This window comes from Anopheles maculipalpis, chromosome 2RL (assembly GCF_943734695.1).
Source record: "Anopheles maculipalpis chromosome 2RL, idAnoMacuDA_375_x, whole genome shotgun sequence".
Classification (NCBI taxonomy): Eukaryota; Metazoa; Arthropoda; class Insecta; order Diptera; family Culicidae; genus Anopheles; species Anopheles maculipalpis.
In genome coordinates, this window is record NC_064871.1 from 51,653,373 (window position 1) to 51,714,320 (window position 60,948).

Below are 60,948 nucleotides of genomic sequence, written 5' to 3' on the forward strand. Positions count from 1 at the left end.
TATACATCAAGCTTCAACCGAACAGAACAGAGATTTTGAAAACCGTCTAAACTGTTTCGTCTCGAGAAACAGATGAAGAAGATATCGCGTCATTTCAGGAAAGCTAATTTACAGATAACCCTGTTAATTGAACGACCTAAAGAAATTTGTTTAAAGCATGAGTGTCTTGTAATTTTTTTATTGAAATTTGTTGAAATAAAAAAATATTATGTGTAGTTAAATGTATGTTTGTATGATTGTTATTTTGAAAGAAAATTTAATAAATTAAATGTTTACGTTGTTGTTCAATTTTTCTTCATTTCATTTATATTCTAGTATTAAGGCTTATCGCCGTATTGTTTTCGTTGTTGTTCAAAATGTTGAATAAATTATTTTACCAGTTAGTTCCACAACTTTTCTAATTTAGGTTTAATTTTCACTGTGAGAACTAGACAATATTAACTGAAAATTACAAACATATCTGTCCCACTTCGACCCTGCACAAATGCACCTCTGGTTATGAAGCAAATCAGCTGAAAAAAGGGCAAAAACGCCCGTCAGCTTGCATGTGTGTGTGTGCGTGGCTATATACTCGCGGCGCATACGAAACGCGCTTATGTATCGCCATCGCCTGTGGGCGTGTCTTTATTAGCGTTTGATAGTTGGAGGCTCTTTCTTCAGTTTACTCCCGAACAAAACGCTTAGAACAACGGTTGTGGACGAAAGTGTTTTCCTTTTGGCGCGTGTTCAGACTCGCATTGTTTTGACTCTCGAACGGAAACCTTTTCGCTGGAAATAACGCAATCGGTCGTTCCGCAGCGTTTACGCCCCGTCTCGTTAAAGAAAGTGAATCAGTTGAAGGTGCTCAAAGCCGTGCAACGTTTTGTAGGTTAATGATTTTGTGTTCTGTGTCGATTGTCGGTGAAGTGTCGCGATCAATTACATAACTTTCAGTGAAAAGTAACCAAAAGTGATCGGGCGGGTATCGCCATCGACGTGCCCCGAAACCTGATGAAATGTCATGCGCGAAGCTGTGCTAACAAAAAGTGATTAATTAGTAAGCAACCACAATAAGTGTAATTGCAGATGATATGAGATACTCGTTGAAATCGTTCGTTGCAAAAGTTGGAAGTGTTGAGTGACGGTGGGAAAATAGAACACAGTTGGGTGCAAGTGTTGGAAATAGTAGTAAATAAGTTGGTCAAACACAAAGTGCTTTAAGGAATCGTTTCACAGAAATATCTTTGTCTTGGGTGCAAACATCTGTGTTGAGCAAAAAGCTCTTAATAAATTCAAAATTCCGCCACTAACGATAATGTCGTCTCCGCACGAGGACGAAGATCAGGATCTTGATCAGGAGATTAACGTGGATGCCGACTCTGACTGTCAATCACGCGTATCCTACAACAGTGGATCGGAAGATATTGACCTGGATGGAGATGGAAATGGATCCTGTTACGAAGAGTCCGACATTACAAGGTACATGAGTAAAGTTTTGATGGGGCACAAACAGAGGATAAACATAAAAAAAAAATCGACTATCGACTAATCGACGGAGAAATTCTTTACGCAAAGCAAGATTTACACACGAATTTTAGAAATATCAAAAAGTTAAAAACTCCTACTTTGTTTGAATTGATTTGATTAGTTCTATTTAAAATTTGGCAAACTCTTATTTTAATTTGCTAAAGTTGTTTCGTTTACTCTCCAAATTCAATGATGAATTAATTATTGAGTTAAAATGAAAAAAAAAATCTCACAACTAGTCCGAGCAAAAAAAGATAGCTAATTGCTTACTGACATCAAACGTAGACTAATTCCTTCGCCAAAATCGTCTAAAATACTGTGCAACCGCAAACATAGTCTCTTCACTTTTCTATGGCGACGAGTTTTCATGAATATGCGCATGAAGAAATTGTTGCCCAAAGTGGAAACAAATTGTATAATTTCAAGCAGATAATCACTTAAGCCATCCCATGATACCAAGCGATAGGGCTCTGCAGAGGAGCAATTTATGCGCAACATTTGCCTATTTATAGCGCAACATCTTAGCATAATTTCCTCTAATTGCGTACCATTTTCGCGATGATTGACAATGGAGTTGGTTTTGTTTCGCAGTGCCGCCTTTCACCGCGGATCACATTTGATGGACGTGGGGATGTCGCATTGGTCCGCTCTGTTAGACTAATGAAAACACGATAATGCGCATCAAGCTTATCCGATCCAATTAAGATCACTAAACGACACGAATGCTCTTTGTGCGGAATTGTGCTTCTCTTTGTGTATGTGTATGTGTAAGTGTGTTTGCTTGTATTGTTATCCTCTTACCACCTCTTCCTCTTGCCTCCACCTTGCCTGGCGTATTCCATTTCAACAGTGTTGCCAATTTATTCTTCCATCAATCTGTTCTGCATGCTTGAACTAGATCGGGCCGAATTTAACAAATTAATTAAGCACTAATTTATGCCATAAGAAATAGTCTTTTGAATAAACTAGCAAACCGTCCGAGTCGTGTACGTTTTGTTGGGTTGATGGTCAGGGTCGTACAGTTTACCGTTGTCGCTCTATGCAAATCATATATTCTACCAAAAGATTACGAATCGGCTAAAAAATCGGTATCCATTCTCAGTGGCAATGATCCATAATTTTCAAACATCTCCCACCCCACAACGCCTTCAAGAAGTGATATGATTTAGGGAGATTCAGCTTTTAAAACGAAAGAACTTTTCCCGTAAGCCTTTACCCCTTTTTTGGTTCGTTCATATTTTATTCACCTCGTCTTACTGGAATGCGCTAGAATATGGCTCCCCGCAAGGTAGAAGTAATCGTTAAATTGGAAAAGAGTTTCAAGTATTTCTTAAAGATGCCACTACGAACCAAAACCAAAGTGTTTCATTAAAAATTCAACACATTTTGTGCATGTTGCTCGAGCCCCGAGGTTACCTCAATAAAACAGGTTGTAAAATAATCCTCTTTATGATATGGAAGTTGGTAGGATTGAAAGAATTTATGATGTGGCTTCCTAGCTTCCCACAGGACTCGAGAGTGTTGTTTCCTTAAACTCACACACATACACACACACACACACACACACACACACACACACACACACACACACCCAAGCATATTGATGTCAAATGTATGGTAACGTTTTATTTGTTTGTTTGTGATTATCTTACTCCATCCTACAGTGATCATCAAACACACACGACAGAACCGACAACACGATCACCGAATGAAAACCTGCCATTCAGCATATCGAGGTTACTGGGCAAATCGTACGATCGTGACCAGAAGGATAAGGATGTAAACAGTGAGGACACAAGTCCCGAGGGACTCATCAAGAATGGACATCACATTACAGTCAGTTCAGCAGGAAGCTTACAGTATGCCGCTGGAGCGCTATACAGTTACCCCATGTACCCGGCTGGACATGTTCTTCGAGTGCCTCCCCAGCGGGGACCATGCAATCCATTGTCCTGGACCCTGCCTCCACTTCATCCTGCCGCTCTCGCTCATCAAGCAGTAAAGGATCGACTGGCCGGTATGTATGGAATGTTTGAATAACTACCGCCAACTCTAGCTACAAAATCCATGCCCTTATCTTTTCATCTTGGAAAGCTCTTGGGTTGCCATTTTTGACATTTTTGACTCAATTTGCGCTTGGGCTACACATTTAAACGATCTGGTTTCCGGTCCCGTCTTGAAAACTATCATGTAAAGCCACGCCAGTAATCCTCTTTTATGCTAAGCAATAAAAAAATGCCAAGTAGTTTTGATAATAGGCTTACTTTTTTTACGAGTCAGTAATTCTGTTAGGCGATTAAACAAGAAATTTATGATTGATTTTATGACTCTCTCCCGAAATTGATCGTATTAAATCAACGATTGTGCTTTTGATGCCGATCGTCCGTGGCACACCGTGGAGCTTGCATCGAGCCTCTTATCACATACGATTCGAACGAATGTAATTGGAAAGGAAATTAATGCAGACTGCTACTTGAAATGACTTGGAATGAAAACATTGCTACGGGAGCTGAGCGAAACTATAAATGAAATCGACTGTTGGACAATTATGATACTTCGATCATACGATCACGCAAGCTTCCAAAGCCCGGTAGCGCTGATGTTCATCCGGTGCGTGCGTTCTGGTGGAAGATCGATATTTGTCCAGCGGATGTAATCGTATCACGTTTGGTGAAGAAATCGGTGCTTTTGAATCTCGAAGCTTGCAGCGATTGTATGTTGGAATCCAGCAAACAAGACACTCACTTGCCGTTTGATCGGCAAGGTGAAACAGTGTTATTAGTATTAATTATTGCCCTCGATCGGGAGAGGCTATCCCATCCACAACCCTCGGCGTCTGCTGATTGCAACAAACCACACGCAACACGATCATATCACGGCTGTAGAAGAGTAGCTAACACTGGTAGTTCGGTTAGTAAACCGTTCGACCTGAGTTTCAGTAAGCAATCGATCGTAAAACGTTATGCGCCGTGTTGAACCTCGCGCCGGAGCGCCGACACATCTCGCCTGAGGACATTTTTTGATTTTTGGACAGCTCAGACGATCGTCCGGATAGTAAAAATACGTTTTATGACCCACCCAAAAAAAAAAAAAAAACCCCAGTGAAGAGATTCCAATATTATTAATTCGATATCTGCCGGGAGACACATTTATTAAATCGGTATTAATCATCTCGTGCGGCCCTGGAGTAGGGAAAGGTAGTTCAAAACGGGAACCATACACAATGAAACTGGACAAACCAGTTTCAATGATTGTTTCCGCCAAGGAAAAGCAACCCCAAGCAATCAAACGTTCTCAAGCATCCGCTTGCTGACTCATTCCTGCTGTAACAACACGCTGATAGTGTAGCGATAAACATCCAGGTCCAGCTCGTAGGTGTCCTTTCAATTAGACTGACAAAAAAAAAACTTCCCAAAATGATTCAACATCGAAAACCGTTTGACATATTTATGTCCACACTTTCTCTCCACCGTCAGCGCCGGGAGCGAGCCCGCCAGCGAGAAATGGTGACGGAAGAGGAAGCGCCACAGCATAAATCGGGACCATGTTGACAAATTCCAATTTCCACCGTATCTCCTGGCCCTGGACTTGCCTTTTGGTCTGCAGGATGCTGCCTCCATTCATGCGGCACCCGGGCGAGCCAATTAAGCTGACATTTCTTGTTGATCGTTTTGCACCTTTTCGTCACCAAAAACGCAGTAAGGGAATGTTCCGGTGCGGCGGCGGGGAGTGGCCGAAAAACTACAAAAAGAAACCTCACCGGACGACAGCGGCACACCCGCAGTGCCATCCTCTTATCGGGCAGGGTACAAGCTTCTTTACTTAAAAGATTAACCGACGAAGTGACCCTTGTTAGCTTGAAGCTTCTTCGAACTGTAAGGTCCACCCTAACAAGCGGCAATCATTGAGTTTGGTTCCTTCGTTTTTTCGTGAACAAGCGCAGTAGTATCTGCGAGAGTCACTGTTGGGTTTTTGCATAATTTCTTAAAGCTTACCGAAGCTTCTTTGGAAATGTTTCGCATTGTTAAGTTGCGATAAACTATCTGCAAACAGGACCGTCCAAAAATCAAACCCAAAACAGACAAAAAACGCATCGTTTATTCATATTGAGTTTTGGTTCATCCGTGAACTATCAAGTACACGTATCTGATGTTGAAGCAAACCCCGGTAGCGAGCAATTTATGCTGCTGACAACATTCGAAGTACACACTGCGCTTTGCTTCAAGATGCCGCCATTCAAGATGCCAGAAATCGGAAGGGTCATGTTGAAAGCATGTTGATTGGCCAACTCAGACCACTTGAAGCTGGTTGGATGGCATGAAGATTTGCAAGCAGTCCATGTCGAGGTGGGCACATTGCTCGCAACAGAAGCATTTACTACAGAAAAATGCTCTGCTATTACTGATCTTGCATTTACCAGCTCAGGGAGCCGCTATGCGGACTCTTGTGGCTTGTTTTGTCGTGATGTTTTTAAGCACCAATCATCCAAAGTTTACGCACGGTAGCTACAATTATGTGAGTGAAACAGCAAATGATAGCATTAAAACAAAACCTCCGACAATTACAACTGTGGTCAATTTTCACAACGATGGCGGCATTTTGGCTTCAAATCGACCGAAACGATTCGGAGATGGTTATTACGGTAGATTGCGCTGGTTGTGGAACAACAGGAAAATGACTGCCGGGAAAAATAATTTCTGAGGAAAAATATCAACAAACTTCCCATTCGTTACATTACAAGTGGATTCAAAAACGATGCAAGTCTTGTCTAATTGCGGACTGACTTTTTTATTTATATGTTTGTTTCGGAAGTCCGATCTGATTAATGTTTATATTATTTAAAAAAAAAAACAAGATGTATCTATTTTTCTTATGCTGTCACCTGTACGTTTCTAACGCATGTTTTTCACCCACAACTTAACCAAAGTCTCAACATGGTTTCGTCATATAAGCTGCGAGACGAGTTCTATTAGAGAACTTCACCTTGACATCCGTGTCAAGGGTGTTGGATACATCTGGCGTTTGCTGAAAGCCTATAATTTTACAGGAATCTCCCGCACACGCCCAGAGATTATCAAAAATCGCGAATAATAGGAAGGACCCCTCAAAAGGGGGAAAAAGATACATCAACAAAAAAGTCACAACAGCCCTGCTAACAGCTACAACACGCGTCGTGGAGGATCGTTTGACTGCTTTGTTTTTGTTTTCGCTTATTTAATCCTCATATGCGAACCTTTCTTCTTGCCTTCTGTAGTTATTCGGTGGCCTATTCAACAGCACTGGGAGTTGAGAAACTTGCAACGAGCGTTCCAACCTTTACTCAACATGCCGCCCGTGTGATCCGTTGTAGGAAGATTAGAAGGCGTCTCAGCAGTCGTTGTTTGATTCGTGTCGTGTCGCGTCGGTACGGTCGCACGCATACCCAACGGCCAGCGGAAGTGGACAATCTGGTGCACAGCTTTGTTTCCGTTTTGGGGGGATAGTTTTGATTGAAGGAAATACTTATGATCGTCGCCACATCTTTCGTGTTGGTTTGAATAATGGGAAGATTGCACGCTACGATGAATCATGCGATTAAAAATTGTCCGGATACGGACGCATTCTGGTGGACGATGACTGTTAGCGATCTCTTGATTTGAAAAGCAAGAAATAATGCAATAACCAAAATTTGACAAAGATATCAAAAATACTACGAAAAATTTTGTACACGCCAATATTTCATCAAGACTTTGAATTATTTTGTCACCACTTTCAGTATGATACTTCCCATTGAATCTCACCACCGCCTGAAGCTATCAAAATTGCTCCAGGTTACGTTACCCTCTTTACCCAAAGCACTAAACGTCAGTCATTATTTCCACAACAATCAATAATCCAACAGACAGGGCCGTTATCCATTACCGGGGGATCGATCGTTATAGCGTCTTCATCAAAACCTGCGGCTGCGTGCCCGATTATTGTAAAGATTATTATTCCAGCTCCAGGTCTTGGGGGAAGGTTTTTCTACACCGCGGAAGGATCTTTTACCATTCCCGCAACACACAAGGGAAGGTGCGAGATAGCGTTTTTCTTCCGACTGTTTGAGCAGAGTTTCTGAGCAGGAGGAAAAAATTTCTCAAATCAATATTGCTTCAACTGAAGGAACACAAATATCAAACCCGATTGTACGAGAGCTTTCCGCACTACTTTTCTGCTCTATTTGCTGGTTCGTGAAAGCGGCAATTAATTGGAATTAAGTACTCAGTTGTTCGGTCAGTTGACAAACGCCAAGCGTCGTGAATGTTTCGCCCGCTATTTGCCATTAATACCACGCTTAGGCTCACTATCGCAACACATATCCTTACGCTCTTCTGCGCAGGCAAAAGTTGTCCCCTGCATCACACAATTATTGGCTACAAAACTAGTTCATGTTCGTACCATTCACCGTCCTACTGTCAAGCCGATTCGATCGCAAAACTCGTGCGCTCGAAACGTTTTAGCGCCTGTTGGATTGCTCGACGTAATTGAGTTGTACATGAGCTTGAACCGAGCCCGCGTGTATCAATGCTACCGACTTCCCTGCCATCGGCCAGGGCAAACGGTTGGCCCATTTTGCTAGACCACGCATTTACGACCATCAGCCATTCAACCGTCGATTGGTACGATCCGTGCGTGGCTTAAAGGTTTGCGGTGTACGAGGCGTTATCATCCTATAACTATAAATAATATATTTTATTTCGCCCGATAAAACCAGAAATTTACAATGCTCTTCCATTCCAACGCTTGGTGGTTCCATGCTTAGGAATTGGGTTTAAGACCGGGGAGCAACCGTATAAGGGTTTTGGTTTAGCGCCCTCTACCCAGGTGTGTGGGGGAGTTGTCTAAGAATAAGTGAATTGATTTCTAGCTCGTACCGCAAACCGATACCGATGTCTTGAAGGAAACGGCAGGGGCTTGAGGGTGTTGGCAAAATGTTGAATGCTTTTAACACCAGTAAGTGTTTATGGAGTGTTCGCTTTACTTCCATATTGGAGCTCGATATTTACACCCATATACCACAAGAAAACACAGCCTTGTTTGCGTGCTTGGCCGTAAAATCCCTTCTATGGTCGATAATTTAATGACAAGTATACGGTGTTTTGGAATTTGAAGACTGTGTTTAGTACCCGTGACTTGTGGTTTGTTCGGTGTTGTTATTTTAAAAATTTTGCAACGAGGCAATATCTATAATGAAAAATATAAACACATAAACTCGGATAGTTCCTGCGCATAAATCAAAAAGTTGTTTCAACTACATTTCTGAAAGCTTTGCTGATTTGAACATAACATTCTTGGACGGACATTCTTGGAAATATTTACTAACCACACAAAAATTACGATGACATGATGACGTGTCTTTACTGTCATAATCGGATAAGATTTTAAGGAAACACCTTGAACTCGCATTCCGCTTCTGATGTCATTCTGATGGACACAGGAAAATAGTCCCATCGTAATTCAGTAGAACAAAAAAAGACAACTGTGCCCTGAAGCGTGAATGAAGGCTGTATAATTGAACTCATTTATTTTAAATTCATATATTAAGAGGTTGATAAAACATGCAACCGTCAACGAACCGCAACAGCGTTGAAGTATATTTACCATCTTTACCATCACCACCGATTATTGCAACTGCAGTTCGCATAGCGTTTGTGGGGTTGCATGCTGCGAGCAAACAAATAAAATGCACATACATCAGTGAAGGAGCTAATGAACAGTAATAACAATTTGCTCTCGGGTAGATTTATGTGTTCGGGCTAGCTTTACAACATTATTAGCTGCATACACAGCCGCTTAAGCACAGAACCCATGTTTATTCCACGAAACGATTATGATGAACATGACAACCGTTGTTATTAGCGTGGTATTTTTGCGCAGTCAAAAAAGGGAGATTTATTTTAAAATTATTTTAATTGTGTGAGACCTACCTGAGGATAAAGTAGAAATAATTTAAGATCAATTTTGTGTAGAACCTTCAAGATCGTTCTGTCCCATCACCCGATTCTGACATCGTTCGCTTTTAACGAATAACACAGGTTTCGTTGGTAGTGGTAGAGGCAACAGCGGCACCGGTCTTTACATGGCAGGACCGGGGTTCAAATCCCATACGGATCGTTCCCCTGTAGTGTGAAGACTGATTCTGCAACTACGTGGAATCAATTCCACTAGTAAGCCACTCGATGGCCAGCGTTACCTAGCATAGCAAAAAGGAACAAATTTTATGTAACACTTTAATTTCATTTTCCTATCGTAATGAGTCGTTTTCCCTGAGTCGTAATGAGCAGTTGTTATAAAAATCTTACATCAAGTACGTGAAAGAAGGTTTTTTTTTTTTAAATATTACCGATTGCCCTTAAGTGTTATCTTGACTCAGATAGTCCCATGGACGAGTACGCCTCAAAAATGGAGGGCAAAACCAATAAAGTTATGCTTTTTTATCATCAATGTTTTGCTGCAGTTACAGGGTTTTTGAGTAGTACTAGGCAAGTGCGAGACATTTCTAGACAATGCTCAAGATGCACTGGACAGCGGGTAGGTTGAACTGGACAACCGTCGCCCTTTCTCGACAGTGGTCAAGTTGAACTGGACAAACGGTAGGTTGAAGTGGACAACCGTCAAGTAGAACTGGACAGCCTTATTTGAAACGGTTGGTGAAACAGTTGGAAGCGTTTCGGAAACGCTTAGCAAATATTTTAAAATTAGCCGTTGAAATATACATTTTCTGTAATTTACATTCAATTATAACATTATTATAGTTTGTACTTTGAACATGTTTGAAGGTCGTAAAGCAAATGTGTATGAATTTTTGTACGTCTGATTTAATATTTTTGATTCTGTAAAATATCCATGACAACAGCTACAAGAACTCGATCCAGCGGCTATAAACAGAAACTTCTTCTGTCATCTTCTGTCAAAAGATAAAATTTTGAACGCATTACAAATACTTTATTTCAAACTCACATTTTAAAGAAAACCGTGCATTCTGATTGTAATTATAATCGGTGTGAAAGTATACGTACGATTGGGAAATATTAGAAATGAGAAATTAGAAAAAATGTGTATTTCAGCAGTTTTTTTTTTCATTTTACAATTTTCCAAGCGTTTCTGCTTCAAAACGTTTCACCAACAATTTCAAATATGACTGTCTAGTTCTACTTGAAGTTTGTTCACTTCAACCTAACGTTTGTCCAGTTCAACTTGACCACTGTCGAGAAAGGGCGACGGTTGTCCAGTTCATCTTAGCCGTTGTCTAGAAATGCCTAGCACTTGTCTAGTTCTACTCAGAAACCCTGTAATCACCCCATCTTGAAAGTTTACATATAAATTAAACTAGCACTACGAAAAACAATTCTATCGCATTTTTTGTACCTTTTTTTAAATTTATTTGCATGCTTTAGTATTGTACATTCTGTCACTTATGGTTCGACACTTTTCTCGTCAAAAACAGTTGCATTCATGTATCATGACACCATTCGCTTAATCATTAAACTTCCATAAAATAGTATAGTCTCTTCAACTGGGAGGGTAAAAATTAAATACATTTTGATTAACTCCTTAAGGTGTCTATTTCGCTTGACTACCGAATAGCACCACTATAGAATACAGCTAATGACACTTTAATAGAGCTGTTCGACCTGCCAAATGGCCACCAAAATGGTCCTAACGCCACGCTATTTACTAGTTTAGGACCTATTTCTAACACACAAAACCTGTTAGCCAGTCCACACATGGTAGTAACATTAATGTTTCGTTGGTTGTTCGTGTTTAACTAATCGCTGTTCCGTTTTACCGTGCCGTTTCCATTGCAGCGTTCCCCATCGCCCGTCGCATTGGCCATCCGTACCAGAATAGAACACCCCCGAAGCGGAAAAAGCCACGCACCTCCTTCACCCGGATTCAGGTCGCGGAGCTGGAAAAGCGGTTCCATAAACAGAAGTACCTGGCGTCAGCGGAACGAGCTGCCCTTGCACGGGGTCTAAAAATGACCGACGCTCAAGTGAAAACCTGGTTCCAAAATAGACGCACAAAATGGAGGTGAGTTAAGCTGAAAAGCTTTGCATTATCGTTTCGAAACATAGCGCAGTACGACTGCATCATGGGGTGAAAGGGTATCGCAGAAGTTTGCAATGAGTATTGTTTGGTGATGAATTAAACCGTGCCTGTATGTGACAAGCGCCCGGTGCGCTCGTATGTAGGTAATTGATTTTCAACAAAAGAAAAGCTAAAGGAAATACGTACCGTTTCGATTTTATACGAAATTAATATCCAAAACGTGTCGTACGGGGTAGATCGAAGGCACGCGGGGTGTTTGGGTTGGGTCATTCGTTTATCTGGTTAGGAATAACGCTTGACTGATTGTTTGGCAGTAGCTATATTGTTCTATTGTTTTGAATTGGATCGAAATTGTGCTTACATGCGGAAACTTTAACATGACAGCCAGACATTTTGTTGCAGTTGCAAAATACCTCTGAACAAAACAGTTTCCTTTCCACAATCAACTTCAATCAGTCTTTTAACCAAAACAACTAAATTCCTTGTATGGTTAAAGGACCAATAAAAAGAAATCCTCGTTTGCATGCATGTTCAACTCGATGTGCAACACTGACCACAAGAGACATCCCAGAATGACATCCCAACAGCATAAAACGAAAGAAATCTAATCAACTACGTGAAAATAACAACAACAAAAAACTATCATTTCCATTTGGTAAACGGTATTCAGCTCACACTATGCACCTTTTCTTTTCGGCCATTGGATTCACCGGCGGAACGTAATCAAATTCAGTTCAAGTTCTGAGTTCTGCAGCTTTTTTTTTATCGTACAATCGGACACCCGTCGGTGTGACGGTGTGCAAACGTGATCAGCTCAGAGTGCAAGCGGATTTGGCTAAGAGATCCAATCGAGCAGCGCGCTTATTCTATCATAGCATCATGTCTTGTCAATTATAATCGTTTGAAATCCTACAGCACGCGCAAGTCGGTGGCCTTCTCTGAAACGGTTACGGATAACACCGTACATTTGGTAGAGTAGGTTCAGTCAGAGAGACGGTTTTTTTTGGGAATGAAGCTGTTTTTGGCCAGTAGTACTATTCCGTTGTGAGTGGTAATTGAAATTCAATTAAAAATAACATTACTCTGCCATAATCGAGTTCGCAAATTCACCGCAATGGCAGAGCTTTGTGCTGCATGTGATATTTTCTCTGGTTTAATGTGTTTGCTCCTCTAATTAGAAAAATCTGTTCGCGCCTAATAGTTTAACTCCAATCAAGCTTGTAACGCATCACAAAGCAACAAAAAAAAAACAAATAGAAAGCTTCGGACTGTTTCTAGCTAGCGAATATTCATGAGCTTGTCCAGCTTCACCGGCGATCCACGGAATGGTCAGCAGGATTGAGTGCTTTATGCGCTATCCTGGTGTAACATAATTTATGCGAAACAATTAGGAACGCGGTACGAACAATTACCAGATTAACATAGCTAATTACAATTTCTGAATTATTCATGTTTTCATTACCCGTCAGGACGAAACTAACTGCAACGGTTTTGGTTGCTTTTAGACACAATGGAAAGAAAATGGAGCGATCCTCTATCTATCCTCCCGACGGTAGAATTTTGTACTTGTTAAATACATTCAACGGTGCGTTTTTATGCGCTTTAGCCGTATTTTTGTGATGTGTTTCGTTATTCTCCTTACCAAGTCTTACCAAGCGTTTGATAAAATGGGAACCATAAAAAGGCCACTTTCATGATGTTGGCTACACCGTTGGACGGTTAATTCATCACGCTAAATCCTGACCATTTCCTTCAGCAACTTCCTAAACCGGAAAAACCTCACCATCCATCTTTGCTTGATGGCAACCATTTTCGCTGCGTGCTTTCAAAGCACGCGCCCTTGCGGTTACCCCAGAACAGCAGACTGGCTGGCTGTTTAAAATCAATTAATAACTCGCCTCCTGTTGAAAGTAGCAAAAGAAATCCAGCAAATGAAACCTAGACGGTGGAGAGATGACGGTTTCCGAAGATACCGCCATCTTAACGCAACCTAAAATATCCTGCCCAACCTGTGCCTATAGCCTGTGGGAGAAGATTGATAACGTCCCTTGTTTAGCGCGGTGCGGTGTATCGCTCAGGGAACGGTGGGGACCCAGAACTTAATTATCTAAATAGCAGGGTAATTACATTAAATTTCAACAACCTTTTGCTAAGTGGCCTGCACACAGAATCCAGCGTTTCCAGGTCCCCGCATCCTGATCCTTGCTCAGCCTGGTTGTCAAATCGAATTCTACCCGTTTTTCTTACAACTGTTCGAGGGTGTTTCTGTGGAAAAGAAAATGAAGTAAGAAAGCGAAACTTTTCTGTCTTATCTTTTGGGTATTCTACCTGCGCCATTTAGATCATTCCTTACGATGGGGGTAATATTCATCGTCATTTGAATATTACTTAATCTTTATTGTAAAAAGGTGCGATAAAGTTTTCAACCCTTACGCTGGAGTATTAAGGATAGTCTTGAGTAGCACTCTTTATAATAAATTATATTTCATTCCTATCCCAGCAGCTGTGGGTTTATTTTTGAACAGTACGAATGCCGCATGTGATGCAAAAACGCATATTTTTTATAACTAATTTAAACTTGTAGGCTTTCTTCTTAACTGTGTCAGATGTCATTCTAATTGCCTTTTATATATTAATTCCCTTTGAGCAAAGGTGCTTTAAAAACTTCACACTTTTTGATTAACAAACGCCTTCCAACCTAAATCGTGCATATGTTTTGAACGCTTCATTGAGCATATGTTGTTTGAAAAGAGAAGCTCCAAAACTCATGCAAATTGATGCTTAGAGAACAACTTATGGTTTCATCTAGCGTCATATTTGAATTAGAGCAATCAGTCACCTGGCAAATGGTGAATAACACAATATTTCTATCGTGCAGAAGCTTCATCATAATCATCATCAACACAAAGTACAAATTTCAAACAAAATCGCTAAACCCTCGACCAAATGGCCTACTACATCTGCCGGCCATGTTCACTTTAGAATATCCAAACGTCCAGTTTGCAAAAGCATGAGTTGAACCATTTAAAAACCCCACTTTTCGCGAACGGACCTGCAGGTAAACTGTTTCATTCTCTCCATAAATTGCTTTCGAGATTTAATTTAATCAATTGCACAAATTATGCATCAACTCATGCACTGCTGGGCTGGGCTGAACCCCAACGTGCTTTTGCGAAATGTAGATTACTACGAATAGATATTTGCTATTGTACAAGCACTGCTCACATCCGTCGCCATCGCGGATAGGTAAATCGTGGTCAACCTGTGCTCGATGAGCACGCAATCAGCTATTCATGCGCTGACAGCTACGTATGCATGATTTATTGTATCCACGGCGCCCGGTTTTCGAACGATTAAACTCGCCTTCCTGCTCAAACTGTCTGATTTGCGAATTAGTTTCAGTTAGATCCGCATTTAAATTTGATTACCAGTATCCGATTGCAATTCAACCGTACCCAAAATGGTAGCCCTTTGCTCCAATGTCACGCATCCATATAGGATGTAGACGCTAGTTTTGGGGGTTTCTGCCGTGCTAATTCATTCCTGCCAGCGACAGCAATAGTGTAGAAACGTTTAACGGAGTGGCTTATACGTATAGCTATTGCCGCTGATGACAGCTGTGTATTTTTATCCTCTAGAAACACTCAGCAGTCATCAGTCTGGGCTGGCTGGGACGTGGTGGGATCGCGTTCGTGACACGGCATGCCAACTGGTAGAAATTAATTTTACAGATTTTAATTATTGATGGCGCCCAACCACCAGCGACTGATGAAGCGCAGCGTTACGTGGCACGACGAGGAGCGTGATCATTAGGATCGGTTCGTGTGAGGGTGATGTATGTGTAGTGGTTGAAACTTTGCGAGATTAATTATGCATCGTAATCCTTGTGTGTCATGACAGGGACTTTCAGCCGTAGTTCTGAACTTCCCGAACTTCCCGAACCTACAAAGCAATCAGTCGAAGAATAAGGGCAGACAACATTTCAAGCAATAGTTGTCCACTTTCAGTAATGTATCACTGTTACATACACTGTCGCATACACTGTTAGACATGTGGCATTCAAAATAAGTCCAATAATTTTCATACATGTTTTACAGTAAATAAACTGAAAATTTAAACTCTAGCCTTGGTCTCAGCGCCATGTTTAATACCCCTTTTTCAAATTGGCTACCCCAAGAGTGCAGATCAATCGCTTATGGCGGTTGTAAAAATCGTTTCAAACACCATTTTAACCCCCAAAATGTTTGTCTAAAAATCGATTTCCTGAATGTTCAGCACCGCATGAGCCCAGCATTGGTGTTTGTGAAAAAGCCGACAGAACTTACGAAAGTAAATCGATTCCCAAATCGTCGAAGATTGTAGCCTGCTGAATAAATAATTCCAACGCAAGCAAGTAAAATGACATCTTCGCTTTCCATCTCCACTTCTTGTACTACGATCACTTTTACCAGCATACGTGCGGTGAGAAGATTTAAGAAAATTGTTTCCTCTTCCTTCAGTGGCCTGATGTCAGACATCCGGACTCTACTCAAACAACTTCTCGCACCGTACTCCTTTGTTAATAGTTAACTGAGCTTTGAGGGTGCTTCCATTTAACGAGCAGCTACACTCGCTCTAACTTATTCATAAAGTCGCCTCACCGTACGGTACCAGGCGGCCCCATTGCATTGATTGTGGTGGTAGTTTTAATGCCCTGTGACAATAAACATGCGTCACATTAGGCGGCCACTTCTTCTCGCTTGCTGCTCCATACACGTTGCGAAACGCGATTAAATGCGATATAATCAACTACTGTTTGATAATTAAATAACAGCAGCGCTACTTCTAGCGTGAATCTTCTGACCATAACCTCCGGTGAAGATCGACCTCAGTACTGCCGGAGTTTGTTCCGTTTCTCCCTCTGGGAAACTCAATTAAAACCCTTCCAAAAATATCGCAAAGAACCTGGCCCTCTAAAAACGAAAGGCGAAAAAATCCGACCTAATGTTTTCATGTGACAGTACAAGCGACGATGTGACACAATGAGTAATGGCCGGGCAGGTTGCACTGACTATTTAGCTTTTTTTTTTGTTTCTTCTCCTTCCTTGATCTAAATTTTTGTTTGCGTACAAAGAGCTACAACGGGAGTTGGTTTTCCAGCCAATTCTAGACGAAAAGTACAAAAAAGGCAATTGTTTTGACACGTCACAAGAAAAACCGGAAAAACAAGTACAGCAAACGATCGAACCACGAGAGAAAGTAATTCAATTATATTCCTAACGAAAAGCATCAGTAAAGGTTGTGATTCCTTAACTGTAACCAAAAACGACGGATAAATGGATTATACGATTGTAAAATAGAGTTTGTCAAGCCTCTTTTATGCTGTGGGTGATTAATATTTCATGTTAAAATAAAGAAATTTATGCAATTGATTTGAAAACGAAATGCTTTACTTCAACGTGAAGTGCAGCTTGCAAATTGGACAATCAGATGACCATGGCTTTCGTTCAATTTTAACTTTAATTATATGTAGCTACTCTACTCCAAGATAATTTTGCCAGTAAGTTGTAATTCGATGATCGATTTCTCCCGTCGGAAAGATAAAAGAGTTTTTATTCTGAGTGATTGTCACATTTGGCCCCTGTCTCGCACATGACTAACGAGCATTGAATCTTGTCCAAGATATTAAAGTTTTTCTCCAATTCAAAGTTTTACTACGATATCCTTCAGGCTCCTGGGTCCTGATATTTTCCCATTTTACGGCCATTTAACGTTGTACGATTATCCATCGTCGAAAACACTGGAAGGAATATGTATCTTACCACTGGATTTGTTCTTTCTCTAAATATGTTGTAAGAATGTGTTGAAAAAACTCAAGCAATTAGAAATCGGTCGCTTATAACACTGAAACGCGAGGCCAATAGAATTGGATTGAGCATCAATGCGAAGAAGACAAAATACCTTCTCGCCGGAGGCTCTGACCGTGATAGAGCCCGACTCGGAAGCAGAGTATCAGTTGACGCGCGACGATTTCGAGGTGGTAGAGGAGTTCTGCTACCTTGGTACGATCGTAACTTCGAACAATAACGTAAGCAGCGAAATCCGAAGGCGCATTGTTTAGGGGAATCGTGCCTACTAAGGACTCCACAATATATTAATATTATAATATTTTTGGGACCTTTAGCTACATGCAATAGAAACCAAAGGGCTAGTGACATGCCGAAAGATGTGACCCATTATCTATGTTGTTTAGTTATTGTTTCGAACGTTATATAAATCTCACAACCTGCTCGTTCATTGTTCGATGACGACGTCTTCTTAACATTTTGTTTTTTTGTCGACATGATGGTTACGTCCTTCTCCAAACTTTGCAGAATATAACAGGGTAGGATAGATCCTATCGTTATATTCTTTTTTGCAAGACACGAATGAAGTCTAATTACTCAAAGCCTTCATAAACGAACAACAAAAACAATTAACACCCAATTAGCGTTTTTTGACAATAAATTTGGAGTTTAATTTTAGGTTATTTAAGTTATTTTAAAGTATAATATTGTAATAAAATGATAAAGTTGAATATTTGGCTCTATGTCACTACATTAGACTTAACAAAGATCGATGATCCCTTTGTTTATAACCGTTGTGGATGGCATCATAACCAATAATACAAATATTCGAATTTTAATCTTCAACATAAATTCTCCAAATAAATCCGAAAAAGCTAAGTTTGAAGTGATAATGTGGTGTCCTTAAACCAGGATTCAGAAAAATATTAATTTCCAATTTTGAACCAACAACGTACACGGAAGGCCCAAAGAGTGTCGATGTTCTTAAAGCCATCATCACATCATTCCTATATCGAGCTATTCTTTTGCTTTAGAAAACTTCCAGCAACCGTCTAGCTTTCAGTGTTGTCGGTGATTCATCTTCTGGCATAACGATTATGAAGGTTTTAATAATGCAGTAAGATTCTGTGACGCGCCATTTTTGCTACAGTAACCATCATCGGTGTGTACGGACGGGGCAGGAGTTTTGGTATAAAACGGGGCATAAAAAATTCATATCAAACTTTTTAGGACGACAACGAACATCGCAAAAAGGAATAGTAGGAAGGCAAAAAATTTAAAACTGTCAAATGTGAGTTTTTTTTGGTGCTTTTCCTTCATCATTCTGGTTTCGTTGGGATATTTGTTGGGATGCCCAAACAAGTGACAAGTTAACGTTATGAAAAAAATCTACCGCAAATAGAAAATTTGAACAAATTTCTGAAATTTAGGCAACGTTTATTGTTATCATTGCTTCATCGATTATTGTAATTTTAATTTAAAAAATTCAATTTTCGGCCGTGCCATTTTTAAAAATTGAGAGAAATTATTCTACTTTATGGATATTTTCGTCACATGCGTGGAAAAACAAACACAAAAAAACAAACTATTTAAAGTAGTCTCAGAATAGATGAAAAACAAATAAACAACCGTGCAAGATACGAGCCAGTCTCAACCACTCCCTTATTCAAAGTTGTAGATTTTTCATCCAAAAAAAGCACTCCCGCGCACAGACAAACTCTTTACCCCATCTAACGAATCACTTTGCATTTGCCACTTTCCCGGTCAAAGTGTAACTGGAAAGTCGCTTAAAAATATGGCAGCCCTGATTAATATTTAATGCCGGCTGGTAGAAAAAAAAAGCGACGGGGTTTGGCGCAACCTTCGTCTTTTTGCCACCCAACCAAATAGCAACGATTTTCGCCTTGTTAAAAAGATCGATTTATTTTCTTCAGCGCGCCCACCATCTGAGTTCGAGTTCATCATGACTAACAGGCTTCGTTTTTTCCTGCTCTTTACGCCTGAGCGTTCTATTGTGTTGTTTTTCTTTAAGGGAGGAATAACAAAGCAAGGCACTTACGTTTTCACGAAAGCAACACAGAAATTGCCGAAAACTTACGACGGCTTAAATTGAGTTGCAAGGCAGGTTAATTTTCTCCCTTCAACTCACCGAACAGTAAGAAGGATACACATAAAAAGGCTGAGCTGACTAACAAACCAAGCACCAATCAGTCAAATGACATGCTTAAGGATGTAAACATTTTTCTTCATTTCTTTTGGTACATGTGTGCTTTTCATTTCTTCTGCATGAACTCTATGAATAGTGTAGACGCACGTGTATGTGTTTTTCAGTCTCATTTATGGGAGGGAACACAAACATGTTGCCAAGGAACGAAAACGCAATATACCTCCACAAAAAGTTGTTTATTTTATTTAAAATTGTTTTGTTTTTGGGACCTTTAAATTTTTATTTATTTTAGTAAACTTTGTATTAATAGACTTGTATTTAATGATTCATCTTTACAAATAAAACAATTTCTTACCTGCTTTGCCTATTTTATTATTATTCTTTCAGGAGGCAAACAGCGGAAGAGCGAGAAGCTGAGCGGCAAGCAGCAAATCGGCTGATGCTTTCACTACAAGCAGAAGCGCTAAGCAAAGGTTTTGGCCAACCACCACCATCGGCTGCTGCTCCTTCCTCTGCAACACCCGGCGCTCCTTTGGCAGCGCTCCATGGACTACAACCATGGGCCGAGGCACATACGGCTGGATGTTAGACTTCTGGGACGGCCTAAATGACAACAAAAAAATCATCGATCACACAGAAATCAATGAGAAAGTGTGTGCGCGTACGGCTCCAGAAGCTTCAACAAACATTCCAACCGAAAATATTGTGTGATACAGGGAGTGTTGAGGTATTGTGAGTGTAGTTTGAGGAGTTAATGCTAGTGTGAGAAGCTTAATGCTGTAATTGACGTGAATCAATTTCGAAACTATCAGCATCATACGGGACTGTGTTGTACAATAGTTGTAAAAAATTTGGAACATTAACTCACCCACGATACGGACATAATGAAAGGCATGCGCCATCTCGGTTGATGAAAATTTGTAGAAATTATCAATGGAGATCTGGACGAGGGCAGCTAGATCTAAGACTCTTGAGGATCCAGTAATCAATTACTTGTAGGAAACTCAACTGCTGCAAATAAATAATTACTTCCATTAGGAAATTGCACACTCGTTGTAGTGAACGATACGATTATTAGTACGTATAAACAGAAGTGCATCTTTACACGTGCAGTATTGTCAGTGCCCTGTGTAAATAATACTCTACATTATTAACGCTACGCTACGCAAACTTTTAATAATCTTCGAGGTGAGAAAAGGGCGCAAGTTTCTGCGTCTTGTACATCATTCCGGAGCTATTAGAACCGGAGGTATTCCATCAAATCGCTTTCTAAGCTGTTAGCCAATTAACCGTAGTTCAGATGTAAAGTAAGCGTTTGGTTAACAATTCATCGCGCAGTAACAAATAGAAGCATCACTGTACATTTCACTCATTTTACTTCATTTGGCATTCCGTTGTTGGTGATCTCTGGCACGTTCTAGTACTATCCACTAGCCAGGTATTAAAACCCCAGGTTTTACCCAGTAGGGACAAAGGTATCAATTACATTCGGTTGACAAGTTGCGGAGAAAACAGTGTACATTAGCCGAATAAGGAACTGTTAAAAAATAAGCTTAATTTACTGCTTTAAGGAGTAACGAGTGAGGAGTAACGCCATTCGTTTTACATCAACAAAAAAGGGGAAAAAAAACTCACTTAAATACTATCTCCAAGCCAGCTAAAAGGGTCCGCATACGGAATACGGCATATAGCATACGGCGCGAACAAGCAAGCAAGCAAAAAAAAAACAAAACCAATATAAAATGAAAAAATAAAAAGACAACAATGCAAAACATATTTGTGAATCTCATTTTTTTCGGTCATTATTTTTCACACGAAAATGGTTTGATTGTTTCACTGCTCAAACTTGTTCTTAAAAGTGTGTCTCGAAATGTCGTTTGCCGGGTCCGTTGGTTTGCCGAACACTGATTACCTGGGGCTTAATCCTTTCCTCACGACTGTGACCTGGTAGACTGATTTATGCGAAAATGGAGCTCCAAGATGAGTTCGTAACGTCAAACGTCATACGGTGAGCTGAAGTGTTTTGTCGCAGTTAAAGTAGAGCCAGATAGCTACAGCACTGAAGTGAATGTGACGTGCTATCGGTAAAAGGGTTATTATAGGTTCGATGGTATCATGAGGATGCCTTTCGTGGCACCCCCCAAGCAAAAGTCGAGAACATAAAATCATTCTCTTCGTTTACAATTCATTTTTTATTGATGAGCTTTGCATCCGATGGTTTTCTTTGACAAGGGGATTTATTGGTTAATAGTATAACACGCAAGATCCAGTGTTAAATCCCAGCCGTATCGTACCCCCCTGTATGCAGGGGATTGAGTTATCGAGTCAAGACAAGTCAAGGAAGGCAGATAATAATTTTGTTTCTGGCCCAAGCTTCCGAGAGTCTTTCTTCTTCTTCTTCTTCTTCTTGGCTTAACGACCTCTAAGGTCACGCCGGCTATCAGATGGCTTACTAGACTTGCCGATACCACGTAGTTGGATAGTCAAATCCTCACTACGGGGGGACAGGCCCGGATGGGATTTGAACCCCGGGTCCTGGCGTATGAAGACTGGCGCCGTTGTCGCCTGCACCACCGATCCACCCGGCGAGGCTTTTGTTATCAAATGAATAAGAAAGTAATCTACTAGATCAGTTCTTACTACTGGGAGACGAACTGCCTAGGATTCGACCTTCGCCATTATCGCATCTACCCAATGGATCCAATGGATAAAAAATGTATTTATCACTTAAAATAACCTTATAAGCTGCGATCAAAAAGGTTTTCTACGACACACACTTGAGTTTTTTTTATCCAATGTTCGCTTTATTTTATTTTATTTCTATCTTTTCATTAATTGAGCATCGAGTAATGAAAACAATTTTCTTGTTTCTTAAGCAATCAATTATCCAGCACCTGCAAATACACCTCACCCCACCCTGAAGTGTGTGTGTGTGAAATCACAACAGCATACAAATGGGATAATATAAAATAAGTGAGCAAAACGTAAATCACAAAATGGGGGTTTCCAAACTCCGGACCACACAAACATACTCCTCAGCCCAAGCGATTGGAAAATCACTTCCCTAGCAAATACATTTTTTATGTGCGACGATCTATTTATTCGGAATGGTCAATCGTTTCGTTTAAACGAATTGGTTTCGGGCCTTGGCATCAAACCAAACGGTCAGCGTGTAAAATGGACACGAGAGCATGCCGGAAACGAAAACAGCACAATCCAATTCCTATCGAACAGGCTGAAATTTATTTTCTTAGGCTCCCACCAAGCAATGGACATGTGACTGAAGGGTTCGGGCACCTTTCTTTCCACAGGAAGATACGTTTAAACCTTAATACAATTGTATTTTGTTCCTTCATCGAGGGTGTGGACACAGGGATAAAATATACCATTAAAGAAATCAAACTACTGAACAACCATCACCTGTTACGGAGGTCTCGTACATCTCTCCGTATCGAACCGATTTTCACACTCTATTTTAACTCAATTAATGTTTCACAAATGCTCTGACAGCATTTCGAGCTCGTCCAGATGTATTTTCATGACTCGCCTAAGTGAAAAATGTAACTTCGATAAGGGACATGGCTGAACAAAAAAAAAGCAGTTCAAAATTCTAGCTGGTGCTTCACACCGACGACGGTAACGACTCAACCGGACGACTTTTTGTTGACGTGAAGCACATTAAATATTTAGCTTATACATTTTAAACGGACCCAATCCAATGCCCGAAAAGTCAAGTTTCGTGTACACAAAGCGACTGGATGGAAACAAAACACATCCGCGACACAGGCGGCGTCGTCGTGTGTAGCAACAATTGTCCTATCAAGCAGAAGGCTCGCAATCATTTCCGGATGCATTTGGCTGGACTTGAATGCACACGAAACCCTTGGAAAACTATCCGGAACATCATCAAACATCAAGCATATCCTCCAGGGAAACACCAATTTCATTCCCAACCCGTGTATAGGTCCCGCGGGAATGCAACTTCTGGATTGTGTACATCTCTGTTTCCCCCGATGTGTTCGCTTTATCGCAAGTATCGAGCAGCCGGTTTTTTGGTCGGTTGGCAGGTTGCTCTGCTTCTGAAAGCAAAATTTTGCTTTCCGTGGATGAAAACCATGAAACAATTGTTGTTGAAACGGTGGTGCTGGTGGTGGCGTGCTTGATTTCATAAATTTATTAACTCTACTTCCTCGGTTGCACTCTACCGGGTGTGCAAAACCCAGGATCTACGAACCATTTTGTGCTCTTCACGCACTTACACACTTGCACCCCTAATAACATTATAAATATGTTTATCATTTTTCCCATCCTATCGTTCCTAGTTCGAAATACTCGTTGGATAATCGGAGGGGTAGAAAATCACACGCGAAAATGATACTTTCCAAACACACAAACGCGCCTCTTCGACCCATTAATCGCTCACGAATTAAGGGTGGGCGCGAGTGTCGTACGCTTTATCCATACCAACAAGTGTACGGGGCCATGAGGTTCCCATGATTTTCGGACCGATTAACTCGCAAGAAAACATATCCGCGGTAACGAGACCCCGATGGCTGGCAGGATGGTGGTATATCGTCACGTGGCTGCCACGGCTGATTGAGCTGTCTGGTGCACCAGACCATGTTGGGTTGCTTCGGCTGAAAGTGAACAGTAAGGTTCTATGGCGAACAGGATGAGTCCCGGGAGGTTCAACGACTGCAGCACTTACATGCCGGGCGTATGCATCGATCCCAGGACGCGTTGCAGCATGGTTGACGCGTGAGTAAGCTAATTGAATTATTTTCTCAAGTACCATACCAAGCCACGATACATCGGAAAGAGGCAAGATGCAATGGTCTGGTAATCTGGAAGCATTGTAATACCTTCGGTCGCATATTTAAAGCGGCAGAAGATGTATTGAGTAATTGTCGATTCATTGACTTCATCATGCTGTGTCCGTTGGATCGGAGAGAAACAAAATTGCACTTGTTTTAACACATTAAATTGCTGTGAAAATGTATCGAACTTGTAACTATTGAACTTGTGGAATATAGACACACGAGACACAAGGAATTGCAGTCAAAGTTGCAGAAACCTGTTATGGAAGAGTCTACAGAACTGCGACAAATATCTCAAGCTGACAAAATTATACGCGATAACTACTCAAATCTGTTTATTCTTAAATGAATTGGACAGCTTTCATTATATCTCAAAAATCCCAATTGACCGAGATAACGTAAGAACCTCTTCTCTCGCAAACCATCCCAGTCTCAGTCTGCACCAGTGTCAATTGTTTTTCTCTACCTTCATTTGTTTCTGGGCTTTTGTTAATGCAAATAAATTATTCATCCCGCCTGAAACATCATCCTCCATCAACTAGCGTATTTGCCCTAAATATGATCGGCTAATTTTGGATTGTGCGTTCCTACTTCATGTCCGGGGCGTTTCAGCCCACCGGAAGCGTTGATTAAAATCTCGCAAATTGAATTCTTTAAAGATAAATGAATTTCACCTGACTGGGGAAAAAAAACAACGGTTAGCTACTGCGAGTTTCTTAAGTGTAGGTGAGCATTTGCAAAAAAAAAAGGTAAGACAGGTGTGAAAAAGCAAACCGTTCTTCAACGGCCTTTTCGACACCGGTTGTTACAGTATCCAGGGATTTTTTCTTTCGTGAAAACCTTCTATGATGAACGCCAAATAAAACAAAACAAAAAAAAGGAAATGGACAAATACAAATAGAAACATGCTCATCAAAAAGCGCAGAAGAACCTGTGTTGATTTTTCCCTCATGCCTGCCTGACTGGTCTTTTCGTACCAATTGTGACAAATAAAAAAGACGACATTCAAACGTCACAACGAATATGTCTCGTTAAACCATGGAGTGACTAAACGTGACTGTCCGGTGAAAAGATTCACTTGTTCCTATTATTCTTAGTTACAAGCGAAACATACCCTAGGGGAAAATTTCCGCCCGTTTGCCGGTAAGCTGCAAACTGCCATGGTAGATGGAACGACTCCCAATACTCTTCTGCTGCAAGCCAAGAAGCACAACAGACAATCATTCATCCACATAAATTAATTATAAAGTAATACGAAGCAGCTCCGGGGACCCGCAAAGCGGGTCACGATGAGAAAAAGGGGTCCTTTTTTTGTTTGCAGGACCAGCTCGACTCCGAGGCCGCATATGAAAAAAGAAGGCTCATTGAAGGGATGAACGATTTTGATCGGTGTGTTGCTCTTTTGAAGTGTCCGGTTTGCCGTTCGAATTGCGACCCCTGTTTTTGCTATTTTCACCCCCCGAGCGAGACCTTTATAATCGTCAGGCTGTACAGTTTCATCTAGTGTGAACTGTTTCAGAACCGGGAACAGTTCGTCCGGGAGTTAGATCGACAAACGATTAGATTGCAACGAAAAAATATGTGTCTCACACCAATAATCAGGACTTATGCCAGGAGGATTATTGGTGTAAGCTGTACCTTAACCACCGTACACAAATCATCGTTTGTACTCACGCCGATCAAATTACAAAACTAGATGAATGTTTGTTTGGTCTGTTTTTTCCTTGCCACCGGCCGGGATGATATCGAGCAAGTGTTTCTAAAGCATTTGCTGCAGTTCGCACTGGCCAGTAGGAAACTGGACAGCACGTGTTGGTTAGCAATCATTGGGTGATATGCTAGCTGTGTTCGTTTTTGTCAGTTTGACAAATTAATGATACGTTTGAGCCCCCAAATCCGATGCAATTCTCCCTCAATGATTAGTATCAGGAGGATTATCATTTTCATCGATCTATAAACATAAAAGAAAGTATCATCGTTGCTTTTCTGCTTGATGTTTTCCGATATCAAATGCTGTTCTATTATAAAACATAATATAAGCAAACTAAAGAGATACTCAAGCTTTAAAGGCTGCAGTACCCCTGTCTTAGACTCGCTCTAGGGAGCATGAAATCTACACACATGTCCCTAGAAGTGATGACCGGAGTGATGCCGCTCAAATTGCATTTTGAAATGCTGTCGCTTCGCCTTCCAGTCCGTTGTTCAGTATCAAATCCCTTGATAATAGAAAATTTTTGAAGCACTTCTAGAGACAGCTTCTAAGAGCAAAATCTTAAAGATCTACGAAGATTTTGTTGCCATACAAGTGCATCCTAGCGCTCCACAGGCATTAAATCGTGCTGCCCTTCCTGAGAACTACAATTCCATTTTAATAACAGATTCCTCATTGCACGAGGAAATTAAGACCATACCCAATGATCTTCGCCCGAGGGTAGTTCCGGGTATTTTCATGAACAAGTATGGTCATTTAGACCAAATAAGCCAGTACTACACTGATGGATCATCCTCTGAGGAGGGCACTTCGGTGTTTTTGGCGAGTCCACCGAAGCGTTTTTCAAATTGAGGAAGCCATGTAGTGTTTACACCGCAGAGCTAGCCGCAATATTTTACGCACTATCGATGATAGCAGCGAGACCTTCGAAACCAGTACTTCATCTTCACTGATAGCCTTAGTGCTATTGAAGCACTGAGATCTCCAAAGGCTGTTAAGAGTCAGGATTTCATCACCATCAAAATCATTGAACTGCTTGACTCAATGTTCGACAAGGCGTTTAGGATCTCGCTAATCTGGGTCCCTTCTCATTGTGGAATTCCCGGCAATGAGAAGGCAGACTCACTGACTAAAACAGGCGTCCAAGAAGGCAGAGCATGTGAGAGGCGGATGAACTAGAGCCTTTACTCGATCTCTCCGCAAGTGTCCCTGCGGCCTTGGTTCGATGGGCTCTCTGTAGACCGGACGACATCATACGAATGATGTCTCGACTTATGTCGAATCATTTTGCGTCGAATGCTCATCTACAGCGTATAACTCTGGCTCAGACAAAAGTGTGTGGCTGCGGTGACGCATTCCACTATGTGGATCAACTTCTGTGGTCCTGCGCGGAATTTGAAACCGCAAGACCCTCCTTGTTGAGCGCAGTCGAGAATGTCGGCAGACGACCGGGTACTGAAGTTAGAGAAGTGTTGGCTACCAGTGACCTCATGTAAGGGAGGTCATGAGGAACATTTACCTTACTTGAGGATCATTTACCGATTCGCCAAAGACAACGGTCTTGTCCTATGATTCCGCATCCCTAGTATACTTTCAATCCTTATTCGTAGTCCTTATTTGTAGTGCCACGGGTGGCGTTGTTGAAAGTACAGTGTTCTCTACTCCAGTCCAGCTTTGGCACATTGACAGCGTTGGCGTCGGGTTCGGAGCGTTTGGCGGGTTCAGTCTCGAGAGTAGTGAAGTCGCTTTCGCTGCTGAGGGATAGAGCTTGTCGATCATCCTTTGATTGGACGTTGACTAGATTGAGCTTGGAATGTCATTGCTGGAATGCACTGGAGAACACTGTACGCAGACAAATAAATGTTCGTGCTGTCTTAACGATGTTTGTTTGTTTGTTTCAGTCGAGACCAAACTACAAAGGCCAACAATAAAACGGCCACAACACCACAATAGCCGGAATTCGGATATAACCAACCACCATCACAATAGTCGCAACAATAGTCCCGGACCATCAAAACGCACAACATCCACCAATACATCATCAGTATCATCATCATCATCATCACCATCATCACAACCATCCACAACCGAGTATGTCCGGAATAAGGCAAAGAATAAGGAGGAAATGCCTTATCAATATGATTATAAAATTAATTCAACACAAGCGGTGTTGACAATACGGCACTGGACCGTCATAATCAATTGTAAATAAAAAAATAAATATATAAGCAAAATAATGTAATATTTATAATTTTAAAAACCAAATTCTGTGAGGAAAAATCCTGATTTGATGTACTTTTCATAGGACCTACGGGAAAGTAACATTATGTTGAGCGATGAAACCTCTGCCTCAACACAATTCGATTCTAGTTTCTTTCGATACCTGCGTGTAATACTTCCTATCTAAAAGAAAGATGTTGTTACCTTAGCTAACCGGAAATTGCTTCAAAACTATCATCAAACTTCCGCAAACAACACTACAAGCTACTCTATCCGCAATATCCTACTTTAGAACAATTTATGCTTATCGCCGGAAAGGGACGCTTATTCACATAGGAAGAGCGTTATAAAGAAGAACCCATAATTTGACCCAAACAACCGCCAAGAACGGGACACGCAGCGAACCTTTCAATTAAGTTGCACCACTTGCACCGTCAGCCCGACCAGCGCAGGGACAACTTAATTGCGGTGATCTTTTTTTTTTTTGTTGCATTTTTGTAATCCTCAATCAACCTTTACCGCCCCAATTGATGTCGCTTACATTACCAATCATCAAAAAAGAACACACACGCACAGATAGAAAACAAACATTACGCCCCCATTGCTTCAACGTGGCAAGATGTCTTGCCTGTTTCTTCTATTATAATACACTTTTTTGCACAGTTCACGGTTTGAAGTTGAACCCGCGAGAAGTGCAACACATCATTTAACATAGTTGCGGGTCCATCGAGGCCAGACGTTTGTTACACAATGGCTGCAACCTGTCCTTGCTACCGGAAACAGCATACCCGCACGACGAGAAAAGCGTTCGAAGATTTCGGAGACAAAACGGACATCGGGTCAAACTTCAACAAATGCATAATCGTCGCTTCCTTCTCCTCCTGGCTCCAGTCGACCATTATCAAATCATCGTTCCATCGTTGGCGTGCTGCTTTCGAGAATTACGGTCACGTGGACAATCCCGGAACGTAGCACCTGCATCCGCAGATTTAGTGAGTGTGTGTGTTTTGTTTCCTACTGCAACTTCGATTGACTGACTGTGGGGTGTTGTGACGGCTGATGGATAGGTTTTTAAGCATTTTTTTGACGAGGATCACTGATGCCGGACGATACACCCCGCTTGAAGCGCAATTCGTCCTCGACTGGACGACCGTTGGCCAAATTACCACCGATTCCACCGTTTCCGTTGCCTTCGTCGGGATCCATTAGAAATTGTGGTAAGATGAATGCGGATCCTGCTGCCTCGGAACTGTCGTAATTGTTACTGGCCAGCTGGAACGTGTCTTTACTGGGATGCCCAGCAAACAGACTAGCGATGCGTGAATCACAAGGGTTTCGCAAAAAACGACGTAGCAGAGTTCTAATAAAATAAAACAAACGATTAAACTCATACTATGGATCGCATTTCACTGCGATCTTATTTGTACATACTTTTCATTTGGCTTTAGAGCGCTCGGTGCCCCGGGAGACATGCCGGACACCAATCCCTGGTTAGCAACTGGTTCCACCGACGAGGATCGTTTGCCGTTTGTCCATCCACGGGAGTACTGAAACGTTTGGGCGTTTACCAACACTACAAGCCCGACTAGTAGAAGCGCAATCGTGCGCGTGTGGGGCATTTTGAACCAGACCTAAAGCGGAAAATTTGACTGATTTTATGCTCTCTTTCGCTAATCACACACTGAAAAACTCCACCTTAAAGTGTGCGAAAAACGTTTAACACCACTACTGCTCCGAAAGCTCAACACAGTTTAAGCACTTGAATTTTCAAACTGAAAATAATAACGAATCACCGTACAGCTTCCAACTTTACACCAGAATGCTACAGGTTTCAATCGACTGTCGCTATTCCAAATCCTTTCTGACACTGTTGGCTAGATCGTGTCCAACAGCAGCCTTTTATACTACTTCACAGCATCTTCATCCCGTCTTCAGTATCGGTTCACCGTTGAGCGCATCAACTCAAATCAGTTCGACGAAATCACGTACTTGAAAACCCCTTCTACCTTTTGTCCTGTTCGGCGGATCCTTCTGCGTGAGGTACACGCATGCACGCACATTATCCTCAGCAGCAGAAAACACCAAACACCTCCCACAACCGACACACTTCATTGCCGACAGGAACGGATCAGCATATCAAAGTCAATCAATTAAAGTGAATCGGATTGTGGCGAGAGTTGAAATTATGCAAATAGCACAACCAAACAAAAATCCACCAAAACCGCTCATACGCGAACGTGGTGCACGAAGTGGGAAGAGTGAATGGCTCCATATGGCATGCATACGCATCTTCTTGCTGCTATCCCCGCACAGTCAAGAAGCAGAGAAGCATCTTTGATCCTTGTTATTATTATACCCCGGCAAGTAGGCAGGCTGCCGTTCTTCCCGCCAAAACGATACATATGTGTGGATGATAACGGGTGGGGCTTTTCAGTGGGATTGAAAAACAAAAGGAGCTAAATTACGTTCCCCGGATTTGCTGACGTGCCAACGACAACGAGGTGTACTGCGGATGGTAGCGAAGCGGCAGAAAGACAGGATCAAGGTTGTTGTCGAGTAAGCGCCAAACGTATCATTTGCATAAGGGTATAGATAACCAAAGAAATACTTCCCACTCTACCAGTTCCCCTCAAGAAAGCGTGGCAAAGCGTTCCGAAGCGTGCATGCTGGTTATGAGCAATTAAGGGACTATTGTTGATCCATAAATACCGACTCCTTGCCGTTTCATCTTTGGATACATGCGTGTCGTGCGTGTAATAGATTTACTACAACGGTCACATCTCAAGGAAGGTCCAAGTAGACCTTGATTTAGAAATATCATGCCAATGGCTACTTACTGGATTTACGCAATGTGTTTTTCCAATTTAAATGCTAGTGAAAAAGGAAAATCCAACCAACAGTTCTAACTGTTATATACATATTTTCCACGTTATAAAAAAATCGGCAAGAAAGATTACTTGTTTGGTTTATCAAAAGGATGTATTGAAAACTTTGTTTACGTGGACTTTGTGGTGAGAGGCAAAGAGACAAGAATCCCTGGTTGTGGCACGTACTAAAGATCAAGTGTCGGTGCTTCCTTACGAAAAGTGGAGTTTCCACGACCACTCGAGCTACGTTATCACTAAGGGCAACCAACTGACTCGTAGAGCCTCCCCACGTAGTAAGGACTGACTGTCCAACTACGTTATATCGGCAAGTCTAGTAAGCCATATTAGATGACCGGCGTGACCTAGAAGTTAGTTGGAAGGAAATTGTTAAGTCAAGAAGAAGAAGAAGAAGATTCTTATGTGCCGTGAATTGTGCCCTGTATGTGTTAGTTTATTTCTTCCGCGAATGAACTCATGTATTGTACACTTTTGAATTGAATAAAATCAAAATTACCCAAATTAGTGATATTTCTAAACTTTAAGCAATAGGAGCATGTTCCGTAGTAATCCATCCAGCTATAATTTATTATATTACGACACCGTTCGGTTGGTATTCTACAATAAGTGTTCTTTATTTTATTCCCATTACTTCACAGATCCGTCACAGATCTTGGAATGTAATACATAAATAACAAAATGGTAAACCACTAATTGTCCACGATTTGCTGGACGTTGCCATTCAAGAAATCCCAATAATCTGACCTGTACTAAAAAAAAATTAAATTTTCAGATGTTTAACACTGTTGAACGTGATTACTACACTATACGTGAAACTACACTTTACAAAACAAGAAACATTTGTTTTGAAAACGAAAAGATGCTTTAGAAACGAGAAAAAAAAACCGCACACCTATAAGAATAGAATTTAGAGAAACTCCTCTTTAATCATCGATTTACCTTCGCTATTGCGCGAAATGCGATAGTAACTTTCAAACTTTTCCAACTTCGTCAAAAACTCCTCGTCGTGCGTGATAACAATCAACAAAAATTGACCAGTTTCCCGTTCCGAAACAATCCGTCGCAAAGATTCGCACAGCGACTCTATGTTGTCTCGGTCCAAATTAGTCGTCGGTTCGTCCAGTGCCATCACGCCACAGTTGCTGCTAAACGTTTCTGCCAACGCCAAACGTATGATGAGCGAGGCAAGTACCTTTTGCCCAGCACTGCACCGACCACGCATATCTATCTCCACATCATTCTTTGCCTGAACGACACCGTACGTATAGACGCGGCGCCGATCCGATCGTTCCGCTACGCCATCGTCCATCGTATTGATGCGTATGTAATCGATATCGTTGCCACGATAGGTATCACGCCACAGGGATAAAACTGTCCTATTGATCTCTTGCATCTTTTCCGTGTGATATTCGCGCAATGCACTTTCCAGGGCGTCTCTGTACTTTTTTATGTCGCTTATGATTTTTCGGTAAACTATCGACTCGCTCAAGGTGGTGATATAGTTGCGAACTGCATTACGATATTCGCTGCGGTCCAACTCTTTCCGCAGCTCGTTCAACTGACGTTGGAGCTCACCGACCTGACCGTTAAGTTCGCTGCGCTTGGACTGCAGCCCATCGCGGAGATCAATAAGCTGGTCACGTTCTTTCTGTACGCTGCGCACCTCCATTTCTCCCATATTTTTATCCAGAACTGCTAGCTCAGCTTCTAGCTCGGACGTTTCACGTATCAAACGCTTCAGATCTCTATTGTCGATCAGATCGCGTTGTTGCAAATGTTGATTAGCAATGTCTTGCCGAAGCTTTTCGATACTTTTACCTTTATATTCCATGGTACGTTTCAGCTGGTCCTGTTCCTGCTGTACCTGTTCCTTTTTCAACCGTAGTCGGCTCAATTCGGCACCCAGATTAAGGATCGCCAGTTCGTCCAACTCACAACCCAAACGAACGATTTCCGTCTCCTCCCAACGCAACCCATCCAATGTTTTGCGCATTTTTTGAAGCTCCTTGTTGTTTGCTTCCTTTGTGCGCTGCTTTTGTTCCAGTTCCTTTTGAAGTTGAACTTTCACCGGATTGAGTTGCAATTCCGTCTCTTTTAATTCATCTACCAGCGTGGTAATCTTTCCGCTCAGTTCATTGACATTCGCGCGCTTCTGATCCAACGACTGAACCGATTCCTGTAACTTCAACTTTTTGGTCTTCATCTGATTGTTGCGCGACTGTAGGTTATTGAGCTTTTCCGTCTTCGTATCGATTGTGTTCTGCAGCTCATCTACCAAGCTTCGCTCTGTCTTAAACTTTCCGCGCAGTGTTTCACGTTCCGACTTGAGCGATTCTATTGTGACCCCTTCCGAAATGCGAGTTCCAAGCTGGGTTCTAAGCTCATCAATACCGCGCTTCATGCGTTCCAATTCGCTTCCAAGCTTGTCTAGCACGCTCATGTCACCGGCAATCGTGTTTATTAGCTGCATGTTTGCCGTTGGTTCCGACACAGCTAGCTGATGTTCTTCCAGCTCGTCCAAAGCGCTAGTCAGTCGCCTCTCTGTTTCCTGCAATTGCTGTTTCAGCTGTGGCAGCTCCATCTTTTGCTTTTCTAACCGTTCTGAAATGGGTCGCAAAGCAAGCAGTTTATCATAATCGGACCGATCCTGCTTAAGTGTTCGTTCGAGTGATTCAATCTTCTCCGGAAGTCGCCGAATTTCGTCCGACAGTTTGCCGCTTACGTCGTGAACGTCTTCACTCTCCAGTCCCTTCTCGCACACTGGACAACAGCGATCGTTTTCGATGTTGGAAATAAACTTACGATACAACACTACTGCCGATCGTGCCTCTCCGTGTTCCATGTTGTTTTTGAGTATTTTTTCGTTTAACTTGGCCAATACTTCCTCATACGCATTGCCCCGGCATGCGCTATAAATCCTTTCTTCCGCGTCTGCCAAATCACGCTCCAGCCGTTCAAGTTGATGCTTTTGGCTTTTGCGCGTTGTTTCCATTTCGGTCACAATTGCCTGTGCTCGGCGTATTTTTTCGTTCACATTTTTAACTTCCTTTTGCAAATCATCGTATAGGTTTTGCAGGTTGCTCTTGTAGTTTGACTCAATTGTACGATCGGGAAATAGGCGACGCAAGCTATCCCCATGCTTATTGCGCAATCGGCGAAGCTCTGTCGCACGGCCAGTACATTGCTGTTCCTTCAGAGTTAGTTCCTGTTCCTTCATCGCTACTGCGTCCAGCGAGCTTATGCGCTCTTCCAAACGATCCAGCTGATCTTGCAATTGATCACGTAGCTGCTTTCGCTCGCTAAGTTCCTTTCGCATTTCGGGCAAATTGGCAGCTCTCACCTGCGTTTCGTACTCTAGGTCGAGCCGATTGATTTCATCAATTAATCGTTTCAACGTTTCAGCAGATCGTTCTATTTCGGCCACCTCGCGCATTGTTTGTAGCTTTTCTCGTTCCAACTGTTCTATTTGTTTGCGCTTCGATGTACCATCGCTCTCTAACGTAGCCTTCGTTTCGCGTAATTTATCAATACTTTTTTGAGCCCGTACATCTTCTTCGTCGATTTTTTTCGTTTTCGATTGTACATCCTGCTCTTGCTTTTGCAAAGCGTTTCGAATCGAGTTAAGTGTTGATTCGATCACGTCGGCACCAATCGCAATATCACCATAGTCATCGGAGAGCGGCAATGCAAGTTTTTCCCCGAGCGCCTTTATCTTTTTGCCCCGTTCAATCTGAAGCTCGCGTTCTCGTTTCTGTTTTTCGGCTAGCTCAATCTTTTGCCCTTCGATCGATTGGAGCTTGTTTTGCAGAGAACGATCCTGTGACTTCAATCGTTGCAGTTCCGCATCTTCCTCTTCCAGCTCGGAATGCTTGGTGGCTGACGTTTGCTGGAATATTTTAATTTCCACTTCCAGCTCAGCCAATGATCCTTCAAATAGTTTTTTTATCTTTGATTTCAACTGTTGACTTTGCTCTTGTTTGCTCTTAATTCTAAAACAAGAACGAAATAAATACGTGGATAATCTGTGATAAAATTATTTCTACTTACTTTGAGCTAAATTCTATCTTTTTAGCTAATAATGATGAATACTTGCGCTCCACAAGAGCCAGCTGCTCCAGCTTAGTGTGGATCGGTTTGATGTCGCTTTCCAAGTCCCCAATAGTTTGATTCAACTTTGCCAACTTTCGATCACCATCCTCCAGCTGCAATTGTTTAGTTTCTGCTTGCAATTTGATATTCTGCAACAGCTTTAAATCGCCAATCTTTTCCTTCAGCTTTTCATTGTAATCCTTGCTTATTTTAATCAACTTATCGATGACCCGATTATACTCGGTCGTTCCGAAAATGGCATCGAACTTTTTCTTCAACTCTTTTGGTTCTTCCAGCGGCCAGCACGAATCTTCCTGATGGCAAAATATGACATTGTTTAGTATGGCTTTTGAAACACCCATCGCGTCGCACATCTCATTGTTAATGTCCGTAACACGAGACCGGGTCATCGTGATTTTCTCCTTCGTTTGCGCGTACTCCATGGTAATAGTCGAATCCATTGTTTCGAACTTGGGGCTCTTTCCTTTGTGCGTAATTTTCATCGAACGAATGGCCGTTACGGTGTTGCCGGTAAAATCCTTCACCATTAGCTTCACCTGTCCCAGGCTTTCCACCGTGTTGAAAATCTTCGGGTCGTGCACAAAGCCGACACCACGATGGGTGCCTGGTGGAACTTCTCCGGTCAAACCATACTTGAGACATTCGATGATTGTCGTCTTTCCACATCCATTTTGGCCCACGATCAATGTAAGTGGCGACCGAAAGTTTATTTGCTGCACGCAAATGAACAGACAATTGAGTTTGTTATCGTACAGTTTTGTTTTGTTGATGAATGCCACTTACCTGTACATCCTCACGTTCCACTCCAAAACTGCGTATTCCTCGTATTTCCAGCTTATGTATCGTAGACATATTGTTCCGGTAGAGGTACGGTATTGATACAGAAAAATTCACGAACTGATCGGAAAAGAAGCGCCAATTTTGCTTACGGTTTGACAGTTTATATTTCGCACTCTTCTAGCTTTCCAGTCTGCTTTCTCACTTGTTCTTTGAGTTGTGCTGCTGGATAGTGGGCATCGATAAGTAAATATGTTGGTCAAAGCACTTCTTCTGAGAAAACATTATCCGAATTATGGATTTATTCAAACTTAATCTGTAAATTATTCCAAGATTAAAGAAATGATAAATAAAGAAACAAAACTTTTATCGAAGACAGTAAAAATACATTTTACACATGGTTTGAATATTTCGTAAACAAATGTTCGAATCGTTTAAAATGACAGCTCGTCATCTAGTTCGAATCCGCATCAGCATACCTCGGGAATCTTCGGCTTTAGTGTGTGTGAATGTGTGTGTGTATGTTTTCATATATGCAGCCCTCTTCACCAACACTATCCCAAACTCACTGGCGATGAAGAATAAAACCTTCGTTCCATACACGTCCGTTCAATGTGTGGGTTGCGTGTGTGCCTGATGATCTTGCTTGGATGGTGGCGCTGAGCAGAAAAAAACGCGAATTTGAGGGAAATCGTCAGACGGCCACTGTGCGTTGTGCAGTTTCATTGTGGTTTCGCTGTTTTCGATCTGCCCCGTATGAATAAACACATTTTCACCCAGTACGTGAGTCATTCGCTGGGTGAGAACAAGGGGTGTTAAAAGTTAAAGTGAAGTGACTAGAACGCAATCATTCTTCTTGAGCACCAGACAAGAGTAAACGTTGCCAGTGTGATGAGGTGAGAAAAATGAGTCAGTGGAATCACCTACCATGGTGATCAAATCCGGAAGTACCGTGTTTGTTGCATGTCGACCAAGTATCACCTATCACCAAGCCACTCACTGCCTACCTCCGTTGGTCATTGGGAATCTAAGATGTACGGCTAAAGGAGGGCAAGTCGTGTACAGTCGTCGTACTACCCTTACTGTATGTGCGCCCGTAACGTGAATGCGTGTGCGCTTCTGTGTCTGTGTGTGTGTGTGTATGTGTGTGGATGTTTTGTTTTCGTGAATGAAGTGCATTTCTGTGACAACAAATCTATGTGTCGTGCAGTGTAAGAAGAAGGGTAGAAAACAAAAACAGGCGAGTCCGTGTTACCACGTTATTGGGTGGGTTGGTTTGTTGTGTTAGAAAGTCGAAATAGCAGCAGCTCCAGCGACATCGACTAGTATCCACGCAGCCAAATTTGTACAGCATATAAAAACGCGGACCAACCGCGTAATCCGTGTCGTGCCAGTGTAGGGCAGCCGATTGATAAGCATCCTCAACCGCGGGGCGTAGCAGAGAGCAAAAGGCACCAGCAATGGATTCGTTGCGAAAATGGTTGAACAAGCCGAAGGTAAGTTTGTCTCGCAGCCAGTTGGAAAAATCTTATTTTTTCCTCTTCCTTGTGGCTGTGACCATTTTCTCTGCTTCAATATAAGCTATCTGAGTTTAAATGGTGGTAGTTATTTTTTTTCCACACACTTCCTTATTCCGTTGACGAATGGCAATGGCAGTGGGGGCTCGTTGGGGCCCCGTTTTCATTTGCGCCGAGAAGAAGAAAAGCGAAAACCGTTGGGCGCCAGAGAAACGACCAGAAATGCAATGGAGTATGTATTGTTTTTCTTGTTCCTTCCCGTCTGTGACGTAGTGCGCGAGAGAAGGCTGTGTACGGTAGTGCGCGAGATGTATAGGCAAAGAAGGAGAGAAGAAAAAAAACTTCATACCACGCGTCTGACTGTGTGCGTGCGTTGTTGCGTTGCATGCGTATCATTTATGCTGTATGCAGGGATGGCAAAACCGATATGAAAGATACTACAAAATTGCGAATAATTCAGGAAAGCTTTGTACCAAAGCGGAATACTTGAAACATGTTATGTTCGTTTTTTCGCAATAATGTTAACACTCTTTAAACCATGAGTGTCTCGCTACCGCCAATGTACGACAATCGACCGAGAAGGCCTTGGACGGCAAGCGAATTGCGTCACCAACACAACGGCAAACACACGGACACGTCCATCGAACGCGTTCGAAAGCTTCATGTCCGCGCCGTTGCGTACGTATTATATCGACCACAATGGGACGGCGCTGCACGCGCCATAACACAATTTTTGTGTGTCTCGTCTGAAGTCTGGACGCGGCAAGAGCGCACTCGTCTCGCGCTGGTATTATTCGCCACACAAAATAAACACACACAAGAAGTGAAAATGTGCACGCACACACACTCACACACACACACAGACATACTACGCAATGCACGTGTTTTTATCCGCGCTTTCCGTTCGCCTACTTGGACGGAAGCTGGGGACTGGACGAAACGTCAGACCGGAAAGCTCCTCTCGCATTTCGAAGGGATGGACGTAAAAGCTAAAGAAGGGTATCCCGTTATCTATTCTGATTTGTGGTGCTAAAAAGACCTTGATAAAGTGTAAATTGCATTCTACCCCGGGAAACGAGCTACGAAATGGCTTGCTGTCCTCTTGTTTTCGCTGGTATCAACCTCACCGAAGGATTTTGTTGTTGTCTGCCGTTCTGTCCCCGATAGTTAGGGACAAGCCCGGTGCACTTGCAGTTTTGAACAGAGCAAGCCAGATAGTCATATCTTATCAATGGGATTTATACATCCAGATAACGGAGGTCCATCCCTTCTTTTATCGTTGAAAGAATATGCAGTGCTTCGTAACTGTATCAGTATGAAAGCATTGTTGGTATTGAGCAAATTTGAACAAAAATAAAGGAGAAAGATAAACCGATTTACAACCAGCCGTTATTTTCCTATTGATTCTTTACAAATGTTACTTCGCCTGCCCACCCCATGATTGAACCAAATCGTATGTATGTGTGTATGTGTGTGGGCTAAATAGTGTAAATAAACCTTCATGGACCAATTGCTGCGTATAAATTATACGCCACGTGAAAAGGGGGTTAAACAAACAAGCAAAGCGTACTGAATGTACACATGTCTCTTAATAATACACGCATCTACTTACCGAAAGAAGGCAGTGTTAGTTGATGCTATTGTTGGATTAACTGAAAATTGAGTTCAGCTACTAAAACCCCGGGGCCCAGTTAACTTCAGACATTTGGGCGCTTATTTGACTGTTGATAACCTATATAATTTAATAGGTTGTCAATTCTCCAGATCGAGGGTTTTTTTTCTCAACCCCTGCCCAATGTCTGCCTCTCATCAATGTTAAGGGTCTCTCGACAAACCTTCTTATCAGCTTGTTCAACTCGTCGCTGTACTCGAGTACTAGTCACGCCAAATGACTTTGCCCGGGTGAGGTCGTACACGTTGCTTGTGTTGTTCAAATGAGCCTTCGTTATTTTTGCTTTAAAATACTACGCCATGCGGTACAAAAGCAAGTGGATTCTTCCATACTCTTCACCGAAAAGGGATCGCTTGATTTACCGCCACGAAATTGGATTGCAAAAATACACAGAATTGCCTCTACGGGTGTGTGACGTTGATATTCTTTAAGTAAAAATTATTATTGAAGCTTATACTCTATCTGTTCAGATGACTAAATGTTTAAAGTGCGCAGAAGTTAACGGATTTATACTGCGTCAATTCATTTATTCCAAGATTCGTGATAAGGCAGACCAAACACACCTTCAATTGCTCCTCTTTAAGTCAAGTTACTCCTCTGCTAATTGATCCCTACTCTAGCCAAGAGTCATCGAGCAACCAAAGCCCATTGCAATGCAATTGCATTTCGATTGCGTAGAACCACCGGATAGCATAATCCAATAAAGTGCTGCCGGCACGGAGGTGGTCAGACAATCGTTTATTAAAATACTCGGCTTGAGCAAGAAGTCAACAAAATATCAACGCAACAATGATATCCTTGACACTCAGACAATGATCATTAATAGTAGTAAAAATAAGAAGTTTCTGTTGTTGCTGCTTCTGCTGCTGCTGTGGTGGGAGGAAACGATGATCCACCGAGCAGTAATATGTTGAAACTGCTCGACATACGAGAAGGTACGTTTGTGTGATTTCACAACCCCAAAACGCCACACATATGAACGTTTTTCGAACAGGTTTCTTCTAAAGGAGGCCACCCAACTGTTGTGTATTTGTGTATGTTCAAGAGGTAACGCGCTATGTTATGGCCTTTTCTGGTCTGGTTGTTTCTGTTTCAAGATCGCGGCACGAACATCGGAATAGATTTTACGGAGTACGACTTGCAAAATTCGGATAACACTTATTTTATCGTTTTAGCATTGGCAGTCAATCTCTGGCAAAATCAACCCCCTGAAGGTATGAAAAGAACGACTGATGCGGTGTTATCAACAGTCAAATGCTTATTGGCGCCAGCATTAGTTTTCGAACAAACACTATTTTTGGTATCCAAATGTATCGCACTTTGTGGAGATTACTTACCAAACGATACGGCAAAACAACAATCGGCATATTAACGTTAAAACGAGAAAGTTTTGTGTCAGAAAGAAGCTAACGAAACAAGTTGAACCGTGGTTGGTAGCTTTTGTGTGTGTGTGTGATGATGTAACACTTCAGAGTCATATTTCTTATTCAGGCCTTCGCACACACGAACGGGTTCCATAATTGATAATGCGAAAAACGGCCCAAAACTGACCGACCAAATGCGTCTCTCATCGAACCTTTTTTTTCTGCAATGTTTTGCAATTGTGATTCCCCCCTCCCCCCCCCTCCCTTCTTGGCCAGACAAGACAAGAGGCGGTTTTACTAGTGTCTGCAACGCAATACACCTGCCCGAAGCTTTTCGTACCTTTGGAACGTGCTTTGCGGAACTATGCGAGATATTGCTTGCGAGTAATCCCATCCACGTTGTATGTGTGGGTTGGATATGATTATCGTTTTCGGTTTGTTTGCACATCAGCTTTAGTACTGCTCCGTTTATTGTTGGAAGTGGTAAATCATTTTAATACTATTTATTAATCCATATATTAAAGTTCGCTAAAAGAAGCTTAGAAAAACGTAACTTCCTGCTAAACGAGTCCAGATATAACTTAGCTTAAGTTTCGTTAAAACAATCTGACTTATGAACAGCTCACTCATGTGTCGTGTGTTCTCAATTTGTATGTTTGGTTTTCTTTTTTATTTTAAACGCTTTTTTGCTGATTGACAAGTAGCTTCTTCCTGAGTGTTCCTCATAATGTTAATAGGAAATGTGTAAACTTCGTGCCCAGAATGATTACTTCATCTTCTTTTACTTTGCCTAGAATTTTCATCCTCTTCTTCATTTTCTAAACAGCTGCTTTTACATGTTCGGCCATCTACTTCTTCTTGGCTTAAAGACCTGCTAGGTCATGTAATGGCTTACTGTATATACTGATACCATGTAGTTGAAGAGTCAATCTTCACTATGGGAGAATGTTCCGGATTTGATAAAACCCGGCCATGACGAGTGTATGTTTACCAGACTTATTATAATGTAATCAAGAAAGTTAGAAATGACAGGTAGAAAGGGAGGAGAATAGTACTACCTGTGGCCAAAAAATAAAGTGATTTATTTTTTTTTATTAGGCTAAATGAAGGTCATCACCTTCGAAGTAATCCCCTTCCGATGCAGTGCACCTCTTCCACCTCTTCTCTCACTCCACGAAGCAGGTGGAAAACGCGGATGCTGGGATGTCCTTTAGTTCCGCCGTCGCTGCGGCTTCTATCTCCTCGAAATCAGGCCGTATTCGCCGGATGGAGGTTCTGAAAGGTCCCGTATCGTCAACCGACGATTTTTAACCACCAAAACCCATGATTTGGAAGACGTGGGCGTCATCGGTTGTGGTGGATGGTCTCCCCGGACGGTCCTAGTCTTCGACCTTCTCACGGCCATTCTTGTAATCACTGTACCATTTGTACACATTTTTCTTCGACATAGATTCTTCCCGAAGGCTTTTTGTAACATCCACAATGTTTCCGCAGCGTTTATTTCATTGCGCAAACAAAATTTGATGCATGCGCGCTGCTCCACAAACTTTGACATGGTCAATATGGACAAAAACTGTTGGCGCAGCTCCGAAAACAAATTGTCAATCCTAGCCGGGTTGACTTTTGTGACTTGAAACGTGGCAGAACTGTCAAACTGTCAAACGAAACGTGGCAGAACTGTATTAGGCCTGAATCTCTCTTACAAACGGAAAAGTCTCAAGACAAACTTTTCAAACAGAACATAAATTTGCATTATGAAACCGTTCTTTGACAGACAAGTTTCGTTAAGCAATTTTTTTCGTTAAATCTTTAAAATCAATCGGTCAAAGTGATGAAACCAACAAAAACAAAACCAAAAGTGTAAATAACCGTTCTAGTTGAGAAGATATTTTGTGTTTTAGCTGATATTTGGGATATCAAAATGATTTTTTCGAATCATGTGAGCGATGAAAGCTACTAAATAACGTCGGCTGCTTCGTAGTATGTTGGAACCTTTGGAACTTACTAATCAAGCATGAGTTTAACCTGTGAAATTTTTGTGTAAAACCTTTTTGATATGTTCTCGAGGTTGTTCTTTTCAGATTTTAGAAACATTTTCGTGTATTGAAGGAAATTTTTCTCGATATTCTTGATGAGATTGAGCTAAAGTTTCTCCCTGTAAGGGCAAACGGACACACGCCAAAACAATTGTTGGCTGCTACGCTGCGTTTTTTTGTGGAAGGGAATTACCAAAACGGAACCGGGAAAGATTTAAATTTAGCATTGCTGCACCAACTTTCTCCGTGGCAATTACCAAGTGTTTAAATATTTTGGAAGAAACATCTAGTTAAAAACGGATCTAAATGAGCAGCAAGATGCCCAACGATACTTTTTTCCCGTTCCTTTTCTTCGAGAATATCCTTTCTGAAGTAAAATACTCACATTTTAGTTGGAACTGCTTAAGAAAATGAACTGGAAACACAGAGGACCGAGTGAGTTTGGCGCCTTTCCGTTTCGATTTGGTGAAGGAAAACAGTTTGACAAATACGAGTCGAGTTTGTGATAGAGAATACAAATTCTTGACAGTTTACTTGTAAGTTTGCCTTTCGTTAAGTTTTTTTTTTTTCAACAGACAACAAAAACGACTGTCATAATACGAATCTTCCGTTTTTGACAACTTGTCTTGACAATTTGTATGTGCTAATCAGGCCGATTGTCAAACAAAAAATAAAAACAAGAACCTTCTTTTGGCGCACGAAATTTGACATCTAATGTCACCTAACTTTTCGCACGGTTTGGATGGACTGCTACGTTAGAGTTAGTCACAAAATTATTGCCATTATCAAGCGCCATGTCTTTCTTTATGCCGTCAAACTATCCTTTCCCTCGAATCGCTCTTGCACAACATTAAGAATAAAAGATATGAGAATTAAGATAACTATCCACTGACACATGGCATTGCGATTCGTTTGACTTAATATTCTGGTACGTTGAAAGAATCAAATTCCTTTCTTAAAAGTGTGCACAATGCAGTAGGCCACAACCAGAGTATTGATATTATTTTCACTTACGCATGCTAAACGGTTAATTGCTGTACGCTGTTATTTAGTTCCACGTATGACGTTCATTGCAAACTTAGCCTTGAAAGTGGACACATTGACACTGACTGTCTTTTTTTTATAGCGAATGTTTAAAGATAAATGTCACAACGATTACACGATTGTAGTAGTAGCATGTGCTTTGACCACCACTTTACGTGTTTCCACTCCGCGAGTAATTCGAAGAAAAGTGCACGTGGAAATTGAGTGTCACCCATTCCGCCACAGGCGCAGCCCTCCATGGGGATCTAACAACACGTTGACGTCTTAGTGGAGCGAAGTTTTTCCACCACAAACTCTTTGAAACCGTCACGAACAACAGTACTGCTGCGACCAACCAAGTAGTGGTCTGCACTGGTGTCGGGAGTGTGGCCGCGGGATTGCGTCGATAAATTTCCATTGTGTCGCCTTCACGGACGGTAGCCGCTAACGAGTTCCTGCGCGTTGACCTTGGCAGACTCGACGCCAATAATACGACGACGACCACGGCGATGAAATGAATTTGTGCCTGCGGCTTAAAGCTGTCTTTGGCTGGGGGATTGTGGTGATGGTAGATGGTATATGGTCACACCATGTGTGTGTGTACACCTGCAGCATGGACACTTCAGCGACCATGTGTGTTGACGATGGTCATCAGCAGCACGGAAGACGGAAGCAAATTTTCCGGCCTGCGAAGACAATTTCCTTTCGTCTTTTTGCGGCTTTTCTATTGTAACATATGTACGTCACTGGTCTACCACAACAAACGTAGTGTCGTTTCTTTATGCATCAACAATTCACACATGGGAAAATTACTTTGTTTCTTTGTTTTGATATTTTGTTTAATGTTTTCCCCCTCTGCAACATGTGCCGTGGACACCACAATCACTCTGCAATTCCCTTTATCGGACTTTTTTTTTGCGGTCTTTGTCATCTTTAATGGCCTGGTAAAATCCATGCTACCCGTGTAATTATTTATTTGCATTCGATGTTACATTACACATACAGTTAGACAGTTGGGCAGGAAGACACTACCAAACCGCGAACATGCCCTAGTAACGGAATTTCTTTCTCGTGTTCCAGTTCATTCATGATATGTAAATAATTGAAAGTAATGGAAAGTGACTTCCTTCGTAGGGGATTATGAGCAGCACTTTCATTTTTCCTGATAGTGTCGTTAGCGCTTTTTTATTCTTCTTTTTTTACAATTTCATTTCATTCAATGGAAATTCTTTTCGGATGAAACGGAATGATTTACGATGCTATTCAAAGATCACTTGTCATATTTTAATAACTTTAAGTATTTCAAACAAGCATTCAATGCAATGTATTAGGAGTGCTGTGGATTTTTCCACAAACTTGGTCAATTAGTTGCATTGCAACTAGTGAGTCATCAATTGACATCCCAATGTCTTATCGTGTAGTTCCCAACGCTGGGAATAGCACGCTGTTTTGCTTTATTTTTTTGCATGCATAATATTTCCTATACGCGCACGCGATAATGATGATGACGTTGTGGAATTTCAAGCAGAACCGTTCAAATTTTTAAACGTGACAGTTTATCCACTACATTTGCATTGCATGGAGATTGCATTTGCATTGGGTAAATTACTGTTTTTGAAACAATTGCAGTTTTGAGACAATTGCAGGGAAATAATTTTGCTATGGTTGGATTAAATGGAAATATAACCGTTTGAATGTCAATAAAAATATGAAATCAGAAATAATCAGGAAATGAGGCAAATAGTTTAATATTTTTACTCGGCAACACCTACAGTCCTGAACAAAATAAATTATACGCGCAATGTAAAAATGCTCTTCGAGGAGTATTTTCTTTATTTTTCAGATAAAAACCATGATTTATTCGGAAGAATAATAGTGTTTTCATTGAAGTTTTAAGTATTGCAGAGAAAAATATCAAAAATAGCTTTATATGCAGACAAGAAGTTGTCATACCCAACAGTTGGTTTTTAAGCATGGACAAATAAATCATACACTTAAAAAAACGTTCTGGTAGCACTGTAAAACTAGCAGCCTTGAAGCTTATTTGATAGTTTTTTTTACTGGAAAGCTAGTGGATCAAACTATTGCGTCATATGAAAAGTGTAAAATGCCAGGGAAAACAAATTTCGCTCGATGTAAGAAATCTGTTTATAAGCGATTGCAAAGAAGGAATTGCTTTACGGAAAATTGCTGGAAAGTATTCGATCTCTATTGAAGCTGTGCAGCACTGGACAAGAACGTCATCGCGTAACGCCCCGTCGTGATGATGATGCGAGAATAATTCGGATGGCTAAGCAAAACCAAAAAGTTGTCTTCCAGGGAAATTAAGGAAACGATGAAACTGGATGTCGATCGCTGTACCATACGACGACGCCTCAACGAGAGTGATTTGAAAAGTTGTTTGGCATCGAAGCGCCATTTCATAAGCATGCAAAACAAACGGAAGAGATTGGAATTTGCTAAAAAGTACGCCGGGATGTCCATAGACTCTTGGAAAAGCCTTTTTGTGGAGCTATGAGATCAAGAATGAGCTGCTTGGATAAAAACGTCGATCCAGGGTATGGCGCAGATCCGGTGACGCACTCAAGGAACTATACATTCAGAAGATGGTAAAGCATGGAGGGGGAAACATAATGGTTTGGGGATCGTCTGCGTGGTCTGGAGTCGGAAGTCGGAAGAACAAATTAGATTTTTCAACAAGACAACGTCCCGAAACGTACGGCCAAAGAAACAACTGCGTTCTTCAAATCTTACCGAATTAAAATGCTGGAATGGCCACCTCAATCTCCCGACTTCAATCTGATAGAGAATTTGTGGTGTTATTTTGAAGAAAAAGTGGACAAAACATCGATCTCCAACAAAGACGACTATTTTGATGTTTTGAAAACAGCGTGGGAGAAAATTGATCCAGAATATCTACGGCATCTCGTTGAAAGTATGACTCGTCGATTGGAAGCGATTCTGAAGGCAAAGGGTGATCATACCAAATATTAAGGGTTTAAAAATAAAAGAAGATATTTGATATAAGCATAACTTGTGAATAAGAAATCTGGTGTACGATTTATTTTGTCCCCGCCGATCCTCATCCTTTCCTGAAAGATAGCATATATTTAGAAAGTCATGCGTCATTCTAATAACTTTACTTCTACAATATTATTCCGTGAAAATAGGGCAACAACTTTCCTAAAAATAGCATTTTTGTAACTATTACATTGAAGGAAATATTGAGCGTGTAGGAAGAATAGTTAAGGCGTATGAATTATTTTGTACAGCACTGTATTTGACATGTGTCTAAGTGTAAGTCTACACTACTAATAACATGATAATGATATGTTTTCTCAAAACAAAAACCTCCAAATACGTGCATCTTTCGTGGCATCTTCCACTGAAAGCCTCTACGACACCAGCGTTGTGTTCATGTTGCAGTTAGCGTCAGGTTGCCCGAATCCGCCAAACGCAGGTAAAGGTGAAAGTAAATCCACTTCCATCCAACCCTTATTACTATCGCTCGCCAGCATGAGCCTTTGGCATTGGACCGCGTGGTAAGATTGTGTGCGTGGAAACTTTTTTTTAGCTAGGCGAGATGCAGCTTATTTCCTTTTCCATCGTTTTGTGCTTTGCGGCCAGTGGCAACGCAACACCAAAAAAAAAAAAAAAAAAGTGGTTGGAATATGAAACAAGTTTTCCCACCACTCTTGCGAACCGTCTTGTGTTGTTGTAGCGATAACTTGGACCGCTTTCCTACTTGTGAGAAACAAAGTAAAAGCTTTGGGGTGCTGGTTAAATATAATAAGCACTCCACCCAACGAATCGTTGACTTTTTTTTCTTCTCTGTCACAAGAAAGAGTTCGTGTTAACTTGTGAAAATATGTGTAGTTTTCGGATTTGCATTAAACGTTGAAAAGGTCAAATTCTCCTACACAGTTACCGGGACAGAGTCGCATTATAAATGGAAGATTTCAACTACCATAAGATCACGTGGAGGAAAATGAGACCACCGATTGTTAGTATTAAGTATTTGACATGCACGTGCTATTGATTACGATCGTTGTATATGTGTGGTAGGGTGTCTTATGTTTGAATAACACAATTAATTCTGAAAAGCTCATAGTAGCTCATAGCCATTTTTAGATCTGAATTTTATTATCGTTTGTTTCGAATCGAGTTTTCTGCATATAACATTACTGAAGATTTATCTCAATGCTACATGGTTCAGGTACAATAGATATTGGATGCAAATCAGGACACATCAATAAGCATACGCAGAAGACAATTTAAGTAATGTTTTGAGTCAAGCTAAAAGTTTCAGCCTCAGTCATACCTCAGTCATCACAAGCGATGGATACAATACGGTATTGAACCGTAATATTTAATTATAAAATAAAAAAAAAAATCTCAAGGCAGTGTCGTTCCCGTAACAGAAAACTTAGAAAAAACCCATTTTGGAGCAACGGAAACTGAGAAAAAAGATGCGTCAAACCAGTAGTAAAAGAGGAGAAAGTAGTCTGGCTCTGTTAGCTTCTTATCGCACGAATGTGGAAGGAGCTGTTGGCGTTACAATAACTTTTTGTGTCATCTTGTGTACCACAATTCATCTTCTCTAGGTTGGTGTGTGATGAGCAATTTAAGGACTTCTCTTTAGCGCTAAATAAAATTTTCCAACCATCTTGTGAACGGATACTATTTTTGGTTTTTATTTGATAGCAACACAAACTATTGCTTTTATTTTTGTGCAAGGTGCTACCGTACGCTAACGATCGTATTACATGATTTGCCAACCCAGTCTAGAGATAGGAAGGAAATCGATTAAAGCGATGCATGGTGGATTGCGTAGTCCGGCTTATATGACGGTAATGGTCGAATGTTCCGGAACGAAACGGGTTGCTGATGATCGTTGATTATTATTTCTGGCAGGGTGTAAAACACCGTTTGTTTACTAACGGCTTAAACAGGCCCGTTCCCTTCTACTTACCCATCAACCACCTTTCTATTGCCTCCTCCCTATTGTATGTGAACCAAATTTGCCACAATCGTACCGAGTTTAGGCTTGAGCGAAATATGTGTTAATCTGTGCACAATCCGTGGCGTACCGTGTCGACTATCAAATCTACCGTTTGAGACAGTCCTCGACCGTAAAACTGCGCATTGTAGGTTGTACGTTAGGTTCGATTCACTCGGTCGTAATCGTGCCAAGAAACAACGCATAATTGTGTATGCGTTTGGAACAGTTTGGTAGGAAGATAGCAACAACACAATGTTCATGAATCATTTATGTTGGCAACGGGGGATGTTGGTGTTTTGATTTTCCAGTGTTACAATTTTTTACACTCTTTGATACTATATTTAGGATCTTCCAAGATTTCACGTCCGGAGAACTAAAACTTTGAGAGGGATTAATCAAGCCAGTCGAGGCATATCTTTAACTTAATTTTACTTTCCGATATTACATGTATTTTGTTTTTCCATTCTTATTTCATAGGCCGACGACAAATCGCTTCTGGCACGATTTTACCATGCTGATCGTGCCCTGACAGCGATTGCCAGCGAGCTGGACAGTTTCGATGGACGGGCAGAGCCTGTTCGTTGCACACGACTTGTTAGCCGACTTCGCCAGGGACAGGTAAATAAAAGCCCAGCCGAACATATTCTTCAAGCAGCGTATCCCCCACCGATGTAATGTTCGATTTCTCTTATCCTTTGATCTAGGACCGTGTTTTGGCGATTACCAATCAAATCATGGACGAACTACTAGGCGACGATCGTGCACAGCGTGCCTTTCGAGTGAAATTTCCCGAGGAGGTGCTGCAGGAAAGTCTTGCCGGGCAGCTGTGGTTCGGTGCGGAGTGTTTAGCAGCCGGCTCGTCGATACTGAACCGCGAGGCCGAGTCGGCGAAGATGCGTCCGCTCGCAAAAGCGGTTACCAAGAGTCTCGAGATTGTGCGGAATCGCCTACGAGAGCAGTGCCTTCGCAATAACACCCCGAACAGTCCCACGTTGCGCCTAGACTTTAACGATGCTGCAACGGAGCAGCTGTACGAAAGTCTGAAGATATTCGATCGTCTGTTTGCGGAGTTTGAGCTGGTGTACGTCAGCGCAATGGTGCAGGTGAAAACGAAACAGGAGTACGAAATGCAAGAATTGATATGCGTGCTGTTCTCGGAAACGCTCCAGCGGGCGCTAAAGATTGGTCTGCTCGACCAGGAGCAGGTCGATTCGTATGATCCTGCGCTAATGTTTTCTATTCCCCGGTTGGCGATTATCGCCGGGCTGGTGATTTTTCGCGATGGGCCACTAAATATGGATCAGCCGGCCGATAACATTTCGGAGATATTTCGACCTTTTCGTAAGCTGCTCATTAAAATGCGTGACCTGTTGCACACGCTGACAAAACACGAGCTGTACCAGCTAGAAAAGTTGCTTTGCACGAACGAAGAAATCAGTGCGAGCGAACAATTGATCTGTGATGAAAAAAATGGTGGTGGAGCAGGTGGTGATACTACTACTGCCGGTGAAAGTGTACGAGGGGACATTGATGCGCTTGAGCCAGTTGGCGAAAGCAAAGAACATGTAGTTATTGTAACAACGACTACCATCACTACGACGAACGCTACCGATGGAAAGACGGATGGAGCCGATTCTAGCAGAGGTGATAAAAGTTTGCATGTATTTAGTCAAGGTTTTGAGGTGACCACTAGTAGCGCGGGGTGTGAAGTAAACGGAAGTGGCAGCAATGACATCAACACTGAGTGTTGCAGCACCGGCAGAGTAAAAAGTCAGCACAATCAAAGGCATTCGCGACAGAGGTCGGATCCGCGGCCTTCCTCACAAGTCTCGAAAACAGTCAGCTACGGTAGGGACACGGGAGGAGTTCAGGAAGAGCAGGAGGTAGAAGAAGACAATAACAATCACATTCAGAAAGATGTTGTTGACGATGATGACGAAGATGACGAAGGTGACAACGGTCCGGACCTGAAGGATGGGCTCGTCACTACAGACTGTGCCTCGGGATACCTGATACCAAACACCAACTTTGGCAATCTGCTACAGACAAACGAGGCACCGCTTACGGACAGTTTCATTGCGACGGACGACGAGCTGCGGTTACTCGGTACCGATGTTGCCTCACCATCGACACAAGCTAACATAGATAGCATTCTGACCGGTGCAACAAATTCAGTCGATCAGCAACAGCTGGTGGACTCCGATTCTGGACATGGGACAGCAATTCACAGCACGGATATGTCCCCGGAACTTGAGACGGAGCGAACGGTAGCAGCGACTACGGTGGAACAAAACCTTAACACCGGCGTCGAACCATTGTCGACGGTTTCAGCAGAAAGTAATACAAGCAAATCCGTACGTAACCGTTCAAGAAGTCTCGGCAGCCTACAGAAACAACCCGAAATCAGCGAATCTTCAAGCGACGATGAGGAGGATGCGGATGTCTATGGGGCTGACGATGTGGATGCTGATGATGACGAAGACGAGGAAGAGGAAGAGAAAGATGAAGAAAAGAGGAGTTCTGCTGACATTAAGTTCGTGTTGGGTGGATCGCAAAAGGACTACAAACTGTATGATGCCAAAGACGTCTCCTCTCGGCCAAGCTCCAGCCAAACTAAACAACCGCCGTATAATAATCATCGAAAGCAGAGCCACCATCGGCCCCGAGCATCTACATCAACAACGGCGTCCTCGACGTACCGCAAACCTCAATCTCATCAGCATCATCATCACCATCACCACCACCATCATCATCATTCCTATCCTGCAGCGACGGATGCTACGAGCTCGGTTACCAGCACGACCACCACCAACAACAGTAATGCAACGAACGGAAGCACACGCCATAGTCGAATGCAGCATCAGCGCAGTTCATCCTCCAGCTGTGATACATCACCGACGCAAAGCGAATGCAGTGATGCGCAGGAGGTAGCACTTGCTATCCGAGCGGCCGGTCGCAATAATTTTCAGTAAGTATATGCGATGCGAATTATTTACCAGGATTTGAAAGCGATAGAAGGCCCGTCATCTGCGGGCTTTACGAATTGCAATTTTTATTCGCTTTAATTGTCAACAGTTCCTTTTGTAATATACTTGTTTGTTTGCAGTAAAAATGATTTAAATTTCGTACTTTTCAATAAAACTATTTGTGTTTATTTCAGGACAACTGAAAATCTTCTACATCGTCTGTTTGTGTGCATTGCGGGTGTGGCAGATCAACTTCAAACGAACTTTGCGGCCGATCTGCGCAAAATGCTGAAAAGCGTCTTCATTATGAATTCATCTCCGCCCGAGCCAGACGAACCGCCAGAAGCGCATGCCAATGAGGAAGAATCGAAGGATAACCACCACAACCACCCGTCCGATTTGTTCGAGTTCCGCGCTAGCGAACAAGACGTCATAACGGCTGACCAGCAGAACCACAGCGGTGGCTCAAGTCAAAGTATCTATTCTGCCGAAGAGGCGAACCCCGAGCAGGATTCGGTGTTTGCATCCTCCGGCGACTCTTCACCGGTACGCCGTACGGCCAGCGTAGAGAGCCGCAACGTGACGGTGAACGTTTCCGTGTCGGTCGTTGCGTCGTCACCGGTATCGGTTGGTGGACCAAACGGTGGCCACAGCAGCAGTACCGGTAGTGGCCGTACTGCCCAGGAACGTAGCGTTAGTCTAAGTGAAGCGTGCATTGTTGTCGAGGGAGGAGGGAAATCATCGTCCGGTGCTCGTAGGCACAGCGCAAGCGGGTCCAAAAGCGACTATAGCCGTAGCCGCAGCAGTCCAAGCAGTCCAAGCAATAGTAACGGCGGTGGCGGTAATCACCACGTCAACAACACAACAGCCTCGTCCGGACGAGATTTACACATAGAGCAACAGCAGTCGTCCCAGCGTAGGATGCCGGAAGAGCCACCGAGATGGATCCCGGATTGTGATGCACCACGGTGTATGTCTTGTGCGTCGGCTTTTACACCGTTTCGCAGAAGACACCATTGCCGCAACTGTGGCGGAGTGTTCTGTGGCGTTTGTTCCAATCTATCGAAACCGCTACCGAAATATGGTCTGACGAAAGCGGTGCGCGTGTGCCGAGACTGTTATGTGCATGAAGTTGGAGTGTAATAACAGTCTTGGATGTTGGTAAACGATAGCCAGGAACAAATTCACCCCCAATAAGCTCCGCCATGTTGTCGGTGCCAATACGTGTGGGTTGATGGTTACTGTTTTGTGTTGCCTTATGTCCCTTTTTTATTTTTTCATGTTAATATTTTGTTTTTACAACTGCTTTTGACCGTATTTTTTACTTTTGGTTTACGTTTCTATAGCTATTGTGCAATTATTTTTATTTTGGTTTTATTCCGACTTTGTGATAAATTTTCATCATTTGACCAAGGCACATAGCGTGAGATATGCTTTCTGTTTATTATTCGTTTTTTTTTTCTGTTACTTTGCTACCTACAAGTTTGTGGATGTTTTTTCGTTTTGTTTTCATAAGAAATGGCCACTACGGGTTGTTTTTGATGAAATTCATTTCAAAATAAAACAATTATGCGTTATTTTTTGAATTCTATTTCTAACAGAAGAATATTTGCACCTTAGCATCATACAAATTATGTTTTATGTTGTTTAATCATGTGGTTCGACACAGTCCATACGATAACTTCTTAAAACTGGATAAAAATGGCACAAAATTTGACCAATTCATGACACCAAGAACGGTCCTGCAAAATACACAGGAACAATCGTTCAAAACAAATGAAGGCAAACCAATCAAAACAAAGCAGTACACCGAGTACAATGCGTTGTAGGCAGTGCTGTATCAACTGTTGTTTGACTTGATGCGTATTCCATAAAAAAAAAAAAACAAAGATCCCTCGAACGAATTAACGAATTGATATTCAGCTCCAACACATTCCCCAGCAGCTGCAGAACGAACGAACCAAAAAAAAAAAAAATGGCCCGGCAAATGAACATCCTTCGGGCTCGCTGCTACACGAAAAACTTAGACAAAAGTAAAGACTTTGTTTTACTCGTACTCGATTTTTGTAAATGGTTTAATGTATGCCAGTTTAATTTTCGCATTTTCGGGTTGTGGTGCGTTTTGGAAGTTTTGAAATGCATGGAGAATAAGATTTAGTCATTTAGTCTAATTATTAGCGCAAACTTTGCTGTACCACCTGTGTGTTGCTGCTAAATGCGTCACGCGAGGTGACGATAGTTTGATATGTATGCGTTTTTTTATTATTATGTTTGTTTTATCGTTGTATTTGAATAGCAAATTTTTGGATTTTTAACGTATTCCAAGCGTGCGTACCCTCGAGATATTCGAAATAGTTATGAGATATTCACTCTCACCGCCGGAAGTGCGTTCCATTTCTGTTCTGTGTATGTGTGTAAAATTCCCGCCAAAAAAACAGATGTGATTCGCAAGTGGCACTGGGAAGTATAGTGTTAATTGAATTAAAGTTGAACAGGCAAGTTCTTTCTATTGCTTTAAAAGTTTCCGGAAAGAAGCAAAACAAAACAAAAAACTGAAAAAGAGGGTATGCACGATAAAGCGTTAAAAGGCAGCGAGGAAATGCAGCGCAAAATGCACAGGAGAACCGTAATGGGTAGAGAACAACTATCCGAACGACCTCTCTGCAAGAGAGAATGTGTGTCTGAATGGAAAGGAAGCAACCCCATCATTTGAGTGATATCTTTATATATTTTTAAAATTGATACCATAAAACAGAATAAAGAGTAAATGAAAACGCGGAATTGGATTATTCTTTATGCTTGGAGCTAAACAAACGTGTTCAGAGAAAGTGAACAGAAATTCGACGACGGTACGACGTGATAAAAAGAAAATAAATATATACCGACAAAGATAAAAAAGAAACTGTTTGGCATTCACTACAGCTAGAATTGTTAACGTTTAGCGAAAGCTCTACGAAAGTTCTCTCCATTGTACACAAGTAAAAAGCTTATATCACAAGGGTTGAATATAAACGCTGTAGTTTTGGATCAAGGATGCATAGGGCACATCAAAACATAGCAACCGTTTGTCTGTATCGGGGAAGAAAGCGCAATTTACACTACTCGACTGTCGGTGCCCTACCCCACCTGTTGCTATTTGTCCGGAGCTGCTGTTGTGTTGAGGTGCCATTTGTGTGGCACATATATGGAGGTTAAATACCAGCGTGACCTCATTGCACGTGGCACCTCACCGATACCGAAGTAGTAAGTTTCCATGGAACCATAACAACGGAATCAGTTGTTTGTTGGAAAAACACCGAGGAAGAAAAATTTCACTCCACAATCCAGCTCAACACGATAAGGACGTAACTGTGCTACTGAAGTGAACGCTACCTGGAAAAGAACGTGAAAAAAGCAAATAAATTAAAATGGATCAAATAGAGGAAAGTGGAGAAGATTCGCAGGCACCGGAATCCACCTTTGAGGATGATCTGGTACCAAAGGAAATTACGGATGAGTTTTTCGAAGAGCTTTGCTCCAAAGCTAATCTGGTGGGTAGGCTTCCATATACATTGCTTCTTTACATTTAATACGAACAAGGTTTTCATTGCAGACTGTAAAAGATCTACAAGGCAACGGACAGTATGGGCTGGCAGAAGACTTTCAGAAACTGCTCATTACGGGTCAAAATTTGCGCCAGCAGCTCATCGAAGAGCAGGACCGCATTGCCAAGATGCAAGATGAAGTGTTGGCCGCATCGGGACGCGTAGCGCAGGCGATGCAGCTGTCCCAACGTGACCAAGACACCATACAAACGTTAAAATCGGAAATTCAGGATGCCTGGAAGCGTGCGGATGCGGCACAAACGCGTGAACAGAACGTGCAGGAAGCGATGAATCAAATGCGTGAAAAGCTTGAAAAATTGCATGCCGAAAGCGATCGATATGGTGACCGTGACGATGAGTAGGAACCTGCAAACTAGGAGCACCTCGTGTAAATCGTGTAATAATATTCCCTTTTTCAACTATCTTTCAGTGTCGGTTCTACGATGAACAAACATAAGGAAGGTATCATGCGTGAAAGGGATCGCTTGTATGTGGAAGTGGAGGAACTGAATCGTCGTCTGCACACCCAACGCCTGTACATGGAAGAGCTGGAACAGAAATGCTTCGAATCGGAAACGAAGGTAAAGGAGCTTTACAAGGTTCTGGATGAGACGTCCAACGAAGCCTTCCGGGACAAACGCCAACTAGAGAGTCTGCAAGCACAGCACACCGAGGTGACGGCTGAGCTAGCGACAAAAACGGAAGAAGCCAAGCATTTTAAAGTGTTAGCAGAATCGAACCACAAAACCACCGTACAGCAGAGCATGCAAATGGCAGCGATACGCACCAACTTGGAGCGCATTATGACCACTAACAATCTGACTCAGGTGAAGCTGGCAAAGGCTCAGGCGGATTTTGATAACATGGTGCAGCTTAAGGAAAAGGTGACCAACGAGTTCAATACGAAGGTGAACATCCTAAAGCTGAAAGAAGACGAAAACAACAAATTTCGGTTGGAAAATGCTAAGTTGCTGAAAACCCGGGAATTGCTGCAGAAGCGTATACAAGCGATTGAAGCAACTAAGGGCACTCTTGAGCAGGAAGTGGCTAAATTAAAGTACGTATATATAATATAGTTTGAGCTTGGAAGGGCAAACTAAAGTTTATAACGATCGATTTTAGGAATACAATCGTAACATTTGAGAAGGAACGGGATGCTTCGAAAAAGTCGTTCGATATGGCTAGAAAGCAGGTCGATGCTGTTCTCCGCGAAAGAGATCTTGTACGGAAAGATCTTGTAAAGGCAAACAGTGAGTATATTTTCCGATTCAATTGCCCACATTACACCCCAACCCTCTTTCTTTTCATACCGTAGAAACGATTACCGACCAAACGGAGCAAATGACGCTGCTAGATAAGCATCAGAAAACGTTGGAGAATGAAATTAAAGCTCACCAGGCCGCGGCACAAAAACAGCAAACGTTAATGTTAAAGATAGAGAAAGATCGTGACCGTAATGCGGAAGAGGTGCAGAATTTGTCCGATCGTATCGAGCAATTGAACGAGGACTTGCTGTACAAACAGAATCTGATCGGTGATTTGCGCGAAAAGCTAAAAGAATGTGAAGCCAAACTTTTCCAATGCCAAAATCTGCTGGAAATCACACGTGGTGAGCGGAACATTTTCGAGCGCGATCTGACGACCTGTAGCAAAGAAACCGAAGGACTGAAGGAAAGGCTGAAAAATGCAATCCGCACGGTGGACCAGCTGAAGGAGGAAAATGGCAACAAGGTGGCAGAACTGTTCAAGGCAAACAAAACGATCGATAAAGTGGAAAAGGAAAAGCAATCGCTCAAAACCGACGTGCAGAACATAAGCATCGCTTTGCAGCATTCAAAATCGGAATTGAGTGAAAAGACGAACGAAAATGTGCGGCTTAATAAGACCCTTTCGGTGGGTAAAAATGGTTGTTTGAATAGTTACCGTTTTGCATTGCTTAAGGCATTTTTGTTGTTTTGTTTTACTAGGACGATGCAACGAATATGACACGTTTGAAGAAACAGCTGGAAGGAGCCATCAACGAAAAAGATCTCGTCACAGTACAGCTTACTCAGCGCGTGGAAGAAATCAACAATCTGACGGAAAAGCTAAACATGCTTAACATGGCACTGGACCGTGGCGAAAATCAGTACCGCGACCGGTTGGACGACATTCGGCTGCTAAAGATTGAAATTAGCAATCTGCGATCGCAGCGCAATCTATTGACACGTGGCCTAGCCAATACGGCCGACATGCGTCAAGAAGTTTTGCAGCTGAACCGCGTGCTTAATCAGGAACGCGTGAAGGCTCGAGCGCTCGAGGATGAAATGTTAACCCCGATGAACGTGCATCGTTGGCGAAAGTTGAGCGGCAAGGATCCGGAAAAGATGGACCTTATTGTAAAGGTGCAAACGTTGCAGCGTCGCGTACTCTACCAATCGGTTACTGTATCCGAACAGGAGAAAACGCTACAGCAATCGGAAAAAATGTATGAAGCGTTGAAGGAGGTAGTAGAGAAATTACCGAGTCATAAAGTTCAGGAACGACTGTCCGCCACACAGCGGGCACTCACAGCGCGCACAAAGAAACTGAAAGCTCTGGCGGCAGAAATTCGCATCAAGGAGCTCGACTGCAAATCTAAAGATTGTACTCTGGAACAGCTGAAGCAGGCCCTGCTAGAAACCAAGAAAGAGCTGGTGAAACAGGTAATGCAGCACCCATGGTTGAGGAGATGGATTCTATTGTATGTGTTATCGATTTTCTTTTCAGAAACGTGAAAAAATAAAACTCGTCGAAAATATTCGTGGCCATCGTGCAGATGGTCCTGCCCTGACGGGGAACAATGCGAGCAGTGATATCATCGTGATCCGCACCACCAGCCAGACTGCGCACTCGTCAAGCTATCGTACGCTCGGTTCTGGGTTTAGGGCAATCTGCTAGGTTGTAACCGCGACAAACACCATACGAACAGCGTTGTAAAGTATTTGTGTGACGCGTTGCTTGATTTAATGCCCTACTAATATTGATCTTTTTGCGACTTTTTTTGCTCCGCTCTACGAAGACGACAAATTGCGAACCTTTCCTTCTGATGTGCACTGTGCTGTGAGCTTATGAGATGTGTGAAAATAAATATTAGTACAACGACCGCGCGCGCCTATAGTGTACTTGTCCGAACGAACATCTCGTTGGTGCATTCTCATGCAAGCACGAGGTACTATCGCGATTATTGTGCTAACCAGTTTTGCGCTCAAGTCATTGGGTGCGTTAACGGGTCGGTACACGATTAGTATGCTTGTATCCACGTGGTTGATTAAAGGTAACTGTTGGCGTTACTTCCGGCCATTAGTCTGACCGGTATTGCTCGCTACCAGAGATGTGATAGGATAGAATTCACTTATCTCAGGGTGATGCAATGTGCAAAATCGATATTAACGCACCATCTATACCGATGATTGAGAGGCTATATTCAGCCTCATATCATTACCCTTGGTAGCAATTATGAATGCAATTGTTTCGATGTTCTCGTATTCGTAGTGTTACATTTGGCATAGACAAATAACCGATATCTGATCAAGAAAATCTTATCAACACACTACACATTTAAACAACCAATCGAACAGCTAATTTAAAACAAAAAAAAAACTTTCTGCAACGAAAGTTGCATTCACAAGCATCTTCTCCGCAGGGTTTTATGCGCGAACTGGAATGCAACGAAATGAACAATGAATCTTCGCGCAAACAGGTTTTCTGTGCATGGATCCAGAACCCCAACGGCGGTGTACCTTGGTGCCTTTAAATCCCGCACATTGGAAAAGCCCAACGTACATTGCCCCGCCATTGGTGAAGGTCTTTTTGTCGTTCTCGCAATGCTCGCCTGGGCAATGCCATTCGTCATATTTTTCATTATCAAACGCAATAATAGTAGCGTCGTCGCATCGCTGTGCTTCTGAAACGTTCTCTATACATAGCCTTGGCCGTGCGTCAATTGATATGTGTGTATGTGTGCGTGTGTGTGTCTTGAAGGTGATGTCTCCACCCCTTTCGGTACACTCCACGTGTCCTTGCTATCCGTGGGGTGTGGGTACCCCGGGTGAGTTGATTGTGTAAAGTGGCAATGCTTTTTAGAATCTGATAATACGAAAACCTGTTGTGCCGACCGATCCGATCAAATTGCAGAAAGCAACTAGCGGCGATCGTAGTTAGTTGCAGTTGCAACAGCGAAGCGAAGGCAATATACAGATCGTAAACATCACCTTTCCGAGTGTCACCTGGATCGTAAAGTTATGACCCCACCTTACGACCTTTTGTATTTTTCATTTTTATACCATACACTGTGCGTACGAGTGGGGATGGGTCTGCTACAGAAAGGTTTGATTCGTCCTGTAAATTTCTATCAGTTGTTGCTGATGAAAGTGGATTCTTGCCTAAATGCAGCGTAGATAGAACTCCTTATAAGACTCACTTACATCTTGTTGAACGGTTGATTGTATAATCGATTTGTCAACATACTCGTGTGAGAAAGAGAAGGGCCATATTAGATTTCTAGCTACCGATCATACAGTGACGCACAAAACAATATCACCACTCTGCGTTTTTTGTTTTTGAAATTACTGCTTTAGATGCTCTTTCACAATCGTACAGCGAAGTAAACTAAGCTCCGGTGGGTTAAGGACAACGTATGACCAGAGGCGAATGTAATCTCAGAGACTCAAAGCATCTATAAATAAACGCAAAAAATGATGATCCTGGATGATTGTATTTTTTAACAAATTATCAACTCTTTATGCTCGATTTTTTTAGATTTAGGCACAAGTCAAGTGTGTCAGTGTAAAAAAAAAAAAATAAAAAAGGGAGTGATGCTCAAAGTACTGAAAGAAAACCAGTCTCAAATATAAATTTAACGAATGGCCTTATTTAATTGTCATGTATTTCAGCTGTGATTGTCAAAAATTGGATTGCATTCGGTTTCCTCATGGCATTGCCTCCATCTTTTTATTCATTTTTGAAACTGCAACAAAAATATTAATCAGTTCTTGTCGATATCACAATGTAAGAACAAATATAAGGTATTTTTATTCTATTTTCCATCACTGTATCTACTCCTCCTACTCATGTTCCTGTCAAAGCTCTTAAGTACCTTACGAACGTACGGGCTATTCCCTGCCCATTAAGTTCTTTTGCTACTTTGGAGTGTACGAGGTATACAGTAAAACATGCGTTAAGTTGTTTCATATCGAGCCAGAGCGGAAAGGTGTACTGCATCACAGTAGGGAGAGCAGCAAGGCATCGAGTTTGCCCATGTCACGTAACGCGGAAGACGCAACCACTACACCGTACCTCGCGCTGCGCTTGCGCGGGCAATCGCATGTGGATGCACTTATTTTTCACTAGACGAACGCATGCTAACCGGTGGTTACAATCAACCGATGATCAACGTCGTCGATTATGTTAGTTTTTGCGAACAAGCGCCCGATCTGGACGATCAGTTAGAGGGAACGAAAGAGATAGCGGCGCTAGTAGATAGCAGGTTGTGTGCATAACGATAAAATGGCCGAGCTGGACATGTTCAAGCGATGCTGACGCATTACAATTAAACACATTTCTCACGCATGCCTGCTGATTAGTGGAGAGTACACAGTTTAGCTTATCATCTTAAAATATCGACTCGGTATCGTTAAGCTTCTATCTCGAACTCTACACTAAGAGTTAAACGAAA

At 42.1% G+C, this 60,948-nt stretch overlaps 5 protein-coding genes across 5 annotated transcripts; 3 read left to right on the forward strand and 2 right to left on the reverse strand.

The window, feature by feature from the left end:
- The first annotated feature begins 1,263 nt into the window (after positions 1-1,263).
- Positions 1,264-20,158, forward strand: LOC126558599 (T-cell leukemia homeobox protein 3). Its single transcript, XM_050214638.1, has 4 exons — positions 1,264-1,458; positions 3,171-3,523; positions 11,334-11,559; positions 19,957-20,158. Exons 1-4 carry the CDS (start codon positions 1,295-1,297, stop codon positions 20,156-20,158), a joined length of 945 nt encoding a protein of 314 aa, XP_050070595.1. The 5' UTR covers positions 1,264-1,294.
- Positions 20,159-29,322: 9,164 nt separating this feature from the next.
- LOC126559292 (pro-corazonin-like) lies at positions 29,323-29,944 on the reverse strand. Its single transcript, XM_050215425.1, has 2 exons — positions 29,749-29,944; positions 29,323-29,677 (listed from the first exon to the last, which is right to left on the reverse strand). Exons 1-2 carry the CDS (start codon positions 29,934-29,936, stop codon positions 29,389-29,391), a joined length of 477 nt encoding a protein of 158 aa, XP_050071382.1. The 5' UTR covers positions 29,937-29,944; the 3' UTR covers positions 29,323-29,388.
- Positions 29,945-32,095: 2,151 nt separating this feature from the next.
- Positions 32,096-36,164, reverse strand: LOC126556754 (DNA repair protein RAD50). Its single transcript, XM_050212227.1, has 3 exons — positions 36,096-36,164; positions 35,250-36,025; positions 32,096-35,191 (listed from the first exon to the last, which is right to left on the reverse strand). The coding sequence occupies exons 1-3, from the start codon at positions 36,162-36,164 to the stop codon at positions 32,110-32,112; spliced, it is 3,927 nt and encodes a 1,308-aa protein (XP_050068184.1). The 3' UTR covers positions 32,096-32,109.
- Positions 36,165-37,487: 1,323 nt separating this feature from the next.
- Positions 37,488-52,818, forward strand: LOC126556848 (lateral signaling target protein 2 homolog). The gene is made up of 4 exons (XM_050212376.1): positions 37,488-37,585; positions 49,181-49,321; positions 49,408-51,671; positions 51,864-52,818. The coding sequence occupies exons 1-4, from the start codon at positions 37,550-37,552 to the stop codon at positions 52,810-52,812; spliced, it is 3,390 nt and encodes a 1,129-aa protein (XP_050068333.1). The 5' UTR covers positions 37,488-37,549; the 3' UTR covers positions 52,813-52,818.
- A 2,258-nt stretch (positions 52,819-55,076) lies between these two features.
- On the forward strand, positions 55,077-58,221 carry LOC126557044 (cilia- and flagella-associated protein 58-like). The gene is made up of 7 exons (XM_050212684.1): positions 55,077-55,199; positions 55,262-55,611; positions 55,684-56,310; positions 56,376-56,503; positions 56,569-57,146; positions 57,221-57,937; positions 58,002-58,221. Exons 1-7 carry the CDS (start codon positions 55,077-55,079, stop codon positions 58,170-58,172), a joined length of 2,694 nt encoding a protein of 897 aa, XP_050068641.1. The 3' UTR covers positions 58,173-58,221.
- The last annotated feature ends 2,727 nt before the right edge of the window (positions 58,222-60,948 follow it).

Bases quoted from the DNA above. Each gene is read 5' to 3' on its own strand.
- LOC126558599 (XM_050214638.1), top strand. From the start codon at position 1,295: ATGTCGTCTCCGCACGAGGACGAAGATCAGGATCTTGATCAGGAGATT. The intron at 1,459-3,170 runs GTACATGAGTAA...TCCATCCTACAG, and splicing joins GAAGAGTCCGACATTACAAG to TGATCATCAAACACACACGA. The intron at 3,524-11,333 runs GTATGTATGGAA...TTTCCATTGCAG, and splicing joins AGTAAAGGATCGACTGGCCG to CGTTCCCCATCGCCCGTCGC.
- LOC126559292 (XM_050215425.1), bottom strand. From the start codon at position 29,936: ATGCCCCACACGCGCACGATTGCGCTTCTACTAGTCGGGCTTGTAGTG. The intron at 29,678-29,748 runs GTATGTACAAAT...TTATTTTATTAG, and splicing joins GCTCTAAAGCCAAATGAAAA to AACTCTGCTACGTCGTTTTT.
- LOC126556754 (XM_050212227.1), bottom strand. From the start codon at position 36,164: ATGTCTACGATACATAAGCTGGAAATACGAGGAATACGCAGTTTTGGA. The intron at 36,026-36,095 runs GTAAGTGGCATT...ATTTGCGTGCAG, and splicing joins TGGAACGTGAGGATGTACAG to CAAATAAACTTTCGGTCGCC. The intron at 35,192-35,249 runs GTAAGTAGAAAT...TTCTTGTTTTAG, and splicing joins AAGATAGAATTTAGCTCAAA to AATTAAGAGCAAACAAGAGC.
- LOC126556848 (XM_050212376.1), top strand. From the start codon at position 37,550: ATGGATTCGTTGCGAAAATGGTTGAACAAGCCGAAG. The intron at 49,322-49,407 runs GTAAATAAAAGC...CCTTTGATCTAG, and splicing joins GCCGACTTCGCCAGGGACAG to GACCGTGTTTTGGCGATTAC. The intron at 51,672-51,863 runs GTAAGTATATGC...TGTTTATTTCAG, and splicing joins GCCGGTCGCAATAATTTTCA to GACAACTGAAAATCTTCTAC.
- LOC126557044 (XM_050212684.1), top strand. From the start codon at position 55,077: ATGGATCAAATAGAGGAAAGTGGAGAAGATTCGCAGGCACCGGAATCC. The intron at 55,200-55,261 runs GTGGGTAGGCTT...TTTTCATTGCAG, and splicing joins TTTGCTCCAAAGCTAATCTG to ACTGTAAAAGATCTACAAGG. The intron at 55,612-55,683 runs GTAGGAACCTGC...ACTATCTTTCAG, and splicing joins TATGGTGACCGTGACGATGA to TGTCGGTTCTACGATGAACA.